This window comes from Amblyomma maculatum, chromosome 11 (assembly GCF_055883805.1).
Source record: "Amblyomma maculatum isolate TAMU_Amacu chromosome 11, ASM5588380v1, whole genome shotgun sequence".
NCBI classification, from domain to species: Eukaryota; Metazoa; Arthropoda; class Arachnida; order Ixodida; family Ixodidae; genus Amblyomma; species Amblyomma maculatum.
The window spans coordinates 62,736,697-62,808,785 of record NC_139354.1 but is presented as its reverse complement, the minus strand read 5'-3'; the positions used below and the strand labels follow the sequence as shown (position 1 = coordinate 62,808,785).

Here is a 72,089-nt window from a genome sequence, read left to right as displayed (position 1 = left end):
ATATAAATATCCAAATTGCTCAAACTTCCTCATGCTTAATTCTTCTGACGCTTTTCATCTAAAAGATATTTAGACCTTTAATTTGCGCCAGCCCGACAGCAAACAACTTCCTCAATGCTGGTGCTTCCATTAGTTTTTTGACTTCTAAAGCTGACGTTCCTATATCGCAAAACAAATGTTATATAATCGGAATAATAAATCTCACCCCAAGTTTTTGACTTCCTCAAATTTATTTGTGTCCCATTAGTTCCTAATAAAATATCAACGACCTACCTTATAATATCGAGTCCGAAATTTGCCTATGAGGTGACGATTGTGCCATATATCGACCAATAACTAATCACGCAGATACTTTACGCCTGCAAAGTGCTAACAAAGTGCTAGCATGGTGTGACCATCGGTGCATGATGCTCAATGTAAGTCTTTCCAGCTATCCTTCCACCGCCCCCGTAACTATATCGCTTCCTACTTATTATATTAACAATATCCCTGTTTCCCTTTCTGACGCCTGCAAATTCCGAGGTGTCCATATATCCAATGATTTAAACTTGACACGTCATGTTAACAGCATCACTAACTCAGCCAACCAGCTGCTGAGCTATTTATGTCGCAATCTGGCACTTGCACCTTCTTTTCTTAAATTACTTGCCTACAAGACCATAATTCGTCCGCAACTAGAATATGCTAGCACTATTTTCAACCCTCATCGCAGTAACCTAATACCATTCCTCGAATTTATTCAGAACTGCGCCGCTAGATTCTTTTTATCAGAGTATTCTTACAGAAGCAGTACTAAAACATTAAAAGCACAGCTTAGCCTTACCCCCTATCCTCTCATCTGCTCATCTCATTATTTTTCATAAATTTTATCACTCATTGATTCCTGATAACGGTGTTATCAGATCACTCTACCGCTATTCTCGCAATACCCACCCCAACGCTGTGTATCTTCCGCGCAAGCGCACTGTAAAATACCAAGACTCATTTTTCGTTCCCATTGCCAATGATTGGAATCACCTGCCTGACTATACTGCCACCATCAGTGACCGGCCACGGTTCAAATCTTCAATCGAAGCCCAGCTTTCAAGCCTTCCCTCATAAATATACCTATTTTGCAATGTTTGCCCACCCTTCATGTAATGTCCGGGTAAGGAACCTTCGAGGTATTATAATAATAATAATAATAATAATAATAATAATAATAATAATAATAATAATAATAATATAACGATAATAATAATAATAATAATAATAATAATATAATAATAATAATAATAATAATAATAATAATAATAATAATAATAATAATAATAATAATAATAATAATAATAATAATAATAATAATCAATCAATCAATCAATCAATCTTTATTTAATGTGCGCAGGAACAACCATGTGGTCTTTGTGCTGCAGCACAAAAAAAAAAATGAAAAAGCACAAACATGTTTACACACACAGAGAGAACACAAAAAAAAGAAATAAATAATACATGAAATGAAACTGAGACGAAAAGTATCACGGAAATTAAGCAAACAATGAGTATCATCACTTATATACACAGTGAGAGAATTTTTTAGCACACCAGGAAATAAAGAAAAAAAAAAAGAACGGTAGGTAGAAGAGGAAAAAAAAAAAAAAAACAGATGACTGACATTGATTATAGTAATATAGAAATATACATAAAATAAACAACCATTCCAGGCGCAACAAGTGCATGGTACTTAAAACACAGGCTAGAAATACAGAATAATACAATAAAGAAGTAAAATTGAACAAGGGACAGTAAGATTCGAATATAAAGTTTAAAGTTGAAATAGAAGCAAGAAACGGATAAAAAGTAGTTCAAGATACAGACAGCATTGAACAGGAGAAAAAGCAAAAAGTGAAGTAAATACAATTTAAGGCTAGAAAGTGGGAGTTATATGTGATAAAGTACTATTTAGAATACAACGCTACGAACATCCAATGTAAATGAACAGAGCGAGTTTTGGAAGATGTCAAGGTGAGGACAAAAAGAGTTAAATAACCACTGCATCCTGTCCAGAGGGGAGTGGGAATGAAGAGGAGAAACCTGAAATGGTCTGAATTCCCTCATGCTCTTTCGCGGAACGCGCAGTAGGATGTACTCTAAGAGCTGAGGGCACATAATGTGGCCATGAAGGAGTTTGTACAGAAATATGATATCAGGTCTGATACGACGGCAGTGAAGGGAAGGAAGATTCAGTTGGGCGCTCCTGGTGGAGCGAGAGGGGGAAGTTACAAAAGGAAAGCGATAATGAAATATCCGTAAAAATTTTTTTTGTACTCTGTCAACCTTGTCCAAGTTCGATTTGCAAGTGCCATTCCAAACAACCGACGCATACTCCAAGACCGGGAGGCATATGGACAGGTACAGTTTTAGGAACGGAAGTGGAGTATGGAACTCTCTCGAAAGTCTGCAAACGAATCCGAGTGTGCGCATAGCCCGCTGAGCAATGCGTTTAGTGTGAGAGGAGAAGCTGAGGGTGCGGTCAAAAAGTACACCAAGGTCATTAATTTCATCAACCCTATCCAACAGCACAGAATTGACAGAATAATGGTAGAGAAAGCTATGTGTTTTACGAGTAAAGGACACAACCCTAGTTTTGGAAGAATTGAGGGTAAGTCGATTCATCGCACACCAATCAGAAAAAGCAGATATGTCCGATTGCAACAACACGCAATCTTGAAAAGAATGTATTACCTTGAATATTTTTATATCATCAGCATAAAGAAGAAACGAGGAGTTCTTTATCGCCGCGGAAACATCATTAATAAAAACGGAGAAGAGAAGCGGGCCTAGTACTGAACCTTGAGGAACTCCACTCGTTGCAGGGTAAACGAAAGAAGTCTGTCCATTGACACTGACAAAGCAGAAGCGATCAAGGAGATAGTGGCGTAGGAGGGCTACGAGAGAGACTTCAACGCCAGAGAGTAGAAGTTTTTCAAGAAGTAGTGAGTGAGTAACAACGTCGAAAGCTTTGCTCATATCACAGTACACAGTGTCAACCTGACCCCTCTGAAGGACTGCTGCAGAGGCATACGTCATAAACGTGACTAGGTTGGTGGAAGTAGAGCGACCCGACATGAAGCCATGTTGATTCGGTACTATGATATGTTTGAGATGGAAGAAAAGTACGCTGTGCAAAGCTAATTCGAAAAGCTTAGAGGTTGCACATAGAAGAGAAATCGGACGATAATTGGAAACATCAGTTTTGTTTCCAGACTTGAAGACAGGAAACACGCGTGCCATTTTCCACACGCGAGGAAAGGCAGCATTTTTTAAACAGTTATTAAATATGGCAGTCAGTACTGGTACGAAGATATAACTGAAGGCTTTTATTATGGCAGCTGGAATGCCATCAGGTCCAGGAGACAAAGATGGTCTCAGACGCTTAAGACTCTCAGTTATCAACTCCTCGTCAAAGAGAATGGAATTAGATAGTGCACCAGATGGGAGGCAAACGGAATCACAATGTGGATGTTTGTAAACGGAGGAAAAATGTTGTGCAAAACTGTCGGCAACATCCCGAATTTCCGAACCCTGAGAGTCAACTAAGCTGATACTTAAATCTGATTTAATGGAACGCTTGCGAACGTAACGCCAGAACTGACTAGGACGATTTGAGGCATACCTCTCTAAAGACTCAAGATAGGAGTCGTAGTCCCGCTTGTATAAGCGTTTGCAAAGAGAACGCACACGGCGAAACTCATCTGCCCAATTGTGAAACCCAGGGCGTTTCGCTTTACGATGGGCCCGTTCCTTGAGCTTTAACGCCGTTATTAGTTCCCTTGAAAACCAGGAAGGGAACTTCCTACGCGTAGGAGTATGCAAAGGTATGTACCGACGCATACCATCAAGAACTATTTCTGTAAAGCGACTGACTTGTCCATCTGAATCATTAATGTCATTTAAAAGGGACCAGTCGACGGAAGAGAAGAAATTGAAAAGACCGACATAATCACCACGTGCATACGCGAAACGGGGCGAATTCCCCACCCGATCTGAGTTAGTAGAAGGTGAGGCAGAGACAGCAGTAGTAACTAGAAGCGGAGGGTGAAATTTGTCACAGCGAGTCAGCGGTATGTCCGAACTCGAGACTCGAACACTTTCAAAATTCGATAGACAGATGTCAAGAATATTACCGCAACAGTTTTCAATGAAATTGTGTTGCTGCAAAGAGTTAAAGGCTATGAAATCAAGTAGAGAGTTACACTTACTTAATATGTAATGATTGTTGTGAGAAGAAATAAGTGAGTTCCAGTTGATACCAGGAGTATTAAAATCACCTAAAATAAGAAGTTTGTGTTTGCTATGACGGGTTATAACATGTTCGATTGAGAGCAGAACATCATCATAGGCTGAAGGAGGTAGATTCGGAGGAATGTAGAAAGCTGCAAGTAAAAGTTTTTCATAATAATAATAATAATAATAATAATAATAATAATAATAAAAGTCGTTTTACTAAGCCGAAGCTCTGTCTTGCTATCATGCCCCTTTATTAAGTAGTTCGAAACAAATTACTAGTTCATAAGCGGGCGCGTACTAGAATGAGGATCCTGTGCTAATTTGTTCACTTTTTAGAGAGAGGTCTATCTCTGCAGCAGCGGATATTCTACAGAACTTGCTTTACAACTCTCTTCGCTAAACGTCATTGTGATTCGGTAAATCGCATATTGAGGTCATATTACTCAGCCTTATGGCTTTTTTTGTGAATTGGTTAATATTAAAGAATTTATAAGCAACAAAGAAAGGTTACCTGTAGGCAATGTTCACAACAACAACATTCCCCAGAGCAGCCAAGTTTCCGCCGTCATCCAACCACATGGCGGCAGATCCTTGCACATAACTTCCGCCATGTATCCAAGCAATCACTGGAAGCCGTTTCTCCTTGCCCAACACGGGTGTCCATATATTTAGGTACAGGCAGTCTTCACTTTTTGGTCGTTCTGAAATTGAACGCGGTATTATAACTGCTCTATTTTTCTGTGTGGACTGAAAATGGAAACTTAATTTCCACTGTTCATTTTTTTTCAGCTTCCTCACGCTGCGAAACCAAATTATTGCGTGTTTTGGGTGTATTTTTTAATTGCTCAAGTCATTTTTTATTTTAACAGCAAAAGATTGGAACTGTTTGCCTGCCGAAGCTGTGACTCATCTCGAGAACGCGCGCTTCATATCATTCAATGAAAATATAACTTGATGTAAGCCCACCCCTCATGTAATGCCTCTCGTGGGCCTTTGAGGTACTAATAAATAAAAAAAATACTATTTTACCTGAAATACATCTGTCTCGCAAGTAATCCCTAATATAAATGGTTGAAAAGAGGCTTCGCTCATTATATTTTTCCTGAAAAGCTTGCGAAGAAGGCATAGACTTTACACTGCACAAGTGTGCGGATGTTGCATGTTAAAGTTAGGACTCAATATTTTTAAACACAGACCTATGACAAGCAGAAGCCTCGCAATTTTTAGATTTACTGCTCGTATTTGACTGTTCCAAATACACACATACTTCCAGAGACATACACCAAAAATTAGGCTACCGAAGCCGCTTTCATACTGTTGCTGTAAGTACAATTCATGACACTTACACCAAATAGTCATTTTGAAAGTTTTCTTCCAAACAGTTCGGCATTAAGACGTGCTGCAATAATTCGGCTGACAGCCTTTATAACATCAGTCAAGCGTGTTATTTTTATGTGCAGCTCTTCAGCTACTCATTCCTACCCTCAAGAACGTCGCCATCGGCGTCGGCGAAGCTGGTGGGTAACAAATAATAACCTTGGTTACCACCTTATGACAGTTGGCACTGACCAACCTGAGGCTCAAAGTTTCGCTCGATATCCTGCAACCCACTACTATAATCTGATACATAGACACCTGACAGCGTTGGGCTTACTGAGGGACCCTTCAATTTGTCGCGCTCAGTACCTTAAGGCCTAGCTTGAGTGTAACAAAGATAGCTAGTACGGGTGCTCACCCTAACCCTAGCGCTTAACGCTGTTATGCAGCAAACACTGTGAACGGCACTTCTAAGGCACGTGAGGATTATGGTGGGCATTGACGCAAGAAAACTTGAAGTGTAAGTTGGAAAGACGAGTATCCAGTGGGAGTGAGCGTTGTGAGCGAGATATCACCAGCATGCCTCTGGCATGTCCGAGCTGTCAGGCAGCATGGATGGCTGACATGGCAATGGTAAAATTTCTACTATAGCGGGATGCTGCCAATTCGGAAGTTATGAGATTGAACACTGACACGGAGATCAAGTTCGGGAACCTTGCACCTCCAGTCAGAGAGTTAACCCCAAAGCCATGCAATGATGCTAAAACAGATTGGTTAAATGGGAGCTTTATATCGATTAGGGAGGAATTTCACACAATGTGGCCAATTATGCCTACACTACTTACGTTTGAGAGGAAGTTTGAAATAGCAGGCGGATAAATTGGGAGTTTATTGATTTACAGCTTAGCATGTTTTATAGAGGGGAAAGTAAATGAGGAAAGAAGCCGTAGAAGGGGCCATTTTCTTGGTCGCTTGAAGCGATTAAAGGTTCTGCTTAAGGAATACGCTCATTATCCTTAATTACATATCTAAGCGCAGCAGTAACGCGCTCGCCCAAAAAGTGGTGAAAACGCAGCAACGGCGCCTGCACATGGGATTAAATGGCTCCTTCAAAATAACAACCTAAAAAATGACAGACCGCTAATTGGAAACACTGTAGGGAAAGATCGAACAGTTCATATATTACCACATGGCATCGATCGGTTGTGCTCCTCCTTGAAAGACGATGACGAGATAACAAAGTGCAAGTGTGGTGGGGCGCGTGTTGAAAAACTTAATTTTTAATGGGCCTTTTTGGTGATGAGACAGTAATAGGCGTGGTGGCGTGGAGTGTATGGCTCTCAGTGGCTTGCGGCGATCAGTCCAATAGTGCTGACATTTTCACCCGTGATCAACTTCGGACCACCCGTGGCCTGCAGGTCCTTCTACGCGAGTTCCGTCTACAACTGCAAACTCCCGTGGACAAAAAGCTCGCCACAACGACCATCCATACCGCTTATCTGCCGAATGCTGCAAGTGCCCCACTTGTCGCTTGGTCGTCACGTATGCGAAGATATTTTTTATAGTGACCCTTTTGAGGCCGCCGAAGATAGGCTTCATCGCTATGCATGTGTCGCCGCCTACGAGTCGATCGACTGCCGTAAGTTGTGGAACGTAAATGAGTTTATGGAATCAGCCAAGACGTGGTTTGTAACCATGGATGAGTCGGTCCTAACGACTTGCCAGGAATTTGGTAATGATCGAAATTCGGATACGTGAAGTTGCTCACTGACTACAAAACAACTGCTGTGGTTTTCTTTTCTCTAAAAGTGGTGGTTAAGTGGATAAGACTCTCGATTGCTGGTCAGGAGCATTCGAGTTCGAACATGACACCTGCGACTGCGTTTCGATGGAGGAAAAACGGAGAGATGTCCGTATGATCTGCGATTTCATTGTATGTTGAAGATCCCCGGATATTCTAAATTACTCCTAAGCTCTGCACTGCGGTACCTCAATCTTTCTTTTTTCGCTTCCACATTACTTTCTTTCCATGTGGTGCGGTTCACGTGCCCACAAAGAAAATGTGACTGATACTCTGCTTTTAATTTCCCGGAAACGAATATAACACCTAAACCACGTCATAAAGAAAGGGAGCACGGTGGGCTTGAAAGAGAAAAATGCCGTAATGGAGTCCCATCCACTGCATCATAGGTTTTACTGCGGTGATAAGGCATATGATGCTGCGGCCGGAGGCTCCGGACAGGCCACCGTTGGAAACTGATTCTGGCAACGTATGACTCTAGTACCCTACCAGTGCCCCTCTTCGGGGAACAAGCGATCATGAAATTGGGTTTAATAGAGCTTATAGTGCGATTAGGAGGTCAAATTGTGCATATACTCTACTCAATGGTAACCATATATTGTGCTATTGAGGTCTACCGGACAAACGAAAATTGGGATTATAATTTCTTGCCAATAACCATATAGCTGGTGCCATATATATATATATATATATATATATATATATATATATATATATATATATATATATATATATATATATATATATATATATATATATATATTCTATGTCATTGTTGAGCCAGCGGCAGGCGTCGTACTTTAGCTTTTTATGCACTGTAAACTGAAGGCTGTACAGGCCTACGTGAGTACGTGCAGTCATGATGACCAGGAAATAGAAAGCATCTACGAAGGTTAGCAATCGGAAATGGGTAAGTAAAAACACAGTATACTTTACTGATGGGCGACTGCAATGACAACGTAGGCAAAAAGTAGGCTGGAGACCAAACTATGGGTGACTACGGAATTAGGTCGAGGAATAGTAGCGGGAGTTATTAGTTGAATTCAAAGATGTCAATAGCTTGAAAATCATGAGTACCTTCTACTGGAAACGGACACGAACGGGAGGGTGGCATGGGAAAGCCATAACGGGGAGACTAAAATTTAAATTTATCGCATATTCGTTGTAAACCTGAAATCAGAATGTAGTGGTAATCGGATCGGTTCGACGGAATGACAACAGGGTGGTAAGGTCTTAAATTAACCTGTATTTGAAGAAAAAACAAAACAGACTGGCAAGGAAGAAGTTCATCAAAAATCCGATGTAATAGAGAACGCGGAATTCAGGTACAAATCCTTGTGTACAAATCCAAAAAGGTACAAATACTTGTGAAATAAAAGACCGTCCTAAAGGCACTCATAAACATACTACGCACACCATTTCCAACAAAACCCACTTAATAAAATATGAATTATTAGCAGAATGAAACGAATATGGGAGAGGCCTTTGCCATGCAGTGGGTACAGTCAGGCTGATGGCGATAGTGATGGTGATGAAACTATCATAAAAAAAGCGTTCCGAGTTTAATATTATTTACCTAACCTTTCTTATATCATAACTTTCAGCCAACATTGGTCACTGCAGGCAAAAGGCGTATACCATATCTCATTTTTTACACTGAATTCGGCTATCTATGGCGTCTTTACCCATGCAGACCTCCTAACGAAATCCTTCGCCTGGGATTGTGTCGCCCTGCCATGTTGGTACCCTATTGTGAACTAGAAATGCCTATTTTGATCGAACCCATAACGCCGAACAACCTGCTCAATTGATCAAAAATTAATTCATCAAAAGAGATCAAAGGGAGTGGCAGCTGCCGGCCATCTAGGGGTGGGAACATAGGAGACCTAGCAATTTGCGGCGGAGGCTTCTTGTCATTGGTGCATCTGTATCTATTGCTTCACCGCTTTGTCGTAGGCGGATAACGGCTGCTACGATGCAACAGTGAAGGCTCAGATAGAACCAGTTGTGAGGGCCGTTAGTTTTTTTTTCCTTCTTTCTCTAGTCGATTATGTTTTGTTTCAATGTAAAGACTTTTACGGAGGACGTGAAAATATGTATTCTGCTAATCGATGCATTCTAATGCGGTAAAACATCCCTATCCTGACCCATTAGCTATTTTTCACTTGAGAGGCTTACAATATACTGGATAATCACTGCATGACTCTCTAGTGTTAAGATCTCACAAAGTTTTGTAAGCAGTCCAGGCCATCTGACGGTAAAGTGATTGAATAACCACTATTTTCGAAAGACATCAGTCATGTGACATTTTCGAAAGGCAGTAATGTGACTGTCAGGCGAATTAATGGCGATATCAGCGCTCACTAAATTGTGCTGATCATCATATTGGCTTTCACGTGACTTGATAAAGTAGCTTTCTGTAAGTCACTTTGGTAACCTGACTTTCAGCTGGCTTAATTGCACTATCGCCTTTTAGACAGTCATTTTGGTCATGTGACTATCAAGTGACGATGGTGTCGTAAAGTTTTGTGAGTCATCCTGGACATTTGAATCTGTAATGCAATTTGATGACTTCACTTTTTCGAAAGTCATCGCAGTCAAAGAACTGCACGCGACTTTATGACGATGTCAACACTTTCTTTTCTAGACAGACTTGGTGACTGTCAATGTTTTTCAACTTCTCGTGGTCATTTGATTTTCTTACGTTGCCATTTATTGCGACGTAGTTAACAGTATGCAGAAGTGGTCCCTGTATTATAAGTGTGTGATGAAACTAAAGACTTCACCACATTTTGCTAGTCACCATTTTTATAAGACTATAATATGAATTAGTTGCGTCATAGGTAACTAGTTTGGAATTACTACGAGATTATAATTTAGAACTCGTACTAGTTTGGTTTCGTTTTGTGTGTGGGGTATAACGCCCCAAAGTGACTCATGCTATAAGAGACGTCATGCTTGAAGACGCCGGAAATTTAGACCACCTGGGGTTTTTTAACGTGCACTGACATCGCACAACACTTGGTCGCCTTGCTATTCGCCTCCACCGAAAAGCAGCCGCCGAGGTTCGGATTCGAACCCTCATCCTTAGGCATAATAGTGGAGTGTCCTAACCACTGCGCCACCCCGGCGGAACTTTTACCAGTAATAAGACATTAATAATGCACCATCCACCCTTTGTTTGTCATAGTTGTCATGGCACCATAAGGTATGAATTCGTGACATTGTCACTACCCTCACACCCTTCACCTCGTGTCTCACGCTCTCATTACTAGCGCTTTTCGCTGATAAATTTTGCAGGCAGTCAATGCAGACAACTTCAGTGTCACATTTAGCGTTTTGTGAGCCAATAACACTCTCGTCGTTGTGACTAAGTTTATACTAATGGGGTCGCTTTATCCTGGGATGTACTTTAGTGCAGCAGACACTGTCAACTGTGACTTGCGAAGCATTTCCATAGACTATGTTTTAGCAGGTGCAAATGCATACCAGGCGATCTTCTGCCCCTAAAGATATGCCTCAGCGTAAAGAGGCAGATGAGTTTCTCATCATTCTTCTTAAGGACGATTACTCTTTTGATGTAAATGACGTTACTTATTTCTTATTTCTTTTAATGTATTAGTTACATTCAACAAAATCTATTTAGTTTTTCTTCTTGCTCATGTTGAATAATAAGAAAATTTCCAAGCTGTTTTCAAAGACAGAGCTAAGATAGCTTATCAGTTTTCTGGTGAAAAGAGCATTCGTCCTTATATAAATTTTCGGTAAATAAATAGCGTTGCAATCTAGGACTTGTGATTTTTTGTTTGACTCTAGTTATCCGTATTATGCAGCCTAAGTATTCCATATTTGTTTTTGTTTTTGTCGGCCTGTTTATATTTTTAGAACGCAGCAGTATTAGCTTACTACATTCCGCATTTCATCCACCAAGAGTTAATACTATGCAAAGATTGAAAAAAAAAATTACATACACAAATTTTTTCTTTCCTTTTCAAAAGCGCAACGCAAAGCGAATCGGGAACTTACCGTATGGTATCCAGACTATGTCTATCGGGTCGAAGACATTGGCCTGCATACACGAAGGGGGATACTCTGTTGCGTACAGAACGTTTTCCCCCCAAGGCTTCACCGGCTGCGGCTTCCTGTACCTAAGCTCACCAATCGGTGGCTCAGCGAATGGAACGCCGGTGAAGGCATACACCTTAGTTCCTTGTGCAGCGCGCTGCACCTTGCCGCGTATCTTACCGAGACGTGAGTGAACGAGTGGGCCATTCTCACGGCCTGCAGCAACACATCCTGATTGCTCGAAAGCCGCAAACACTAAGAACAGCGAGAAAACTGTAAGAAACAAGATATTCCGAAAGCACGCTACCATCTTTGCTAGAAGCAATGATCGGTTGCTTTGTGCCGCCGAGCGAGTTTGTGAGGATAGGTTCTAAATCCGCGTCCACATACATCTGTCCAGAAATAGGACAGAGAACGGATCATGGAAAACTAACAGCTGTGTGTGCTTGTATAGCGTAGACTTGGAAAAAAGAGGCAGACATCAAAGCCCGCATTGTCGCTCGTTTGTCCTTGTTTATGGGGGTGCAAAGAGCAGGTGCTGTTTCGCATGGCCACCCCCGACTTAAAGTATATAGGCTCTGGAGAACTAGTTTCATGGCACTATTGTCGCACAAGCGGCTGCCAAAACTTATTTCCGTTAGACTAATATTCAGCCCGCATACTAACAATATAATATGAATTTTACTCTGTAGGTTATGCATCGCGTGCGAGACTAATATTCAGCCCGCATACTAACAATATAATATGAAATTTACTCTGTAGGTTATGCATTGCGTGCGGGTGTCAGTGGTTACGAAGTTTAGGGGAAAACACGCCTTTGCAACCCTACTCTTCTTTTTTATAAACAACAAGGTGTCATCAAAATTATGATGAATGTAATTTGATGTTTTGGTACTGTGTACTGAATACGGGTCTTATATAATTGGCGCTTACTTTTATAGAACAAAATATTAGTCTAACCTTGGGAATCATATCCTTGTTTCACCAGCCTATAGGGTGAACCAAGTCGTGTTTAGGTTTTGCACGAAATTGGAATATAAAAATGATATGCATGCTATTTGAACTGTAATTGGTATTAAAAAGTGTTCTTTTTACAGCTATAGTCGAAAAATGAATGTAGATTAGGGCGCGTATTAAAAAACGCCCCAATTTACCAACCAGACGTCAGAAGAAAGGATTATCTTCATTGTCTTTTTAGCTGGTCACAAAAACATTTTATCGTTGTCAGCATTTTTCCTTTCCATTATTTTGCACAAATGTGAAGAAAGTGTATGCTATTCAGGAATTTGAACATTTTCTGTTCAGAAACGCAGAAAATTGCAAATATATATAGTAATCGCGCAAATGATAAAATAGTAAATATTCCATTCCCAATTCAAAGTATGTACTTTATTTCTTTAAAAATCATGTTACCACTGCTGTACACAATATAACAGCCACTCTCGCCTTAGTGATTAATAACAATATACACATACTCATGAAACTTAAGTACGAAACATGTATATTGTTACGGACGAGCAACGAAGAAGAAGCGGGCAGTGGCGCGGGCAGGAGCGCTCGCGCTAGGCCCGCTAACAGATCCATTAAACGCCATCTCACGGTCATCTAACATCGTCTCCCCTGTTCTCTGTTCTCCTGCTTTCATCGGCTTGCCGCATAGTAAAAATACTATTGCTACAATTTTGTCGTGATACAAAATAGTACCAGCCCTGTTTCGTCTGCATGTTTTGACTGCGCATTTAATGAATATAATCATATTTTGGTAGGGAAACTAAGTTCCTTTCTGTATTCATTGAAATATATATATTAGACTTCTTTGTCTCTTTATGGGAAGATTCAAGCCTGCGGCAAGAGTTTTACGTTTTCCTTCTTATTTAAAAACCTGCGAGAAATACATCGAGGGTGGACTGTGAATTTGCTTAAACTGGAATATGCATCCTAGCGCAGGATTTGTACTACCCGATGCAGGTATAGCCTTTGGCGAACTCTGTAGAAATGACATACCCTAGTTATGCTTATTATTTTACTATGGCGCATGGTTGCACGTCCCAAATAAAGCCGTCCAGCAAAGTATGTAGAATAACCGCGGTCTGCAACATGCTGGGAAAATATCGAAAGTGTACAAAAAGGCAGTTGAAAACCTAATTATTTGCTTTCTCTTCGTTTAGTATTTAGAAGTGACATTTCTTGCATTCTTTTTTCCTTAAATACGGACGAGCAAGGTTGTTTATTCTGTGAGGAGAGCTTTCCTAAGCGAGCATTTATGAATCGGTAAACGACAAGAAATCCAGGTCAACAAACTTTAACATTTGTATTTTTCATTTCGTACCTCATTAGCACTTAAGAACTTTTGGTATCAGATTCAAATTCGATGCCCACAGACTTCAATTTCAAAATTAAACCTTTCACCGAAATTCCTTGTCCAAATAGTTTACCAGAGAGTTTTGTTTGTAAATTCATTTGATTACTTAGCTCTGTTAACCAAATGACAAACACATTCGTATTAAATGATTTTCTCTTTCAGGTCTGGTCTTAAATAAAAAGGCTTTACCGTAGAGCGTCGATAGGATCTGCCGGGTATACACTAAGTCTAAACCAAGCGTAAATTTTTGACCATGTTCTGCGAATATTTTATTTCTTCCTTTTTTTTCTATGGCCATTATTTACTTCAGTACCAATGTATAGTTGCAACGAGTTTCTGGTTTTATATTGCGATGGAATCTAGCTGTTTTGCTGATAATTGTATAATGTCAGTTATTGAGATAACAATTACATTACGAGTGTTTTTGTCCCGCCGGGGTGTCTCAGTGGTTACGGTGCTCGACTACTGTTCCCAAGGATGCAGGACCGAATTCCGGCCTCGACGGCCGCTTTTCGATGCAGGCGAAAAGCAAGGCGCCCATGTTATGTGCGATGGCAGTGCACGTTAAAGAACACCAGGTGGTCGAAATTTTCGGAGTCGTCCACTACGGCGTCTCTCATTGCCTGAGTTGCTTTAAGACGTTAATCCCCGCAAAAACCAAAGCCAAACCAATGTTTTCAGGTTTCCTAGTTTTTATTCCAGTACGGTCGAACGAAGTGGTACACAACCTTTTTAGGGATATTTCATATTTACCAATTCGAAACATTACGGGAACCGTTAAACACTGCATGACTAGAGAAGTGTGAAGAAATAGCGACCTGTACTCTTGACTAATAATGAAAAGCGCTGCTATAACGCCAACGCGCGCGAACTGCTTAGGCATAGGTGCACGTAAATTCAAGAGAGATTCCGGTGGATGCTGCATGGCACCTCACTGGACACTTCAAAGCAGAATATAAACTGCAACACGCGCTTCGGTAATCACTGATTGACAACTTTCATATTACCTAAAGTGCACGGAACACATGTGTCTTCAATACACAAGGGGGTAACAAAACGTTTACTGCACGCATAGGTTCTAAACTTCTGACATGGCTTGTTTGGTTACCCCTGATGATTGTTTGGTTTCAGTCAACAACCCTTAGAGCCCCTTCGAGCCAAATTATAAAGTTAGACAGCAGGAGTGCAGTGCATTTCGACCTGTAAGTTAAGCGTATTTTCATGTGTTTTGTGATGCACTATCACTCAAACGGGAGCAAAGAAAGGTAGTTCAGGCGGTGTATTTATTGAAAAGCAAAACGCTATGAATACACTAGCGCGTTTTTAGCATTTTCAGGTGACAACCTTGCTTCGGACACACATGTCTTTCTGGTGAAATGTTTAGGAGAATTCCCCAAGTGGAGTATATATGTATTTCCCCGGATCAGGAGACATTTTTCTTTAACAAGTCGGTAACGACTTGAACGAGCGAGCGTACAATTAAGGGCGGAATTCATAACCGCCCATGCCATCGCAAGGCATTATTTTTTGGTTACCGAGTAGTTCGCTTCTGCTTTGGTTAGGATCCTGCTGGCGTAAGCAATTATGTTTCAACACCATCCTGGCGCTGCACTAAAATAGCACCTATACCCTCGTTGCTGGCACCTGTCTTAAGCAGTGAAGGAAGGTCATCATCAAAGTGCGCCAGGACAGGTGGTATCTGTAGGCGTCTCCGGAGACCATTAAAAGTTTGGTGCTACTCTTCACCCCAGCGAAGAACAGCATTGTCGCGTGTCATTGAAGTTATTGGCCAGACAGTTTGTGAGAAGCCAACAATAAATAGGCGGCAATAGACGCAAAGATCCAGGAACTCAAACTCAAGCGATTGACATTGGCTTACCTCTTTAGCGGCGTGCTAAAGCAGCGGGTCGCGGTCCCCTCCTGATCGTGGGCGACGTTAACGCTCCCAGTCAGCTGTGGGGATATCGCAAGGAGGAGTCGCGCGGACGTTAGCTGGCCGAACTTGCGTCCACGTTGAGCCTCATCCTCCATACTGACTCCGTCCACCCAACATGGTTAGGAAACTCCGTGACACGGGATACTTGTCCGGATTTAACCTTCACTCGCAACATGAGATGGAGACTGGTGACCACTGCATCCTTAACACTGAAATACACACATACCCGCTCAAACGTCCTACAACACAAGCCCGTATCTCAGATTGGACGAAATTCAGGCAAAATTTCGTTTCACTTGATAATACACCCATTTCTGAGCAGGGCTCCTCAATAGCTGCTGACACCCCTTCGCTCGCATGAAACACAGATCCAGCTCTCAGAGGCGGTCACAGACGTGGATAACCACCTCCTACACATCTGGAAGCCCGTTGAAGCTTCGTCCGCCGTTGGCGACGACAGAAACAAAACAGAAAGCCTAAAGCTCGAATTGCCGAGCTCACCCAGAAAGCGGCTGTGTATGCGAAGCCTGGACAGTTATATTCAATGCGACTACAAGCTGGATCTCCCAGATATGTAGCAGTACGTTTGCTGAACCTGGATAAAGGCGAACAGCTATCTGCATGACTACGTTGTTGTATTTGAAGTACTTGTACATATTGCGAAGCAAGACAAGATAGAGAAACGACGTATTATTTCGTACTGCTGCAGTATGTCACTACAGCCTCTAAATAGTGTTGTAGGCACTTCATTTCAAGTGCCGTAAAGGGGCCACGGCACCTGTAGGTTAAGGTCTCGGTTATTTTTGCGAGAAGGCGTGGGGCAGAAAGGCTGCAGCATGAGTATAGACAGGATCGTTTTGTATTTTAAGAAATGCTGCCGTGTGTGTGCAATTGCATTTTGTAACTTTAGCTTCAGCAAGAGGCAGATTGGGTTGTTGTTTTTTTTAAATTGAAATGCTTGAAGTTAAGCAGTAATTTTCGCACGTCTGTGTCTTGTTCTAAGCAATTCGGCTCATGCTAGTTCCCGTATTATTGTATGTTTGTTTATCTGTGTTCATGTACGTGTGTGCTAGCCTAGACTTATATTTGGTGATCAAGATAACAGCGGGATCTTGTGGACGCAGACACTCAGATCACTTTAGAAGCATGCACGTTATTGGCTGTGTCTTTTGACAGCTGGATCCATCCAACCAAGAATTGCGTTTTGGTTGTTATTACAAAGGAAGGTAAATTTCTCTGCGTCTAGATTTACGTTCTTCATCGCATGAACATTTTCTTTTTGCGCATCTTGTGACTGGGTGCCTAGATGGTAGTTTCTGACATCTTGATAGCGCCGCATTTGTTATTGCTTTTGCGCTCACTATAGTTTTGACAGGCAGTGACAGATTTTTCCCAGCACGATGATGGTGCTGCCCAGACAAAGGCAAGTCTCCTTGTCGAAATGGGGGTTCAGCTCGCGAACGAAGGCTCCCCTACAACCCTTGCTCAGTGCTCTTTCATGATGGCAGCGTTTGGGCGAGTTGGTTAGACATGTTAAACCTGGAAAGCGCATAAAAAATTCACGGACAACAGCAAGAGACAGACACACAGGCGCTCGTGTGTCTGTCTCTTGCTGTTGTCCGTGTGTTTTTTATGTGCTTTCCTGGTTTAACAGCTCTTTCATGCCGTGGACATATTCTTTCGGTTGTTCTACATTTATTTTTATGGGTCACATAATATGTTGAGTTACCTTTCTTTTTTTCTTAATATTTTGCTTGAAATAGATTATTACAGTGCAGTAGTGATAGGGGCAAGGAAGACTGATGCAAGCAAAAGCACTAACAACGCAGTTTATAGACTTAAAACGGCATATAGAGCCACCAGTTCCAAGACAATACAAAGATATGAAACAACAAACACGCCATGCAACTATTACATGATTACTTTGTTGTTCCAGTACTTCCCTGTAATGTTCAACATGTTGATGGGCATTTAAGAACAACCCTTTTCCACTCAAGTGCATGGACGGCATGTTAACGCAGTTAAAAAAATTTGAGATGGCCTGAGCTTCAGCCATTGGTCTTGTGTTAGTGTCGCAGCATTTGTGCAGAACAGCTGTTCTTTTAAAGGCAGGTGCGAGCATTTAAAGCGTTGAGCATCCTGCCATAGCTGCATAAATCTGCCAGGTCTCTAAATATCCAAAACCTCGAAGTTGTATCGTACGCCTCTCTCCATATAGAAGAAAAAAGCTAGACCACAGTGTGGATGTAGAAGCTTTCCTGTGTTTTTGAGGCACACTAGCACTGATTGGCCACTTCTTTACCGTCCTTCTTTAAACCCACACTGATCAATATATTGAAATTTATTGGATTCTAAAGCTACGGTTTGTCTGACGCTTAAAACACTTAAATTTTCCTAAATAGATGGTGAGAGCTATGGACCTATAACTGACAGACGAGATCGACGCCTTTATGGTATTAAAAAAAAGATGCGATAAAAGCTTTGTATGATACATCTGGCAGTTGTTATACGACCCATGGGTTATTAAAACGTTTGATAGTGTCTCTACAGGGGATTGGGGTAGATGATTGAGCATTTCGTAGTAAATTGATTCAGGACCGGGTGTGGCCTGTTTAAAGCAGCTAGGGCTATTTTGACTTCTTTCAGTGTAATTAACGTATTATGTGATTCATTTGTACCAGCATTTGTTGGGAGTGTGTTTCTCGGTTGTGGTCTTGTATTTTTATAATTGTTCAGTGCAGTTTGATAAACCGGAATCTTTAAATAAATGTTCCCCTAGTCTATATACCTGTTTTTTTTATCTTTCTTATTATCTATTTTATCTTTATCTTTATCATTGTCGCCGAGCGGGCAGACAATGCCAACCACATAAGACTGGGGACAAGTCTTGTCCCATACTCATAGAACGAGTAGCACGCATGCGGCAGAGAACGGACTACGCAGAAACCTAAGAAACGTGGTTTGAACGCGGGCGAGAGGGAGGCCGAATTTCCTTACTTTCTATCTTTTCTTTGCCGTTGCCACAAATTGCAACGGCAAACGACCATTACCGATCTCTTACTTAGTCCCCGCTTAAAAGACGAGAGCTGCTTAACAACACCAATTTCATTTCTTTCCTCCAAATTCAAACACACCTTCCTTTCGGTTCTCGGCAATGGAGTGCCCTCCGACATCTATCTATCTTACTTTCTATTTCCAAAAACAAACGCAGCTCTCCCCGAAAACCTACATTACACTCGCCTTCCCTCTCGCCCCCCAAACCACTTAACCACGCACACGGATGGCGCCTTGCCAAATTATTTCAAATTTCAATATTATCTTTCTCTAAATTCCTTCCCAATAATGGATATTCGGATCGTCTCCCGGATCATGTCGTTTCCCCTCGTTTTCTATCGCCTCTTTTACAATTGGCACTTTTCAATCAATCAATAATTAACACATTATTTAAATTCTTATTCGGCTTCAAAATTTTAAAATGAGTTCACAATTCTCTTTTTCAATTATTCAGGTCAATTTAGATCACTCTAAAAACGCTACACCTATACTAATAGACAGATTAAAAGAGGCCGACATAGATTTCGCATTAATTTCAGATCCATACACGAGGGGAAACGACATACCGGGGATTCCATCAGATTGGTTACTATTCAAGGCGCCATCCAATCCAAGAACAGCAATTATTGTAAACACAACACGCTACGATATATTCCCATTGTTCGCCTCACCAAACGTAACATCAATCAAATGCTCACAAGCAACGGCATCATTTACACTTACATCAGCTTATGCTCCACCACACAACCCTATGACTCCTACACTCGACACCATACGACACACACTCATCTCAACGGAGGGGATACCGGCGGTATTGGCGGGCGATTTTAACGCCAAACATACCGCCTGGGGTCCGGAGCTGTGCGATGCCAGAGGAGGAGAGTTCCTCGGCTTCGTAATGAGCTCCGGCCTGGTCATCTTGAACGACCCACAATCCCCTCCAACATACTCAACAAGTTACACTGACAGTTGGTTAGACTTCACATTAGCTTCACCTACACTCGTCAGGGCAGGTTACACTTGGACAGTTACAGACACCAGAACATTATCCGAACACAAACACATTGAAATTCGGTTTGGTCAACCGACTCACGCAAAACAACGGAGACTAACATACAGAGGCACTACACGATTACTAAATGCACTCTCTACATCACACTACATGGATGCCGTTGTTCGAGCAAATTTGAATTCTCAGGTGGCATTGGACTTAATAATTACTAAATTTCAATTCTTATTCGATCATTTTAGGAAGAAAAATTTAACAACAACTCGTCCGACTTCCCGATTTCAAATTAATAATTCGAACGATTGGTGGACGACCGATCTGACTGTCGAGCGTTCTAGGGTGCGCGCCATGAGAAGGCGCTATCAAAGATCTTCGGAATTCCAAATTCGCAAATTTTACGGTGAAATTTACTACACCGAATTGGCAAAGTATCGATCCCAAGTATCGGAAGCCCGTAATTCGTACCTAAGAGAATTGGCAAGACAATCAATCAAATCAGGCATATTCGGGCGACCGTATAAATTGCTTTCAAAAAACAATCAGCACCCGTCGTTTTACCTCCCATCGAAAAACCGGACGGCTCATTAACATCTTCTGTGCTGTAAACAGCACAGACGCTGTTAGATAGTCAGGTTGCGTCGGATGCACCTCAAATTGATAGCGACGCTCACAGGGCGATGCGTATCAGGGTTGCCAGCCCGTCCCTAGGTGGACCGGACGACGTCCCATTCACACCTGGCGAGGTAGACATGGCGGTCTCCCGAGTCAGGTTGGGAACGGCGTCCGGGTTGGACGGCATAACACCGCGCGTTGTACGCGAACTCTGGATGCGTCGTCCAAATTTCTACCTTTTTATATTTAATGCGTCCCTGAAACTGGGCCATTTTCCAATGGCTTGGCGGAAGGGACGCATTATTTTCTTGCCAAAGCCAGGTCGGCCTCCGGAGATATCCACATCTTATAGGCCAATTGTCATGAATTCGGCACTCGGCAAAGTGCTCGAGCGTTTGCTATACGGTCGTCTATACCACTTCCTATCGCGAGAAAATTTACTTCATCCGCATCAATTCGGATTCACGCGACAGCGCGGAGCTGTCCAAGCTCTACACACGCTCGTCACTAAATCACGAGGCATGCGGAATAGCGGCCTACACGCACTGCTGATTTCCATCGATTTCCGCGGCGCGTTCGACAGCGTGTGGCACCCTTTGGTCCTGAGTTCTCTCGGTGACTGGGGGTGCCCGAGAAATCTCTGCGCACTGCTCCGGTCATTCCTATCTGACCGAGAGGTGGTTTTCCGCTCCCATGCGGGAAACGCGGTCGCGCGTCCCACCTTAGGCAGCCCGCAGGGTTCTCCGTTGTCGCCGCTGCTTTGGAATATAGTGGTGCGCGGTTTACTCGATCTGCCGATGCCAGAGGGTGTGTCGGTGCAGGCCTACGCGGATGACGTAGTCATCCTTGTGCCTGCATCTGGCCGTAAAGCACTAACGGATTTGGCAGAGAATGCACTCGGTAGAGTGGCAACATGGGCGGAGAAGGCGAGAGTGACCATTTCAAGGGAGAAGACGGTGTGCGTCCTTATTTCTCCCCCAAGGGGTGGAATGGGGCGCACATTACCTGTGGTACGCCTCGGCGGAGTGCGCTTGCAATTCAAGCCCTCCGTCAGGATACTAGGCGTCGTCTTCGACAGGACTCTCTCCTTCATACCCCATGGTGACCTTCTCAAGGAGAAATCCGAGTTGCTTGCTGCGCGCCTCAGTGTTTTCATGCGCCTTAGCGGCACACCGGCACCGCAGCACAGAAGAGTATTGTACCAACAGGTCGTTCTTCCGTCCCTCGCATATGCGTCCCCTGTCTGGTGGACTGATACTCCCCATTCAGGGTTACGTGCTCGGCTGCTTTCTGTGCAGCGTGCCCCGTTATTAGCATTAACGGGAGCATATTCAACGACGAGCACAAGGGCGCTCCAAATTCTAATGCATGCGCCGCCGCTCGCATTGGACCTTGACAGGTTCAATGCAGAGTTCGCGCTGTTCATGCAGAGATTGGACGTCGATTTCGGACGAACCCATCGCGCATCGGAGGTGGAGACACCTTTTGACGATTCGCTCGTGCACCCGGCAGAGGTCATTTCGTTTGCGCACGTTCGTCTGGACAGGGACGGCGCGTAGGCCGAGGCGCGGTCACCCGTCTTCCATGTCTACACGGACGGTGCATACACCTCTGTCTCAGCCGGAGCGGCCTACGTCATATTGTCACCAGCGGGCCGTATAACATCTGTAGGCCGCTTCAGAGTAGAAGGAGCAACTGGTGCATATGGCGTAGAGCAAATAGCGTTTGAGGAAGCCCTCCGCTATGTACAGAGTTTGCAGGGATCGACAGCTGTGCACGTGTACACAGATTCTCTGTCGATTCTTGCGGCTCTAGCCGCCACTAAAACATCAAACTCCAAAATTCACGAAATTAAACAGTTGCTTAAATCAATTATCACACGAAGGCCGATAAGACTATTTCATGTCCCTGCACATGCAGGAGTGCTTGGCAATGAACTCGCGGACATAGTTGCTTCGCGAGCACACAGATCGGGCCGGACCAGATTGGCCCTAGCTTCTAAAACAGTGGTCCGTGCAGAATTCCGTCGAGTTGTTGCCACGAGATGGGCCAATTGGTGGAGAGAGCACAATGAAGGCACGGGAATTTTTAACTTCATTCCCGATGCAAATAATCTCCCCATCTCGTTTCCACCTGCGAAATCAATTACACAACTCATCACAGGTCATGGCCGATTCCCCCATTATCTTCATCGTTTCGGCCTATCATCCTCATCACACTGTCCATGCGGTGCCCATGAGGGTACGGTCACTCATTATCTCACTACATGTCCATTAACCCAACAACACAGACAACACCTCATTCCACCTGCACCACCACAACACAATCACATAACATGGAGACTTTGGCTAGATAACAAACAAACATGTGCGTGGTTAATAAGATTGGTAAATTTCATTAGCTCCCTACTTCCAAATTACACGCGTTAAAATTTCAAAAAATCTACATTAGGTCAACAAAATTCACATTATTCTAAATTTGGCTGAGGGCTCGTCGAGCCAAATGAGGTGAGCATGACACGTGCTCGCCCTCATGCCATTTTTAGATCCTGTGAATTCTAAATTTTATCCGGCGGTGTACATTATTTTTTATATTATTCAGGTTAATTTTCTGACCTGTATAAATTGTAAAAATTGTAAATACTGTAAATACAGTATATATTGTACATAGTGTAAATATTGCCATTTTGCACATCAATGTAAATAGTGTAAATACTGTACATATTGTAAATATTGTAAATTTACATACTAAATTTTCAACGATACAACAGTTCTAGTAAATTCTCCTCCATTTCCTCTAAACTACTTTCTAATCACTTTATTCCGTCGCCTACTCTGTGTGCTTTTTCCTGTCTTTGTTCTTACCTTCCAGATTACCGGATTACCAGCCTACTACACTTCTCCAGGTCTTACAAGTGATTCGGCTTCCTTGTCATATTAAAACATTACTATTCTTTTTTTTTTGTGTGTGTGTTTTCTGTTAGTGTCATGTTACTATGTGTATGTATGTATGTGTCCTCGGGCACATTTATTGTTTATTATCCAAAAAATATATATTAATAAACCAGCTCTGCGAGGTGAGCCCACCCTCTGTGCTTGTTGAGCCCTTAGGATGCAGATGTGTTACCGTGCCCACATTTTATTTTTTCAATTGGCTTTTTCCACTAAATTAAACACTTTGGCCGACTGGGCCCTTTTCATTTATATTTGATTGGTTTAAGCCTGATATAGCTTAGCTGGTGCAGGCTCTTTCTCATTCCGCTTTATTTTTGAATTTACTTTCCAACATTGTCAGGAATGAGACTTTGGATTGGGGCACCAGGAACTGTTAGGAAAGAAATTATGAAAGGGGAAACGCTATCATTAAGTTTTTGCACAATTGTGCTCACATATGTTCAGACATTTGGCTGTTTTGGGATGATACACACCTCTGCTAAGATTATTTTTCGTAGTTGTCACGGATGTATCGAGATTTAGCTCTGGTCTTTATTAAAAACTGTTGTGTTCTCGCGTCTCGGGTATCTTCCCAAAACACTTTAAGCTTGCTTTTTTTGTTTTTAGCCTCCTCGCTCTCCTGCGTCCACCACACTGTGGTTTTATTGTACAAGTCCGTGGTTTGTAGATTAGAGAGATGTGCAATATGATTAACATAACTGTGAACAAATATTTTGTACTTCAATACCAAGGGTTTGCGAAAAAATTTCGTTCAACTTACCTGTGTTAAAAAGCTCGCAGTTTGCTAAGTGAAGTTTTCTCCGACACGGTTTTGTCAAGATTAGTGATGGTGAGAACGGGCGGATAGGTGATCGCTCCCATATAGGTATTTGAAAAGGTCCCATTTATAATCGTTATAAGCAAAAGGTGACATTAGACGTAAATCTAAAACTCAACTTTTCTGAGATTGGAGAACACTACTTGGGCTTACCAGAGTTTAGAAAGCAAGCGTTCGTACAAAGCATGAAGTCTCTCTTGATTCTCGCCTAGTGTGTTGGTTCTTTCACTTCACCACAAAGGAGAATGTGCCCTGAATTCTATAACCACCATATATGGTTCTGGCCGTTGCCTAAAAAGCTTTTCTAGATCACGAACAGCAATTTTAGGGTCTGGCTTGATATTCACAGAGCAAACGGTGATGGCCTTCAAAGCAATTATAGGGGCTGCTACAGCTTGTGGGCGAGTGGTTAGTTTCACCTCTTGAGCTGAAACACCACTTTACAGTGTCAAAGCCGTACCACACGAAAGCCTGCATATTTTATCTCGGTTTCAGCATAATAGTTTGCATTTCTTTAGTATATCTGTGCGTTGGGGGCCTAAATACATTTCTGTTATGAATAGCGTAATATGTGTGAATGGCTCTAAGATATTTTTTGTTGGATAAGTTATTTAGGGTCGTCTGCAATTCCGATATGCTAGGAGTATCATTTTTCTCGATCCATTTATGTTAAGATATTCCAGGCCCCCAGTTTCTGGTCTTTTCTTTTTCGATACACTATGCTGCTTTTTTTTGACAAGGTAGTTAATCATTTTTCTTGCAATTCCTCTCTTGAGCTAGGACAGCATGTGCATGTAGCTTAAGAATTCTGAGGATATGTTTGTGGACGGCAAAAATGTTGCGAGTGAACATTGAAAGAGTGCTATTGAGCAGAGTAGAAAAGAGAAGACCTCGCCTCTTGGGCGATAAATGTGTATGTCACACTACTCTTGATAAACTGATAAAAAACCGTCTGTGAGAAGTCGCCGAACTTGTAGAAGTTTTGCATTAAGGGTTTTGAATAAGCTGAATCAGTTATATCAGAGTGTTTCCCAGAAGCACCGAGCGGTATTCCACCCAAAAAATTGGAGAGGGCAGTTTGGACCACTAACTTGCGGTGAGGCGAAATCGTTCTAGCGCTGTGGAAGCGCCTGAAGCGGATTGGACGCGCAGATGTAGGACAATCTGCGTCATGAAAAATTGTGCAACTTCGAAGTACGTTGCACGCAGCACCGGTATAGTTTTTGCGTAAGTGTCAGTAAATCAGTACCCTAGATAATCCACTTATTGCTAGCTGACGATAGAATAAATGGGCCGAGAAAGTCCATACCAATTTGGCCGAATGGTACTAGTGGTGGGGGAATAGGCTACAGGAAACCCGCTGGCTTCAATGGCAGTGTCGTGCATCGCTGGCACTCGCGGCAACCTCTAACGTATCGATGAACAGTGGCAGCAAGTTTGGGAAATTAGTACGCCTGGTGCACTCTGGTAAGAGTAAGTGCAAATCCAAGTGTCCCGCGGTGGGGTCTGCATGGCAAGCATGGAGGATTTTGTCGCGGAGGTCTGCAGGAATGACCAGAAGTTTTGCTCGATCATTTTTGCCCGAGCTTTTCTTGTAGAGGACTCCGTCGCGCGTACAGAAGGATGACAAGTTTTTAGCGAACAGTCGAGGTACTGTAGACTCGAGACCTTCCAGATGATCGATCACAGTTTTGAGGTCTGCATTAGCCCGTTTCCAAGCGTTCAAATAAGTGAAACTGATAATGCCAAGAAAATAGGCGCTTTCATCTGTGCTGTCACGGGACAACTCCACGAGTGATCGAGACAGTGTGTCTCATGTTTACACCCAGATTTATAAACGATAGGGTAGTCAAATTCCTGTATAAGGAGACAACACCATGCAAGATGTCTTGATGGTTCTCAGAGACTAGCCAGCCAGCACAAAACACGATAGTCTGTCACAACTTAAAATTTAGGGCCGTAGAAGTAAGGTCGAAATTTTATTGTTGCCCAAAAAGCGGCGAAAGATTCCTTTCCAGAAGTTGAATAGTTTGTTTCTGCCAGAGAAAGGGTGCAGCTGAAGTAAGCGATCATTTTCTCCTCGCCTTGCTGTGACTGGAGAACAGCACCCAGGCCGACGTTGCTGGGGTCGGTGGAAATTTTGGTGGTGGCGCCTTTACCGAACTGTGCAAGAACAGGGGGGGGGGGGGGGGGGGGTTACAGCTTTAATTATCTCGGTGATGGCCTCCTACTCCTCTGCAAATCAGACATACGGCACGTCATAACGTCACGTGTCAGGCGCGACAGGGGTTCTGCAATCAGAAAAAAAAAGAGTAGTACGCGCACAGGCCGAAGAAACGTAGGACTGCTTTCCTCGTGGCAGGAATGGGAAAGTTGGCCCCAGCGCGGCTGTTTTGTCATTGTCGGGCCAGACACCGTCAGCGCTAACCACATGACCGAGACATTCCAGCTACTAATATTCTAAGTGGCATTTTTCCGGCTTGAACGTAAAATCGGGCGAGCGAAGAGCGTCCAATACCACTCGCAGCCGTTTAAGATGTTGGTCAAATGTTTCTGAAAACATGATAATCCATTGGGTGTTACAAAGGCAGTCTTTTCCCGATCGCGCTCATCAATTTCTATCTGCCAATACACACATTTAAATTGATGGAGGAAAATAACTTGGTATTACGAAGTACGTCGAGCGAATCTTTCGATACGGGGCAATGGATATACATCTTTTTTTTAGATGTCATTCAGTTTCTTGTAATCAACGCAAAAACGCCGCGCGCCATCCTTTTTCTTAACCAGCGCGACTGGCCATGACACGGACTTTTAGACGACTGAATAACATCACTATTAAGCATTTCCTCAACTTGCGTGCTAATTGCCTCACGTTCTTTTGTCGAAATGCGGTACGGTTGCTGTCGAAAAGGTCGGGCATCATCAGACGTTATTCGTCCGGATTGAAAGTCCGACAAACTTATATCACCAAGCATCGCATCAATGTGTCTTCTGGGTTCTCATACCATGTCAAAGCATGGTGTTCCAGGCAGACAATGGCGTTCCGTAGTTTTAAGTTGTCACCCACTGATTATAGGATGCGACTAGTTCAAACTGAGTTGTTCAGTCCTCAACGTCTTCATGCGCTGTGCCATGGAACGATTTCGCGAGGGTTTTGCAGGGTGTAAACAGAAGTACCTTGCATGACCGACGTAGTGCTTTGCGTGGCTGGCCGGATGCTCGTTGTTGAAGTGGACTCTAAGGGCTCGTGTTCGGGAGGAAGGGCCAGATTTCTCCTGCTGATGCGATGTACTGGCGTGTCCCCAGGCAAAAGCTAGGTGTCGTTGGATCTCGGAGGGGTGTACGACTGTGAGAGGCCAAACACCCAGCACCTCCACAAAAACTGTCAAGAAGACCAGGATTTAGGGGAAACGGTAACAGGGCTGAGACACACAGTCGATAGTCAACAGTCCTAGCTAGAAGAAGAGCACGAGTGTCTTCATTTTCTTCATCTCTAAAGCGCTACCTCATACCCGCAGGTGGAAATATGTCGTACAACTGAGCATTCCACCTCCATGTTAGGTCCAGTCCTATCATGCACTATAGGCATCTAGTATACTTTAAAAATAAACTTTATCTATTTATGCAGGCAATTCACAAACAGCAAACTAAATTTTCTTGAAAGTAGAGTGTATTGGATAGGAAAGTAATGTATTATGGCATCCGCAAAAACTACCAACAGCTCAAGAGTGCGACTTTCACTGCCTATTGAAACACCACAGTTTGAAATTAATAGAGGCCGAGTTTTTTCAGTTCACTGCATCGAGCTTCCCTCTTGTTACTTGCAAGACTGGGACTCTTCCTGGTAATGTTGAGGATTGCCATAGACTCTGGAAAAAACGGTGGCCACTCAATGCCATTAGGACCAGGAGGAGACCTGCAAATATTGCAGGAATGTCAACATTTGGATTGAGATGCAGAAAGCTAATTTTGTTTTAAAATGACTCTCACATTCTCCTTGTAATACATTAGATGCTTTGCAAACTACACAGTAATACACCAAATTTATCTCTCCGTTGGTGTTTACAGGAATAGTGTAATATATCGAAATTGGCCCAAATAACCCAATATGTAATTGTATTCGAAATCAAATCGAAAATTATTTATCCGCTGTCCTTACAAGTACGCGTTTAATTGAATATACTGTTAAACAACGAACTCATCTACTTTTAATTGAGCCATTTTGGCAAGTGCAGTATTTACCACATCGTGTAATAGTATTTGTTTATATATTATGCATATTGATTTTGATATTCAACTCTATATGTGCGCCTATGGACAAGGGAAAGCACGTGTGTACATTTAAATGGCTTTCATCGGGTGCACACTATGTCATAAAGAAGGCTAAAGTAGTTTGAGGCAAAACCTCGTCCAGATCTGCTCACCTGCCTTTCGCGAAGCTGGTCCATAACTGGATGAGTGTCCTGCTGAAGGGAATGTCCTTTGCACATCCACTGTTGCGGTCAAACGGTCTCCCGAACACAAAAGGTAACTCATCTCCATGCGACATACCAAACCAATGTCTTCTTTTGTTGCAAGCCGACACATAGTCCATATGATAAATATACACGCTGTTATCACCTTTAGTTGAAGCTGCAGCATCGGCCAGTCTCGTCGCAATATCATAAGTAGCGCAAACATAGTGTTCGTCTCCTGCTATATCCACCAGCGCTTGTCGTAAATTATCGTAATCATAGTCTCCGATTTCCCCCATGTATACCTGTTGGAGCTTGATTAGGTCGTGCAGAGACAGATCCGTGTAGAGGATTCCCAGAAAGTGTATCATTTCGGCCTTATTTATTAGTCTAGGTGGCAGTATTTGCGAGAAAGTGTCTCTTAATTCATCATAAAGAATTATGCTTCCTTCATTAGCCACATATCCGATTATGACATCTTTGTCACCAGGAAATGTTGCTTTGCTTGGCTCTACGGGCAGAAACGCATCCCCGAAGATTGGTTCAAACATGCCATTGTGTTCGTCAACGAAAGTTTGCTCGACGGCTACGATTAAGCTCGAGCTCACATTTCGCAGGCATGACACGGATGCTGATGACTCGTTGCTATTATTTCTGCTGCACCCAAATATTTGCGCAAAATCATTGGTGTACTTTAGCATCAGAGAGCGCTCTCTAGCCCGGCCTTTTTTTGTTGCGGACCCGCTCTGCATGATAGCTCTCTTAAACAAAGTTTGGCTTCCCTGCGATAAGAGGTGAAAACCTGTGGTAATGCTACCGGCGCTCCATCCAAATAACATCACTTCCGCTGGATCACCACCGAAGCTTGCAATGTTGTCCTGTATCCAGTGTAGTGCCATCCTTGTATCATGAAGGCCCTGGTTTCCGGGAGCGTCTTCTGTCCCATCGTAGAGGAAACCGTACGATTGTAGCCTACAACATTGGAGCAAAGCATCAATGCGCTATTGTTGTGAATATTTTGAAATAGGAAATTCTTTATAAATATGCACATTTGAACACCCAAAGCGATATTAGGGTACCGGCTTATACGGGCATCAAGATCAATAATAGATTATGTGAGTGACGATGTGAAAAGATAGCCATTATTTTCTGCGCAATATTTTCTTACGCAACCATAATACACGCTTACAACTTTCTCACGACAGCGGATACTGTTTGACGCGACGCGGAACCATCAAAAATAAGGCTTCTTAGTTTCCTCCGTCCATGCATTATCAGCACCATAGTTCGCGATTGCCCTGCGACTACCTAATAACAAGAAACTGCGATACTGCTGGCCCAGCGCCAACCAGATCAATGCATCCTCCTACTTGGGAAAGTAAGATATTCCATTAAACCATTAACATATTCGATAAAATAAATGCCTGAAGAAGCGTGAAACCTTAACATCTAAGATTTTAAGGACTATATACCATGGCAGAGCCATTGTGTAGTTTACATTGTTGATTTCGTAACTCACGCTTCCGCAGTACCAACATGCGGTCTGCAAGTAATTCTTCGTTAAGACTTGGTGTAACATTTCTGCGACTTTCCTTCGCTCAAAATCATCCCTTGGTATACTTTTCGGGCCATGTTACAAATTGTTTCTCCTTACTTGTTGAGCTGTTATTTTTAGGTATAAAAGCGCCGCATGTCTTGCACGAAATATATGTCAAGGTATGCGAACTGTCAACTATATATTTTTTAGAGGACATGAGGCAACCTTTCGTGTTGATCGCAGAACATTATTGCTGGAAATATCCGAAATTAAAATGAATAATCATCTCAAATATTCAGTAATCCACAGTGAACATAATAGAGATAATTAGTATTACTAGTAGTAAGCCACATTAGATTTGCTCTTAAACAGCGGTAAGTAGTACCGCAATGGTACAATGTTTCTTACGATGTCTGCTGATTAGTGCTAACTGGTGTTAAGCATTTGATTTAGAAGCTGATGCAGTGTTCGTTGCGGCTGCTGTCTACTTTACGGTATGGCGCAAGCACACAGGGACTCTAAACCATCGCACGCAAAGAAACCTTTAAACGGTTTACATTTCGCCTGCACACATCAACACCCAAAGGGCAGCTATTCTATTAACTTTCACATCTGAATTTATTATGAAAACTGCCCTCTGTTTTCAAGGCAATGTTCAATACTCTTTCGCTGAAACTGTAACTAGGTAGACAAGGTCGCTACGTCGAAATCCTCTGGCAGAGATTGTGCCAATTAGTCAGCGTCCGTTCATGCCCTCTTCCAAGAATCCATCTTTCAGCTAAATTACATAATTCTGATATCGCCCTAGACGCTGATGTCGTCAGAAAGTCATTTCAGTTGGTCGGCTGGTCATCAATGGTGGTTTGTGTCACGTCGCGGGACCTCGTACACATATTTTAAAATCAAGAATTTGATTATTCAATGCAGTGGGCCGCCGGGTGTTTTGTGGACGTGGGTATTTAACATACCGATATATTAGTCACCACAACCTCAGAACTACGGAAGTATCGATAGGTACGACTGCACTGAGGCGTATAAGAATTGGCAACCGATCTCCCCCTACTTTTATTAAACCTCTACCAATTTTAGCAAATTGAAATTAATGAATGCTGCAGCAATATAATACTGCCTTTGAACAGCCTTACCCCATTTCATCATTAAACAATTTATTTCACAAATTTGTTTTCTATCCCTTTCAATGCTGGGTTCATTTCTGCCCCGCACACTTAAAGTATGTTCTTAAACCCTTCAGGCGATACAAATTTCTTGCCTCTCTGATCAACAGATGATCACCAAACGCTACCGTGTTATAGCGAATGTAACTATACAGTAAAGAATTAAGAGAGCACCTGTAAGCAATGGTCACAACCACCACGTGTCCAAGAGCTGCCAATACTCCGCCGTCACTCAACTGCATAGCGGCAGATCCCCCTTGAAACTGTCCGCCATGAAGATAAGCCATGACCGGGAGCCGCGAGGATGTGTCCAGAGTAGGTGTCCACACGTTGAGGTAGAGACAGTCCTCACTCTTTTCTCGACCTTAAACAGCAGTTGAAAAATGAGCACTCAGTTTAATCTAGTCTCAAAGGCAAAACGGATCTTACCCAAGGATTCATGCCATGGATCAAAGCAGCCTAATTTTACACACAGCATTTATTTAGATAATGCCGATATATTTATGGCCAAACTATAGAAAAAAATCTGGCATAGCCTCGAGCACTATAATGACCGTGACGTGAAATAGACAGCGGAAAACGCGAAAATAAGCCAGCTGATCTTGTGTACACAAATCCTCACGAGAACCGATGTGTTATCTATTGACAGAAGACAGCAGGCAGATGCGAACCAAAACTAAAATTAGCCGCTGGCATGGTAAACGCAGCAACCTTGTGAAACCTGAAAGACTGAAGTAGTTATTACGCGCATCTAAAAGGCCCTTCCAGGAACTATGCTAGCCCTGGCAAGAAGATGCGGCTCCCGTTTACTGAGTACGAGGAAACGGTTTTACATTTATCATGTATAGAGATTATAGATTTATCAACTCTCAAACATGGTCATTCCTGATTCAAATAGTTTTTCCAGAGGCGCTCGACAGCTTCTCTGTACTTTCGGGATCTCGATGGCTGCATTCGTAGACACGTGATAAAACCTGGCAAACATTTCTTTCAGCAGAAGGCTTAGAAACATTAGGACAAGTGCTATAATCACTTCATCTTTTCCGGAGTCCTAGCAGTATACGTAACAGACGGCAAACTTCCGTCTCGGACTTAATACGCAGTTGAAATATTATTAGGATTTGACAGAGTTAGTACAATATGGAATGAAGACTCGCGTACATTTTCTTTAAGATGAAGTTAGGAGAGATATTACAGTTATACTTCCATTTCCCTTTAAAAGAACTTGGATGAAGCATGGGAGTCCAAGCAACAATCATCCTTTGCGCCTGGCAGGGACTTTCAACGCCTCCTGATCAAGTGATCTAGTGGCCCACTATGATTCGTTCAGCAGCTTCAGAGATTGTCCTATTCAACAGGAACGGATGCGCCAAAGACATTCGAAGGGGCCAGATAGAGCGCTCCTTTCCTAGGACGATATCACTCGGCCCCCAATCGTCACACGTTATTAAATATGAGTTATGAATGCAGCGCGACTATAGGTTCGCACACTTCCAGACACTCTTAGTGTTAGTGGGGCTGCTCCAATTTCAAAGGTTTGGTTTGGTTTTGTTTGTGGTGTTTAACGTCCCAAAGCGACTCAGGCTATGAGAGACGCCGTAGTGGAGGACTCCGGAAATTTCGACCACCTAGGGTTCTTTAACGTGCACTGACATCGCACAAAGGAGATTCCCTCAACTTTTGTGGCAAGCTCAGCCAGAAATCAACTCTCTGCAGTGAGAGAAGGAAGTGGCCATTTGGTGCCCAACTTTCGCGGGTTCAAGCTATAGTAAGGGTCACAGTCAGAATCAGTCAGGCAAACTTTATACAGCAAGAGACGATACAGAGCAATTCACAGTAACACACTAAATACAGAGACAAGAAGGTCACTGAAAGGGAAAAAGCAAAGCATGCAACTAAAGAGGCTTTCATAAAACAGAGGCTTTACGACCTTGAACGATGTCAGGAGAGTCACAATGTGGCTGTTCTGCAGACGAGCGCCGCTCCCTCGCAGATCTCGCAAGTACGCCGAACACCGGAAGCCAATCAGTACCACTGCAACGCTCACCCTAATGGCGCATTCGGATGGGGGGATGAGAGCAGAGGCGCCGAGCAGTACAGAGCAGTACAGGAGCACCCCGAGCGAGGGTGTAACTGTCCTCCCACGGGAACGCTCTCGGCGTGTCGAGAGCAGAGCGCCACGACCATGTGGCCGCACTTCTCTCCCCAGCATTCTCCGCCTGCCCGCAGTAGCGGCCGTTGCAACTCGAGGAGAGGCCAACGCTCCATATAGAACCGCTTGTTTTGTATGCCATTGTTCTCTAAGCACAGCGATCTGCCTCCTTTGGCTCTTTTGACGCCAGCAGCAACTCTCAAACATGCATACAGCACCTTGGCAGTGCTTTCCGATCGCCGAGCGCGGAGCGCCGACGTTTTGCTGCCGCCATTTCGAGCGTCAAAGACTCAAGAGAAAAAAATAATGGCACGTATATGACGCTTTATGCCATGTGACTTCCTCTACTCTCGTTTTAGATGAGGGAGCAGCCGGGAGTGCACTCGGGTGCTCTCAGCGGAGGAAAATCCCTCCCCCTCTAGCATTGGAAGCCAGTGATTCTACACCTGCTCTCCCACTGGAGGGCGCCCGCTTGTCTTAGAGCACTTTCGAAGTGCTCTCGAGTGTGCCTGCTCTCCCACTCGAATTCGTCATGACACTGGCTGGCTGGCTGGCAGCCAAACCGACGCCACCTCAATAAATAGATCACGCCGCCGCGTCTGTCTGTTTGACGCGCCAAGACCGGCCCGCAAATACGCGCAGCGTTCGCTCTGTAAGCGTCCTCTCCCTTTACTTCCGAGACGCACGTCGTCATATTTCCCCTTCCGCTGAACCTTCTAGAATGATCCGGTTGCTTCTCCGGCTGTGTTAGTGAGGAAGAGGGGATGACACCGATGCACACAAGGCTAGGAGTTCTTGCGCGGAAAAAGCAGAATTTTTTTAAAGGTTCTGGAATGCCCTACACATCCGCAGTACAGCCTTCCTTCGCATTTTGCTGACTTCATGAAAATGTGCGCCGAGTTCGTGGCACCAATGCATCAATATTCATTTCAAACGGCTATGACGCAGATGCAGAAAGGAAAGTGCGTGATGGGCGTTTTCTGACGGTGGTGTGTGTCATCAGTTTGGCGCTTAATTTCTCTTTAGTGCCCATCAAAGCAGGCACCTGTATTGCTTACTTGGCACACAGGAAAATTGGTGTGGCGATTTTCAAGACTTCTTTGCGATTAAGCGAAATATTATGATAATGAATATCATTGTTGTTTTTCAGTAATTCATAAAATTTCGAGTAATTCTGTATTGTTGCGTAATGAGCATCGTTTCTCTCTGCTTTCTTGACGTTACATTTTAGTGGCATGCCAATTCATGTTTACTCATATTTATATGATGGGAGCGGTCAACCAGCTCTGCCAACTGTAATAAACAGTAGGACTGCGTTTTCATTTCAAAATCCTATTGTCATTAATTTAAATGAATCCAGCGTAACCTTGATCTTAGGCCTGGTTTCTAGGGTATAATCTTCATTGATATTACCCTTAGAGCGAAAATGTGTATAAATATTATATTTTACGTCTTATGTTTAGCAGTAGACGGCCAGCAAACTATCGTCTGCCTGTTTCCATGTCACTTCTGCGTCACGAAGTTATCTCAGGGAAAAGTTTTTAGCCGTTGGTAGTCGAGAAGGAGAGGAGGATGGCTAATCACTATTTTATTATCACAGAATCAATTGGAAGGCAGTGCAGCGTAGCACCTAAATCCTATATGTTTACCTAATTCCTGCAGTCTGACCACCATTGTACAGCAATCAGTTGGTCGTGGATTGTCTGCCGGATAATAAATGGTCGGCGTGAAATGACGACTTCGTTCAAGCATGGCGCACGTGAAATTGGCCGGAAACTGATCAAAAACAAGACCACAAAAACGCTTCACATACGCGTGAGCGCAGAGAGGCCAAAATGGGCTTTTGAAGCACTAAACTATGCAGGCAGTCGCGTGCCCAACACTAAAGCTGGGAAGTTTGACACGACCTCCTCGCCGCAGAAACTAGTCAGATTTCTGTCGTTTCTGTACGAAGCTACTAAGCGTAGCTTTAATATTTTGCATCATTTTCATAATTTCTCACCAGATAGGTTATGCTCCTATGTGCTTCAAGTGCATTCTCGTGAAAAAAACAAGGGCAGACAAAACAATATAACGATGAAAGGCTGCAAAGCTTTGATCGCTGCAACATTACGCCCTTTACCTCTTCAATACAATACTTTAACTGCGGCAGTGAAGGCACCTTTTGTAGAAAAAATGTTGTGTTTGCAAAAAGTAAACACTTCTGTATGAACGGAAAACTACAGATGTAAAGTTTGGATGCAGTAAGGAATACACATTTTATGCATATGATGTCAGTGAAGAAAAAAAACGCGTCATGGTTGCCCACTAATTTGACGTAGATATCGACTTCCTGTAGTCGATATCTACGTCCAATTATTGAGGAAGCTGACACGTCTTCATGGCTAAATATGTGGCTTAAGACATTGTTGAATGTGACAAGAACCACCTCTGGTACTGATGAGCGTCCTTGTATTCACAAGTGTTCTTACGGGGCAGCCGCACTGGCACCGATATTCCGCGTCTTTTTTCAGCAATAAAACTGTGCAACAAAATATCTGGCCGTCTTCTTATTTAAACGCCTAACCGGAGCTAGATAGGAAGTTCTGTCCCAATTTCGCACCAATTATTTAATTTTCCAAAGTACCCACGCGCATTGTTTCCCAAGGAATAATAATGAGGGCACCGCAGCCTACCGTAATAAGGTTACCTTCTCTGAAGCCTCAAAGATCTTTTAGTTGCTTCAAGTCGCCAAACTAAAACACTTTCTGATCAGCAGCTCAGCTGACGGTTGCATGGCGATATGTAAGATCATCTCATACAATCCTTATGACTGCAACGGCAGTTTGGAGCTTTGACCCGTTGCAGCCGTTTGGTACTTTCACCTCCTGCTTTTGGTAAATTTGGCTAGTTCAATAAGATCATAATTAAGCGCCCACTAAGAAGAGTTACTTTGTACGTTGCTGCACTCACGGCTATGCGCTGTGACGGAAGGTTCTGATTTGTAAGTAGTCCTGAAAACCGAATTTGGAGCCCGAAACTATAAAGGGACCTACTTTCGGTGAAAAAAGAGACGGTCAAAACACAGCAGCATAACATTTGGGTTGTCATTAGGCGCTTGTGCCCAGCTTCGCCGTATAAAAATCACCCTAAACCACATGAATCTCTAATGTAATTTGTTCATATTTTTTCACAAGTAATTGCGGTCATGTAACTGTTGTATAAATTTATGTCAATGTCATCCTTTTTTTTAAGAGACAGACCATGTGAGGGTCACTTGCTTGCAACTAGTCTTGCTCATTTGACATTCTGAAGTTATGTAACGACGTAGGCACCTTTTATTGCGACATACTTATCAACAATTTCGATAACTAGTCCCTGCGATATGACTTTGGTATGATACTAAAGACGTAAACACTTTTTGCAAGTAACCCTGGTTATGAGACTGAAATATGAATTATTTGCCTAATGAATTACTAACAAGGAATTACTACAACACTATTATTTTGGAACTAGAACTTGTAATACGACTGTCGTGATGCTTCCGACCATCATTTCTTTGCAATAGTTATGAGATAATGTGATATGAATTAGTGACGTCAGTTACTCCCCTCACACCCTTGCGCCTCGTGTCTTCCGGTCTTCCAGTTTTGCATGCAGTCTAAGCGGACAACTTCCGGCCTAACATTTAGCATCTTGCGAGCCAATAAGACTGTCGTACTTCTGACTTTTAATTTATACTCATAGATTTGCTCTATCTTGAAAGGCATATTTAGTGCGGGAGAAGCTGTGAACCGTCACTTGCGAATCGTTTCCATATACTATATTTAAGTAAGAGCAAATGCATAACAGGCGGTCTTGTGTTCCTACAGACGAGTCTTAGTATCAAGAGGCAGAGGCGTTTTTCTTGAATCATCTGAAGAACAAATACCGTCTAGAAGTAGGAAATGTATGACCTACTTCTTATTTAATTTCCTTAGATATCTATATTTACTGTAATGTATTTTGTGGCTCTTAGTTCATCATGGATATCGCAAATTCCCAATCTCCTTTCAGTCCACTGAGGACCACTAGGTAATCGACTATTTGAGTTAGATAGCACTTTCTGGTGAAAGGAGCATAACTAACATTAGATGAATTTTGGTGATACCTGGAATAGCGGTGATACCTGGGGTGTGTGTGTTTAAGTTTACACTTTCTGTACAAATTATACAGCCTCGGTATTCTACATTCCGTTTCCTTTTTTTTCAATATGTCTTGATATTTTCATAACACATCTGTAAATTTTACCCCCTCCCCCCTCTTCAACTTTACACCCAGCTTGAGTGGGTGCTCTGTACAGGATAAAGAAAATGTTATGCGAGCGGTGAACAAATTTTCTATTCCGGAGCATTTTTCCTTACTCTGCTAGGGTAAATGTATTCAATCGGTTCCATTTCTAATACATTAAATGTATACTCTTTAATTCACTGGAAGAACGTCACACAAAATGAATCGTAAACTTACCGTAAGGTATCCACACTTCGTCTCTGGGGTCGAAGACATTGGCCTGCATACACGAAGGGGGATATTTCGTGGCGTCCAGGACGTTTTTTCCCCAAGGCTTCACCGGCTGAGGCTTCTTGTATCTCAGCTCACCAATTGGTGGCTCAGCAAATGGAACACCGGTGAAGGCATAGACTTTAGTTCCTTGTGCGACGCGCTGCACCTTGCCGCGTATCTTACCGAGACTTGAGTCTATGACAGGGCCATTCTCGCGTCCTCCTGCAACGCATCCTGATGGCTCCAAAGCGACAAACTCTAAGAATAATGAGAAAACTGTGAGAAACAAGACATTCCGAAAGCTCGATCCCATATTTGCGAGAAACAATGATCCGCTACTCTGTGCCGCCGAGCAGGTAGACGAGGATAGATTCTAAAGCCGCGTCCACATGCATGTGTCCAGAACTAGAACGAAAACAGACTATAGAAAAAATAACAGCTGTGTGTGCTTTTTATGGCGTGGACTTTGAACAAATGCGGCAGACATCAGAGCCCGCATCGTCTCCCGTTTGTCCTTGTTTATGGGGGTGCAAAGAAGAGGGTGCTGTTTCGCTTGCCACTCCCGACTTCAAAAGATATCGAATCCGGAGAACTAGTTTCATGATACCATTGTCGCAAATGTGGTTGCAAAAATGTATTTCCTTTAGAGTAATATTCTGCCCGCATACCAAAAACGTAAAATATCTGTTTACTTCGTAGACCATGCACTGCGTGCTGTTGTCAGTTGTTACGAAGGTGGAGGCAATAACTATGGCTTTGCGACTCTACTTTTCTTTTCTTATGAAAAAGGGCGCCCATAAAATTCGAATAAATACACTTTGTTTTTGTGTTGTGAGCCAGTGTTCTATATTTGGCGCTTACCTCTCTAATTTAAAATAATATTCAAATTTTGGGGATCACATGCTTGTTTCACCAGCTTTTAGTGGAAACCAAGCCGCTTCTCAGTTTTACCTGAAATGGTATATAAAAAAAAAAACTATAAGCATGGCATTTGGATCGTAACTGTGAAGTAATCAGTGCTCTTTTTCTTTTTTTGCTCTTGTAGCAGAACATGCGGATATAGATTGAACTGTGTACAAAAATGGCAAATACCAACCGGATGTCTCCACAACCGGATTCTCTTCGTTTTCTACACAGCCAGTGTGATATAACATGTTCACTATTGTCAGAATGTTTTAGTAGATGATTTCGCAAGAGTAGTGGGAAAGTGCCTGATGTTGAAGAACAGGAATATTTTCGTCTTATATTTGCAGTAAATAGAAGTTAGACATCAATCACGTCAAAGGTCAACTGCAACTATAGCACGCACTTTCCATTCTGTTCACTAATTTCCTAAGAAATCTTGTCTCCACTACTGTCTTCAATGCAACGCCGGCTGGTATCTTTGTTATTACCAGTAATTTATATACATTGTAACGCCAATTACACACCTGTAAAAAGTTTCACTTCGGTGAACGGCAGACCTTGGTGCTTAGATTTTGAGTGGATCAAGAAGGTATTCGGTGCAACCCCGAAAAGACTGCTGTAGTGCGAGGCTTTGCAACAGCTCTAAGCGTGAAACATTTCAGAAGATTTTTGGGGCTATGTTCATATTTCCGCCGTTTATTACAAGGATTCGCCAAAATTGCTCATCTTCTCACTTCCCTCCAGAAAAACGGCGCTTCGTTTGTTTAGTACCAGGAATGCGAGTCATCCTCTCGACAGTTCAAGTTTCTGGTGACCTCTAGTCTTGTAGAACGTCATTTCAATCCGGCTGTTACTACCGAGGTTCTCACACAGACTTGAGTGGCGCGGGCGTAGCGCGGGGCTCGTCAGGGTCCAGAACGGCGCCCAACATGTTATCACGTACGCAAGCCACAATTTAATGAAATCCGAATGCAAGTACACAGTAACAGAAGTTTAATGTCTCACCGTCATCTTCGCGGTTAACAAGTTCAGGTCCTATCTGTACGGTCGCAATTTCAACATAAATACCGCCGATCACTCCCTGTGTTGAATGGACCTTTTTCCAATAGACATTCTGCGCATGAGTCGAGAGTTGCTCCTGGAAGTCGGCTTTCCAAGTGCATCCGCCGCCATTTTTTGCCGGGAAAGTACTCGTATTGCCTGTAGCACCCATAGGACACTCGCGTGCAAATCTACAGGCAGTTTGTGCACTGTTCATTGTGATCTGAGAATAAAGCCTGTGTACAGTGCCGCTCGTGAGAGTACAGCATGCCCGAAACATGCAGTGCCGTCGGTTGCTTAAGTTGACGGCAAAGAGGGAACGGTATTAGGTTTTTCCGCTTCCCATCAGAAAACTGTCACGCGCGTCACAGAAAAAAATGAATCCCTGCCGTTTGTTGCAAAAATAATTAGGGGACGCCTTGGCAGCTGATGAAGCACTTTGGGATCTGCAGTAAGCATTTCTAGACAGGTATGTAACATTGGACACTTCTTTTCTCGGGAACGTGAATCATTTAATATGTTATGAGTAGCCCCTAATTTGTTGAAGATATATTGTGCTGCTCACCATGTCAACTTGTAACAGTTGCGACAGCATTAGGTTTGACTACCTTTCAGCGACATGGATGCAGGCTGCCTTGGCCTTCGTAGTGGTGGCTATAAAAGGTTCCCACGGCATGGTTTGCGCAAAGTATTAGGAAGTCATGACTTTAGGTGGACCAGGTTGAACAAAACGTTGCGGGCTAGTTGGTTTATCGCAAGGGGGAACAGCGCAAGCTACACACGGACAAAAGGGGAGGATGAGACACACACAGCGCTGTTGTATCCCTTGATGCTACTGTATATTTACCGAAGTGTCTGAAATAAACCTTCAGCTGCAACAGCGCTGTGTGTGTCTCGTCCTCCCCTTTTGTCTGTGTGTAGCTTGCGCTGTTCCTCCTTGGGCCAGGTTCATGTCACATCCTAATCATGTACCATCAATTTTCGCTGACCGGCCGGCTCGTCCTGGCGTCCTCGAAAGGCAGCAGCGTTCCTTGAGGACACGTACGTCACCGTTTCGTTCCAGCTGCATTGAGTTCAAAGCGCTTTAATATGATTCCGACAATGTGTTAGAAAGGTGTTAGGCAAGGAGACACAATCTCCCCAGTACTATTCACAGCTTGTTTAGAGGAAGTATTCAGAGACTTGGAATGGCAACAGTTAGGGATAAGGGTAGATGGAGAATACCTCAGTAATCTGCGATTTGCTGATGACATTGTTTGCTAAGCAACTCGGGGGATGAACTGCAAATAATGATTGATGACCTAGACAGGAAAAGTAGAAAGGTAGGCTTGAAAATGAATATGCAGAAGACTAAGGTAATGTTCAACAGCCTCGGGAAGGAACAGCAGTTTACATTAGGTAGCGAAATACTGGAAGTAGTAGGCGAATATGTCTACTTAGGACAGGTAGTAACAGCAGATCCGGACCACGAAAAGGAAATAACAAGAAGAATACGATTGGGATGGAGCGCATTTGGCAAGCACTCGCAGATTATGACTAACAGCTTACCGGTATCGCTCAAGAGGAAAGTTTACAACAGTTGCATCTTGCCTGTACTCACCTATGGGACGGAAACGTGCAGGTTAACCAAGAGAGTTCTGCTTAAGTTGAGGACAACCCAGAGGGCTATGGAACGAAAAATGGTAGGGGTAACACTAAGAGATAGGAAGCGTGCAGATTGGGTCAGAGAAATAACTCAAGTTGCCGACATTGTAGTGGAAATTAAGAAGAAGAAATGGACATGGGCAGGACATGTAGTGCGAAGAGAGGACAACCGATGGTCGCTGAGGGTAACAAACTGGATTCCAAGGGATGGAAAGCGTAGCAGGGGGCGGCAGAAAGTTAGGTGGGCGGATGAGATTAAGAAGTTCGCAGGGGTCAAGTGGATGCAGCTAGCACAGAACCGGGTTAAGTGGAGAAATATGGGAGAGGCCTTTGCCCGGCAGTGGGTATAATCAGGCTGATGATGATGATGATGACGATGATGATGAATGTGCACATGTTATGGTACATATATTTAACTGAATGTTCCCATCGAGCTACCAAGAGTAGCAAATATTTGTCATAGTTGCAATAGACTAGAAGTTCCCCTCAATATAGCAAAAGAATGCAGGTGCACCTTCTGTGCACTGTATACAAATAGTAAACCTGAAGCATCAGGAAGCCTCGGAAAGCTTAGGATTTTACTGCCTTCCTAGACACATGATCAACCAGCAAAACTTGATTTGCATGTTAGGGATTAATGTGTAATAAAAATAGCTTCATTCTACGCGTGTGACTAGCTTCACTAGGAATCGACTCACTCTGACTCACTCACATTCACATTCAGATCATCATCAAAGCCCAGACTAAGTTCAGATTATGATCTGAGCCGCAAGTGAGCTCAGACACCTGAAATCATGATCTGATTTCTGAGTGAGTACGGACTCGCATTCAATGCATGGTCCAAGTTGTGAGTCTGGGCTCGAGTTCAGGTTGTGATCTGAGTTGTGAGTCCCGACTCAGGCTGAGATTTTGGTCTGTGATTTTGTGACGACTATCTGCATTTTTTTCTGGTCAGCACGGAGAAGGTAATATTTATTAGCAAAGGGTGCTTGCGGGTGCACTTGCTTAGCTGGCCATTTCTCTGGGTGACCAAAAGAGACTTCTGTGGACTGGCTGTCTGTATGCGCTTCCTGTCGTACTTATTGCATATGGCACATGAATTCGCATGAGTTCTCAGGAGAAATTTATTTGGGTCACGCTCGAAATCACCAGCACACACAAGAATATGGGGAACAATTTTAAGTAAACTAATGGGTGCGGCAGCCTCAAATGCTCTGTGAAAGAAAATGTTTCTTCCACAAGAACCGGAAGCAAAACTAATTTATTACTGCTGCTTCACGTTTATTTTTCTTTCTTCTTCAACATATGCGACACTGAACGCGCAGCCACAGCATTTCGCTTGTCAGTGCGCGGCGCTAAAACGCCACCACAACTTCTCTCTGCAACTCCTCTTGGTAACCAATTTCCCGTATAGGCATCCAACAATTATTTATCTTTCACACAGACGCATTAGTATGCAGCCATAATCTAACTCCTGATTATATTTACTGCTCGACATATATGTAAAGCCCCTCTTAGCAAAGCGGTACATGCGCGCCTCTAGCGCCGTGTATGGTGATTATGTGGAATATCCGAATCGGGTTCAAGAACCACGTAGCGTTCCAGCTGACCGAGGGATCAGCGCCTGCTAACCAGGACAAGCAGAGTAGTTTCGTAGCGACCCAGACCCTATCGACCAATCAGTTACCGAACGTGCTACCTAGCTGCCATTTCCGCCAGAAACGTGCCCGCGGTTTCGTACCCACAGAGCTGACGCACACTGCACCAAAGTCCTATTTTTTCAAGTATTCTGAGTTTAAAACCTCCACATAAATCTTGATTAGCACACACTCTATTTTGTTTACCAAATAGATATGCGATTAAAAAGGGCCAAAGTTTACAAGACGGAATATGGGCACAGCGTGTAGCCACGCTATGTCGGGATATGAAACAAGATATTTAAGACATAGAACCTCAATGCGCACGTATCGCATGTGAGTTTATTGTCTTAACCTCAGTCATTATCATTATTTGAGGGACATTTTGCTAGTCCTGACAGAACATCTTTAGTCCTGTCAGCCTGACTAGAATTCCGTTCATTTCAGGCTTCTTGACAAGAGTGAAATTATATCATGCCTTGGCCAACTCTTTCAAATGTGCACCTCCCTGCACCAATATTGCAGCGCCGTAAAAGTGTCTTTAACCGCCCACTTTTCGGAAATGAAAGTAAGTACGTATTGTACAGCCGGAATGTTAATGAAATAGGTTTGCTCTGACTTCGTCCCTCACCTATCGAGGGAAGATTAATTCTCGAGCCTTTTCATTTCATTAGTGATTTTATCAGTTCAGCTTCAATACTCTACAATGCCATGGGTGTGGCTGCGTGATTTTAAAAATTAAAAAGTAACCCTTCGACAAAGAAAACTACCATGGCGAAGAAACAACAGCCACTATTTTAAGGCGTCAAAAATTGTTCAACAGTTCTTGTGCGGCTTTACCTTAGCGTGGCAGGTATGGAGCCCCACGGTTCTTGTATGCGTTTTCTCCAGCTGAGGCACTTCGGCCAGGTAAAAGTTTTCATTTCCAACCTTATATATCAATTCAAGCAATGAACAGTGTTTTGATTTATTTATTGGTCCCATTCAGAGACAGCCGCTCGAGCAGTTTAGTGATGCTATGCTTCGAGCTCCGTGAAGCGAAATCTAGCGGGTCTTTTGGGCCGGCCTGTAAGTTGCGACTGGAAGCCGATATCACCGTGAAAGTTCTCCACCTTGTAGTTGAGTAGAACCTGCCGAAGATATAAGAAGGGTCAGATCTTCGGCGCTATTAAATACGTTTTTAAAGTGGTTGGGTTGTGTTTCTTTATGAGAACATAGCATGTTCTTCTACGGAAGCGTCATATATAATATTCCTTGGATTATGGCACCCACAGGTCACAAAGAATCCACATACGCCGTTTCTTTCATGTTGATTACATGTTCATGCACATTGCGGGATACGGTGTTTATGTTCGCCCTTTTTTCGGATCAAGTAACGGTATTGTTATCCCAATCTCTTCTTGAAACTTTTGATATAACACTACCTTTCCTTAATACATTTCATACATTCCTGTACATAATATAGGTGTCCACTACACCTCGAGAGCTTTTTCTAAAAATACTCGTATTTTGTGGATGGCCTCCTAGCGATACTTTTCATGCTGCTTACGTTAAATTTGCGTCTTATGTATTGAGTACATAAAGCCTAGACAGCTGTACTTCAAAGGTATGACATCAGCTGTCGAATTTCATTTATGTACGGAGGATCTTGCACCAATCAATAATTCTGTACAACATATTTCAGGAGGCATGAATACCGGTTCTCTCACCAATTGTCTACTTCACGTAGCTAAAGTAAATAATGCTGGGGGCTCAATAAATTGTGCATATTCGAATAATTGCACCTATCGTATCTGCGGCGCAGATACACAGATGCAAGGAATAGTACAGGGAAAATGCTTGGGAGTACAGGCAGAAAAAGCAAAGCTTGGAATCTATTCAATCGAGAAACAAAGCCAGGCTCATTGGTTTATTGGTTCATCCCTATAAAAGGAAACAGCTGAGCTCTGGAAGGCAAGCCTGGCAAAAGCCAGAAGCAGATAGCATTGTAATTTTTCATTCGTGCCATGCCTGTTTGTCTAGCGTTCTTCATCCGGTCACTTTTACTCGTCGTTACCCACAGCACATGTGGAAATGCAAATTCTTACAAAGAGTCAGGCAATGCTTACGTGTAGATCGTGGGCTGTATACGCTAGAACGGCAATAAAATTGGATTTTAAGAAGTCTTGTTTTTCTTAATGGCGCATTGACATCGCGTAATACACGGGCGCTCTTCATATCACTTTCACTGAAACGCTCGTGCTGCAATTTTGTATACTGAACTCCCCGCTCGCGGGCGCAGCTTTTGAACGCATTAGCTACTTGTCCACATTGGAGGACTCTGTCACTGACAGTATTTTATTTTGGTTCTTTTAATTTGGGTGCGCGCAACAACCACAGCGTTGCTAAAGAAATGACATAGACGCAGCTTCAGGTGAAGTATGCGAAATCGGACAAAGTAGGAGCACGATTACCCCTAGAAGAGACGTACGACCAACGGGTTCGCCCTCCGCACATTCAAGCTCAGCATAACTATCTGAAGATCGAAAGCAAACAAACTGTATATCAATTCTTTTCACTAATGTTCGAAGTGTCATCAACAAACGTACAACACTATCGTCACATATTGATGCATGCTCGGCTGATATAGTTGTGCTCACTGAAACCTGGCTCTCGGAAAAAATCAAGAATAATCAAATACTAGATTGCGAAAAAACATACAATTTTTACAGATACGACCGTGATTTCCGATCAGGCGGAGGTGTACTGATTGCCGTGAACTCTGCTATCAATTCCTTTGCTATCTCTATCGATTCCCTATTAGAAATAGTTTGCACTCACGTTACATTTCCAAACTGGTGACCTTATCCTTTGCGCGTGTTATAGGTCTCCATCCTCACCTACTACTTTCTGCACTGACCTTCATGATGCACTTAATAAATTGGTTGTTCGATACCCAAAATCACATTTATTTTTACTGGGTGATTTAAATTTTCCAAATATAGTGTGGCAAAACGGTATTCTCTCCCTTAAGCAACCATCCTCCGAGTGCAGTAGTTTTTTAGACACCTGCGCAGATTTTAATCTAACCCAGCTAATTAATAAACCCACACGCACCACCAGCACTTCGTCTAATATTTTAGACCTCTTTTTTACAACAGCTCCCGATTTGGTCTTTCCGCCAACATACCTAGAAGGACTGAGTGACCACTCACTGCTTCACTTGACAATTATGAAGAATGTCCGTACCAAGAAAGTTGTTAAGACCATATGTTATTATAATGCCGCCGACACCGCGTCCATCGCAGCTGAACTAGAATCATTCACATCCGACTATACTCTAAACTTTTCCGAACGCACCGTTGAAGCAAACTGGTCATTGTACAAAAATAAACTGCTAGAACTAATAGATCGTTACGTACCTAAAATTAGGATTGTCTCATATCCTACGTCACTATGGTTTACTAAAACCCTACGCCGCTTATGCAACAAAAAGAAGCGTATTTTTCGTCGCGCCAAAGCATCCAACCTTCCTGAGTGCTGGGCAGCATATCATCGCATTCATGCAGAATATCTAATGGCTGTTAAAGATGCAAAAAAAATTTTTTCGATAACATCCTCCCATCACTTCTGCAATCTAATCCGCGTAAATTCTGGAATGTTGTTGGGGGCAAAGAAGACAAGGTAATTCAACTAGCCCGTTCTGATATTGTCACGATTCCTCCGAACCAGTGTTGTTCCGTTTTAAATGATGTATTTGCTTCCATTTTTCCACAAAAGTGTTCCTAATATTGTACCGTCTGTAACTAATTTTTCTTTTTTACCAATGAACTCTATCAGTATAGACTGGGTTGGCATACAAAAGCTGGTTGAAAATTTGAAAATATCTTCTTCGTCAGGTGAAGATGCAATCAACTCTAAAATGCTGAAAATCACTGACCCATATTCTTCCATTCTGCTTTCGATGCTCTTTTCCCAGTCTCTAGGTTCCTCTGTACTTCCAAGTGATTCGAGGGTTGGCAAGGTTGTTCCAGTACCTAAACCAGGTAGCGCTCATTCCCCCGATAACTATCGTCCTATATCACACACAAGTATACCATGTAAAATTTTGGAACATATTATATATTCTCATCTGATTGATTTCCTTGAGTCGAATTCCTTCTTTTCAGCACAACAAAACGGTTTCAGGAAGACATTTTCATGTGAAACACAACTCATATGTTTTACTAATGACCTATTTGCCCACGCTGACTTGAACATTGACGTAGACTGTGTTTGTACTCAACTGGATTAAAAGTTTCTTATCAAATCGTACCCAGTATGTCTCTGCTAACGGCTGCTCCTCCTCTCGCACTTCCGTAATATCGGTTGTACCACAAGGATCGGTACTGGGTCCTCTTCTCTTTCTAATATACATTAACGATCTTCCTGAATGCATTTCTCATTCTTTTATTAGGCTTTTCGCAGACGACTGCGTCATCTATCGCAAAATATCTAACCAGACTGATTCTATTTATCTTCAGGATGATCCCACAAGTATATATAACTGGTGTGATAAATGGCTCATGCGACTAAACATTAATAAATGTAAAACAATGCATGTATCGCGTCGCACTAGCATCACTGACAACAAGCGTACTTATGTTCTTCACGACATTCGCCTTGAATCTGTTAACTCTTACAAATACCTAGGTGTTCATATCTCGCGTAACTTATCATGGCATAGACACGTCGAACATGTCACCAATAACGCCAACGGGACTCTTGAATACTTGCGTCGAAATTTCTGTACCGCGCCTCTGCCGATAAAACTAACCCTTTATAAAACATTAGTACGACCAAAGTTAGAATACGCATCTGCAGTTTGGGATCCTAATATAATCACACTGATAAACACATTAGAATCCATTCAAAATCGTGCAGCAGGTTTCATCTTATCTAACTTTTCCCGTCACGCTAGCATTACTTCCATGAAAAACACACTTGCCTTACCCGACCTTTCTTCGCGCCGAAAGTGTTTTCGACTGTGTATTTTCCAGAGAATGTATCATCATAACCCTCTGTTAAAGAATCATCTTTTTGCGAGCCCTTCATACATTTCATCCCGTTCCGATAATGTATTTAAAGTTGGTGTTCCATTTTCGAGAACAAAAATGTGTCATTATTCTTTTATTCCTAAAACTAGCGTTGACTGGAACGACCTTCCTCCCTCCATCGCTGCCATTACTGATGTTGCAAATTTCAAGACAACTGTATTTTCCGCCATCATATAATTTCATTATTGTATAGCTATGCACTCTATATTTTGTTTTTGTTTGTACCACTCTTTTCTGTAATGCCTTCAGGCCTGGAAAGTATTTGAAATAAATAAATAAATAAATAAATAAATAAATAAATAAATAAATAAATAAATAAATAAATAAATAAATAAATAAATAAATAAATAAATAAATAAATAAAGCACCTCGAAAGCTTTACGTTCATGCTGTCTGCGCCATCAATTCGCAATCTTGACCCTCACCTGTGAAATGAGAGTGCACAGCTCCATCTCGGCGATTCTGCGCCCGATGCACATGCGGGGTCCGGTGCTGAAGGGGAGCGATGCGAACGGGTGCAACACCCAGGACCCGGTATCCTGGCGGCCCGAACGTATCCAACGCTCTGGTAGGAACTCGGAGGCCCTCGTTATGTTCTCATCCAGCCTTCCGGTCACGAACAACTCGCTACGAAGCACTGTCTGTGGAACACGGGCGCAGTAAAAGGATGGCCATAGTATTTAGCACATGTTGTCTAAATTTACAAAGCAATTCTTAAAATTGAAAAGTACGCCACTTGAGGCCCACTTGGTAACATGATTATGACCCAACGCTTAATGACTAGAGTACCAAAGCAAATGCTGATATATTGTCCTTAGTGCAACTAAAATAATCAGAATGCTAGTCACAGAGGCAGCAGTTCGGAGAATGTAAAATGTTCCGCCGGTAACCAAAGAAATAAATGCCGTCACGCCAGCCAGCGAAAAAAGGAGACAGGATGCTTCCCGTGTAATGATTTATAAACAGATCATGCGCTGTGATATTATATTCTCAAATGCATTGCAGGATAGTTATTGCTAAATCTTTGTGAGCGGACGGCATGTTGTACATATGTGTGAAGTCCGTTTGTCAGTAGAATGGATGAGGTGGTGCTTCGTTAATGAATTGAAATAAACGAGTGCGTGATTTTAAAGGCTAAATAAATGTTTTATGTGGGATTACCAATAAAAGCTATCGCGTGTATTTTCGGGCCCCAAAGTTCTCAGTTCAATAACTTTTCAGCTGCTGACACATTGATCTAGCTTCTGTTGAGTGGTTTGATTCGTCACGTGCAGCGCCGACATAAAAACAAGATGAAGACAGGGCAGTCATACGTTTTTGGGAATCACGTAACCAGACATCACAACTTCGTGGTCGAGTTTGCGGTGGACAGCCGACACGACAGGATAAAACCTGCAAAACAAAAGAACTCGTTTCGATGTACGCCAGCATTTTATACTTTCCACACTCAACTTTTTGTAGTGGTCTTTCTGTTTTCACAACTAAACATCACATTTTGAGATTCTTTACCAGAAGCCTGCAAAAACGGAACATACTTAGAGAATATGGGTCGAAAGATTTTTCTAATTATCTCTGTAAGGACATCTGAATATTCACTTGAAAAGCACAGAAACGCAAATACAGCGCCTGTTCTGGCAAAAAGGGTGCTTTCAAAGAGTTGGGTTTCTCTTTAAGGCCGACAAACGTATTGATCAGTTTTAATTGTCAAATCTAACCCTGGACATCGACACAGTTCTCGCAGAGAATAATTTTGGAGAAGCAAGATACACTACATTTCTTATGCTGATAGAGCATCTACACAATATCAAGCATATTTGCTTTTAAGGCAGCAATCCCTCTATTGTGCCTGTACGTCATTTTGCAATATTTTCGTTTTATTTCATACACCTTGAGCACATACCGCTTAGTAAATTACCGGCTACAACATGTACAATTTACAGGAATTATTGGGACCCTGGACGCATAAAGAAAGACTAATGTATTTCTACTAGGATGCACCGCCAGTGTACGAGTGGAACATATGATACTGTTTCCACTTTTTCAGCGTATTCCTCCAGGGAAAAGAATAGCAAGCGATTACAATCTTAGTGATACGGAATTTGAGTGCAGCTCTGCTGATATTGAGTTCATTTGGCCTCTTTATATTCGGGGCCAAAGATTTGAGAGACGTGTATTATATTATTATTTTGATTAGAATGTTTTGCAGGTTGTCTAAAAGCCGTGAAGAACGTGTGGAAAATACAGAAGGTTCAAATCAGTCAATCACTAAATATCGCGCAGCAGCATATAGACTGGTTAATATCGGGCATCATTACATAGTGGCATTTCTACTTACCTTGTACCGATGTGCTTCACAGAGTCAATCTGTTTTCAAGTAATGCTTTTCATCAATCGTACTATATCTTTATCATATTTTGTAACATATATTTTGGCGCACACATTTTGTGCTCAGTGAAGTAGTTTGAAATGACTTTCATGTCTTCCAGAAAAACATGGTTTTGATATCAAAGATATATAAACTGCCCCAATACCTTTCTTCTTGTTACTGACGTCTTCTCAGAACAACTGCCTGAGAGCTTCCAATTGTTTCTGTATTTTAGCGAAGGCATCAGCCTTCAATTATTCCAGCTACAGCTGTCGTTTTGTCCGTTGTTCCCGTCATTACAAATGTTAATGCTCTTTTTTAGATGGTCGCGGGTTAGCCTCCATGCTAACCCTAGAAGCCCCGCAGGGGCATAAATCAATCAAGTACGCCTAAGTGCGAATGGAAAGAGAGGTAAGTTCACCGCGCAGCAGCTTTGATTAAGCTGCCTTAGTGCTTCGCTTTTGAGCCGGTTGCGCACATGTCAAGCTCCCCCTCACCATCATAATTCATTTAAGAGAGGACTTGCGAGTCGGTGCAGGTCGCAGCTTTTTCTTTCTCTCCTACGCCGCGCCGCATGGTTTACTCAGGAAACCAGAAACACATGCTCGAAACGATGCTCGAGGTCTTCAATTACAGCGCTGCGCTTCTCCTCCTTCTCTCCCACATACTTTCTCAGAAAGGTAAAAAGTCAAATCGGTTTCAGGCATCGGGTTTTTGAGAGAATGCGAATAGTAAAGCTGCTGATCTAAAGCAGGGAAGACAAACTACAATGCTGTTGGCAGAAAAAATTATGTAAAGCCAACCGAAAACTGCGATGAATTTGCCCTGGGATCTGCTCATTAAATTTCATGCTTTTGTGGGAGTCAAGTCATAGGAGAAAGCAAAATGCTAGTTAACACAAATGAGTTTATTTGCGTGAACTGCACAAAAAAAAAATCTTGAAGTTACTGTCCTTCCTTGAGCACTTCGATCTTGGCCGTCCCCTTGTGGACGCCGGCAATCTATTCGGACTCCAACCATTTTTCTTTTCGAAAGGGTAATTATCTGATTCGGAATATTGCTCCCCTTTTGGGGGAAGCTTAGGAGATTAGGTTTTAGGAAACTTAGGTTTTGGCTTAGGAGATTTGAATGTTTCATTTGAAGTGAGGCAAATTATAAAAGGTAGATATTGCTGCGCTTCGGAAGATGAGATCTTCATGCTCACTGTATTCACGACGGCATCTTACTAGGCTTCACGCTGCATTAACAATAATTTCATAAACACACCCTATTGGTCTCTCAAGTTAGATTTTAGTATTCAATTCGAAATCAGAACAAACTCTAAAGACCAATACTTGTTCTGCATCGGCAGATGTCTTAAAATCCCATGCGCTATGCTAATAGGTGCCACTACAATTCTTTTTACCGATTTTTGCAATAACTGGTTTCTCCACCTTAGAGTAACAAGATATCGATGAACATTGTAGCGTTTCCTTCGTGTTCGAATGCCCGAAAGATAAAGGTTTCAATTTCAGATCATAGCCCAGAAGCGTTTCCCAACCCGCAGTTAAAAGAAGTTGCGGCTTATTCTTTCTTATGGCTTTTTTCCGTATTAGGTGAAACACGTTTTTACAATTAAAGCAAATTAACAAAATTACTGAAGAAAATGTGTAATTATTGAGGTGCAGGGCATCCGTCGTATGCGACAACGCTTCTCAATTATTTTCTGCTAAAGAAATAACAAAACAAGCTCTTACAACAAAAATATTTGACTTGTTTAAATTTATCGATAACCACATATTGCAAATCTGTAACCAGTCGTTAGCTCCCACTATTATCGCAAGCAGCTCTCTATCACAATCACGGTTCAAAACCGATGGTGTTAAAGGTTCCAAGTGATGAGCAGTAATGATTCTCGATACGCCGCTAAAGCAAAAAGGAACGTGAGCTTGTATGTGTCGGTGGCGGTCAGCCTACCATGATGTCTTAACTGTGATTCCGCTGGCAGATATGTGTCAGCGTGTTAAATCTCTACTCCACTTTCACACAATGTTTGGAAGCTGTAGTATGCATATGCAAATGAAATTCCTTCTGTATTCCTTGTTTATTACTACTGGATGTTGCGAGACGCACATTTATGAGTTTCTCTGTCGCGCAAGATGCGCAGAGATCTGTCTCGAAGACTCCGGCTATTCGCGCATGCTTCTGCAATTTTCCAGGTAATGTTAGTAAGTTTGCGCCTTTATCTATATTGTTCTGAGCAGCCTGAAAATTGAGCGTTGACGTGTTCGACGACCGCCCAGCACGATTCTTGTTATCGCCGCCGCCGAATCGCTTATTTCTTTTGCGGATACAAGTCAGCCCAATAACGAGTTTCTTCAGGGCACTCCCATACACTACATTTGTGTCATCGGCCTTGTCACCACCACGTGAAAATATATGAGTTTAACGTAAAGTGCAGATCCAAAAATGGCGAACAATGTTATTTACAACATTCAAATATAGCTGAGCCGCATTATCAAGAAGTGTGAATTTTTATTTGAGATACATGTTTTTAGAGGAATAATTTTTCAGAAACTATCGACTTCGGGTATTGTACAAAAATTAAAGACTGGCCACCTGTTTTTTGCATCTAATTGAAAATCGTAACATGAAACAATGTTGGAGTAGATCAGACTATTACTAACACCGGGAAAAGAGCAGAGTTTTCATAACCAATACCTGAAACGTGGAGGCTAACCAAGAGAGTTCTACTTAAGTTGAGGACAACCCAGAGGGCTATGGAACGAAAGATGGTAGGGGTAACATTAAGAGATAGGAAGCTTGCAGAGTGGGTCAGAGAAATAACTAAATTTACCGACATTCTAGTAGAAATTAAGAAGAAGAAATGGACATGGGCAGGACATGTAGTGTGAAGAGAGGATAACCGATGGTCGCTTAGGGTAACAAACTGGATTCCAAGGGAAGGAAAACGTAGCAGGGGGCGGCAGAAAGTTAGGTGGGTGGATGAGATTAAGAAGTTCGCAGGGGTCAAGTGGATGCAGCTAGCACAGTACCGGGTTAAGTAGAGAAATAATGGAGAGGCCTTCGCCCTGCAGTGGGTATAGTCAGGCTGACGGTGATAATGATGATGATGGCCTTAAAATGTTTTTTTATCTATTTTTCAACTTACCTTAGCGTTTCCTTTATGCAGGCAGTTATATATTGCATTTTACTGTATCTCGCAGGACCCCGGATGGACATGGCAGAGAATGCCTCCTTCCTTGCCTTTTCCTGGACTACCGGGTTGTTTGCGAGACAATAAACGCAAAACGTGGCGGCAGCTGCTGTCTGCAAAGAACCGTAACCGGAAAATTAGTTTCTTCGCCCGTATGCCACCTTTTACTCATGAACGCCTTTCGGCAGCCATTCCAATATCACAGGTATATGCTAAATGTATTGAAAAATCTCGAGGGTGGATTTGATGGCTGGGCCTTGGGGTTCAATATGGCGCGTTTAAAGAGGTGGTTACAAACAGAGAGAAGAGCACAGCACTGGCGCTAAACAATCATTGGTCTTAGCATTCACGCAGGAATATATAAAAAGTAACGCGACATACGCAGTATGGAAAGTTGATCAAAACGCCCCTTCAAGCAAGACCCTCAAGGTACATCACTCCCCTTTCTTCTAATGAGGAAGGCATACAGCAAGTGAAGAGATTTCGTATCATCGCTCTTGTCCAAACTCATTATCTCGTGTAGCCCTCGTTCACACCACCGGCAGCTGGAGCAATATAGCAGCAAATGCGTTACTCATTTTTATTTAACGAGACCAAATATTATGATGTGTGGTCGTTAAAGGGCGACGTTATACCTAGTGGCACGGGCAGAGGCACAATATTTTATGTTTTTTTTTTGGGAAGTCTCACTATATTATATGTCCAGGAAAGGACCTTTTAAGCAAATGAGCCCAGTGTTTTCATCAGGTATCGGAGATAGTCTGAGCAAAATTCTACAGCGATACGCGCGCCGCAGAGCAGCAAAAATACAAATCAAAGCTCTCTTATCCTCCCCATCGGGAAACCAGCTTCCCCCTTCTCTACGAGCCGCAAGGATGACGTTGTAGCCGAAACCGACATCCATTGGTCCGTCTCGCTGTCTGAGGGTGAAGGATGGGTGTATACCGCTCGCTGAGCGCTTTTCCCTCGCCACGGCCGAACTGAATCCAGCGGCGCGTACTCCCTCACCCGTTTTTTCTTTTTCTTTTCGAGCACGCAGAGTGCCACGCCCCATCTCCCGTCAAACGCGGAGGAGGAAGGGGAATTTCTCTTGCGGAGGTTAGACGACCGGGCAGTAGAGTGAAAAACTTTTGCGAAGGAACGGGAGGTGAGAAACTCGACAGAATCGGGTGATTGTGGTGGCTGTAAATGCGTTATTAGTTACTCTTTTCAAAAACATATTGCGGCCTTGTGTTCTAGGGGCGAAGTCTCACAGTCACTGGGGAAGAAAATATTTTCGACCGGAGGGAGGACAGTGGGTCTTTAACACGCCGCACTGTCTGGCTTATGTAGGCCTCCCCGCAAGTGAAAAGAATTTCTTACACGACCCCGGTGCAGCATTCCATATATTATTGCCATGATTTTTCTCGCAGGTCTTATATTTACATATAGCAGGACCCACTAGTTCAAGCATTTTGGGATTGGAAAATACAAGTACAGGAAAACGCAAGTACAGCTTGTCTATTCCCCACATTTTCTAACATTGTGGGCGATCTTCTAAACCTACGGTGCCAACTAAGGTTTTACCGTAACCTTCCTCCGCTCCAATTCTTTCTCAAAAAGGCTCCTTTTCATTTTACCCCTAAGGGCTTCGAAAACCGGCGTGTGGCGACTTTACCCCTTCGCAATATGCACAAAAGACTCAAAAAGCTGTCAATGCAAATTGCGAGAATGAAAAACCGCGAAGTCTATTCTACTTTCCTCTCCGCTGGGTAAGCAATTACGCTTGATAACGAAGAAGCGATAATCGCTGCACCTCTAAGCTTGCACAGAAGATAGGTTTGATATGCGTTCCACGCATATTAAACCTATCTTCTGTGCACCTTTGATATGCGTGGAACGCATGTCTGAAAATATCTTGCAACAGGCGCGCATTAGGAAACTGGAGATATGTTGCTGATGAGCGGATTTCTGTTGGGTTTTGTGCGTGCATTCTAGCTTCATGATGTCAAGAAATTAAAAATGTCGGTTTTATTTATCTATCTTCTTATCTATCTATTTTCTTTAAGGTCATGCCTAGCATTTGCGCGATGGTTCTCTTGTAACTGCTTACAAGTAAAAAGAATGCCTTGATGTAAACAATGCGTACATGTAAACAAAATAATATCATGGCATAAGCTGACCACATTTTGGCATTCCTGATTCCCGTTTCACTTCAACCATTGTTCTTCTGTAGGAGAAACGTGGACTAACAAGACACAATTCAGGCAAAGAAAACGGTCCCGTGCATTTCTAATCGCACTTTAAAATGATGTCTCCACACTCTCTCTTGTATTCATTATAAGCACGAGCTTACCGTTTCAGATCCAGCAGCAATGCAATCAGCGATAAATGTAAATGTCTCCATTTGATGTAGCTTTCCCATGCGCTGAAGGTTAGCGAGGAGTGTATGGTTGTAAAGGCTATCGTTTGTGACAGCTTCCTGAGCTGCTTCCAAGACGACTGGAAGAATATACCTGCAAGGTAAGATAGTCCATAACAACAACTGTTAACATTTACTTCTCTTCCCTGAATACACATAAAAGAAAAACTAAACAAAAACCGTACTTTACCCCGTCGTTATTATTTCCCAGGCACTAAAGAATATTCTCATTCTTTTTACCAAAGCTTTCGTTTTGTATAAGGAAAAATCAATTACAATTGTTCAATCAAATGAGAGATCCAAAGAAGAAATATTATATATTTGATTAAGATATTGGGCTGAATTTTCTTATCTCCCAATCATGAAGCTTGAGCGTCCACCTAATTTTCGGGGCTCATTGAGCATAAAAGCAGTCGCTGTAGCACTGAACTGAGAAATTTACCTGAGGAAGCAATAAAATCTACTAGCGTTTGAACCGGCACTTTCAGCATACCGAGCGGGCACACAGCGCATAGTCTATAAAGGATCATTAATGAACACTTTGCAATGCGCAAGACGTACTAACGTGTCTTTTTGTGATGTGTAGCGATGTTGCAGGGATGTTATATTATACTCCTAACATCAAGACTTTCAAATAATGATAGAGCTTTATTTTAGCTGAACCGAGTAGGATGTGCAAAATGTTTTGCACGCAGACCGAGGTTAATAGAGACGACAAAATACATTGAACAGCAGAAAAGTGCGTTTAAACCTACAAGAAGAGTGAGCGGCTGCGGTGATACCTATGAAATGGAACTCTTATATTCATCCTTAAGGCGAAGATGTCGCATGTATCTCTTTCGTTTTGTTGCATCCCACGAACATTTTATAAGGCAGCCATTCTAGATGAAACCATATGTGGTTGTAAGCTACCCATCGTGGCAGTTAAAAGGCGGCTTATGAAGAGGACGTTCCGATCTTTTTCAATGGCAGGAAAAAGGGATCGAGGTTGTTCGCTCTGCTGACTCTTACTTGAAGTGAAGTGAACGGGAGACTAGATAAACATTGAAAAAAAAAAAATGGTTTCATTTCACATAAAAACTTCCACGCGGAAGATATACAAATTTCGCCAGTATGTAGTGAACTTCAGACCTGCTGCTCTACCTAGGGATTCGCATTCAGCCCTAACGGAATGCGAAGCAATTCTGGAGTAACAAACTGAGATGAAAGATGAAACAAAGACATGGCAAGGACGCGGATTATCACTCTCGAATGAGCTGCAGCTTGCAATGTTCTTCTGATTCCCAAAGGTTTGTATTTTCTTCAAATGATATGTCCTTAGCTTGCAAAATCTTTCAAAATGTGAATCGCGAAATTGCTATTTTTGTTAGGAATTCTGGCAGGAAGAAAACTAGTCACACTATTTTGCTCTGTTGAGTATGCAAGGGTCCCAATTGGCTCCTTTCACTTGTTGCTAAAGGAGAATGTATCCCAAATTCTTTCCTGTGCAATAAAGGAATGAATTTCTTCGTGCTGTCATTGAGGCAATAACGTAAAATGCACTGCCGAAATCTAATGTATCGACAACCGGTGTCATGAGTCGTAAAATGACCTTTAAAATACTGTGTGCGCAGTTTTTGAATTGGAGTATTTAGACTCATTAACAAAGAAAAACCAGTATGCAGGGAGAGTAGTTGACAACTCGTCGCCTACACCTATGTATATAATGGGTTATTGAGAAGGCCACAGAAGGAAGTACTATAAGCCGCCAAAAGGATGCCTCTAATATATATTGCTACAACATTTTTCCTTCAGCTGCTTTTTAACACATTCCCTGTAAAGACCTTCTTGACCTTAAATTCTATACCATGAACAAAGAATCCTTTGTTAAAACCCCGAGCAAGCTTAGCACCCTTGGTTGAGCAAGTTGAGCGTCTAACTATGGCCCGAGGTCGTTGGCGGTTATATTTAACCTTCCAGGAGGCAAGGGAGAATGTGGGCCTTTAAGCGAAGAAATCTTTCTCAATCGTTCTTTTTTTCCACACCCGACGGGCAAACAGCTACTCCATGCCGTTCTCTCTAGAAACCAACCGTAGATCTCTTCTACCTGACGGATGATAGAGATGACAGTTAAAATGATAATGATAATAGCAAAGATGGCAGTCACAGTGAATGTAGTTTAAAATAATTAGCGTATTTGGATAGTTATTTCATGATGATCTTAGTGGTTACAATGACGGTGTAGTTAGCAAAATAATCCTGTGTTGTGGCTTTCATCCTTTTCGCTCGTAAGAATACTTTTAAACAGTCCGCCATGTCGCTTCGTCTAACAGGACTCGCTGCTTACGCTCGACTCTCCAATATTTACATCCAGTCCCCAACCATCCCAAGAAATTAATGTTAATGCGTCAAGTACTTATAGGCTGTTCATTGTCATGGAGATAAAAGCACAACTTTTTAGTCTGCAAATCTGATTATACTTTAGTAAAACCTCCACTAATAGCAAATATGAAAGCTGCAAGGCGGGGCATATATACATTCGCACAAGCGTTGTCCCCACGTCTTAGCGAAAGCGAAGCATCTCTCAGTCGCTTTGAACAGTAATCCTTAGCTGAATAGTCTTAGCCGTGCGGAGATCCAGGACTGTGAAATGCGTATTTGTGAGCCCTTAAATGTTTTCAGCAGGATTTAGGCTATCATTAAATGAGCTTTCTAGCAGTGATGCGTGCTATGTGTCAACGTCCTAATGGTGCAGGAAAATTGAGCAGCCATTGCTTAAGGTACTAATAAAAAATTCAAAAGCTATGACTGATTGTTAAAGGAAGTATCTACGTGAAGGTTTCCCCGGTAAGAGGACACGTCAGAGCGGGCCCCATTCGGAGAAGAAATGTCGGACATCTTTGGTGATCGCGCACGGGAGTTTGAGAGTGCACCGGCTGCTTGACACCCGGCTATCCTATACGGCACCATACTTTGACAATTAGAATTGCACGCCCCTTTTATTGAAACCGTCAGCAGCAGAATAGCGGAAAGCCGCATAAGAAATTTGTCAAGCGTGTAAGCCACCTACTTCCCCCCTCCCCTCCCCCCGCCACCCGCGAGAGTTACGGCGAAAGCTTGTCGTTATTCAGGGTTATCTCACACCTACCCTGCTACGTGAACAGCAGCGCCTCGGCGAGATACTGCTGCCGCTCCTTCCGTCGAAGACGTGGTACTTAACATTTGCACATGAATGTATGTTAATATTTACTGCTTGAAAAGTTTCTAATTACTATTATGTACTGGTTGAGAAAGATTCTACAAATGTATACGGTTCTGTTTTAGAGATTTCCTTTTTTCTAAAGTAGTCAAGCAAGAATATAGTTTGACTCTTATTTAGAGGAAAACCATTAAGCTGCTCCAGCACTCTTTTGCAGGGTTTCACAAAGAATCTTCCTACACGCTAGCGTGGTGTTGATGTACGCATGAACTGGCTTTCCCTTGGCATGTTCCACAAAGAGATCACTTGCTCATAGGAGGCGACATCTAGGTACTTGTTTTATTAGCCCCATGGACTTGTAAGCTTCATTACCAGGCGCATGATCCCAATAAACCAATTTGTCGAGCCAGTTATATGCATGGTTTTCGAATAAAGGTTAAAACAGGGCAGACTTACGAAACCTTACCGGAGGCCTCTGTCTGTCAGGTGTGCGAACCGTCTGTACAGAGGCGTTGGTATGTAACGGTAGTAAGGAAACTTAGTCGTCAACGTGTTCAAAATGGAGAACATTTCATTGATGCCGTCCACTATAAACGCTTCTTCAGACTGTGGGTTAAGTTCGACGTCAAGTACGCCCATTCTCTTATTTGTGGTCAGGAATATAATCGCTGTAAGAAAAGTCGAAAACCAAAATTAGTATTAAAATTTTTAAAGACGTCATGCCAAAACTATCTATACAAGCATGAAACATTTAGAATCAACTACAGAGGGCGGAAACCAGAGCGTGGCTTTAGTAATCATATAAAAAAAATTTGGAGCACGCTTAAGCTTCGCCTTCAAGAGTGGAACGCGATAGCGTTATTGCACCTCGTTCGCACCGCCCACTCATTCGCTCGGTATGCTCTTGAGTGATCTAAAGAAATGAAAGACGCTTGATTCTACAACCCGTGAGGGTGCACGGCGAAACGTCAGGGGCGAGTGGCGCACCGCGTGTAGGGCAGCGCCGCACATTGCGAGGAGGGTTATTCTGTAAGTAACATGCTCATAATTACCGATATACACCGCAGTATAACGTTCTACGGCACATTTCTAAGGCAACATCGCATTCACTAGAAGCGCTTTTGTACCGCTTTCAAGCATCGCACTCGTGGCTGAGGACATCCCTGCCTCCTCTCCTTGTCTCCTCTCCTATTTGCTATATATTTGGAACCATTGTGTAGAATGGTAATTGCTAACGAATACATCCGTGGTTTTAAGCTGGGAGTATGTGAAGTTAAAATATTGGCATAAGCTGATGATGTGGCGCTTTTTTGTGAAGGTCGCGAAAGCGTTTCGGAAGCTTTGAAAGTAACACAAAGGTATTGCAGGCAGACTGGTAGTGCTGTTAATTTAAAGAAAAGTCTTGGAGTCTGGCACGGGGACTGGGAAGAGGAACCGGAAATTTTCTGTGGAGTAAAATGGGCTACAAAGCCCGGAGTTTATTTGGGAGTCCCATTGGACAAATACGGGGAAAATACGAATTACTGGAATGAAAAAGCGGAATACGGGGAAGGACGAAAGGATGGATGGGACGTAACCTCTCTATTTTCGCCCGTGCGACTGTATGCAATACCTTTTTGGTGGCAAGAATAATGTATTTACTTCAAGTAATGTATTGTGCTCGAAGCAATATATAAAGGTTCCATCGTGTATTTGCGGTCTTCATTTGGTCGTCCAACTGGGAACGAATTAGCAGAGATAATCTCTTTCGGCGAGTTAAAGACGGACGGTTGTCTCCAATGCATCTATATGTGCGGCAGATGGTTTTAAGGTTTTGTTTCCTACGTGACCAAAAAGATGCATTCCTGAGAACCTTTATGCAAATCATGCTATCCAGTGCAATTCCAGAGTTTATAGTCTCTTCATGCTCTGCTCGGGGATACACTGTGTCACGCTTCCTGCGAGAAGTGGTGTGGTCGTTCAAGTTTTTGCGCGTGAGGTACTCTGCAGAGTATTTAGCGACGGTACCACCTAAGCGACTGTACAAGGATCTTATTTCACAATTGTTCCCAGCTCCATTGTACAGAACTTTATACGGTGAAGGCCCAGGGAAAGATGTGCTCAAACCAGTTAAAAACATGACTGTTGCACCGGGCGCAAAAACATTCTTTTTTAAATTGCATACAGGAACCCTCTCCGTCAAAACATGGATGGAAGAAAAGGGCCTTTTTGTACCTTGGGGCTCAAACTGTCTACTATGTAGGAAACCTGAAACAGTTGAGCACGTGTTCCTGGATTGTTGGGATGCGGTGTTTTACTGGGATGTGTTACAAAGGACACTGAAAAAAGACCAGCCATTGACGCCACGTGGACTGCGGTACTTGACAACTATTAATGGTGATTTTCAGTATGACCTCATCATGCTATTGGGCCTTCACAGTATTTGGAGGAGTAGGATGGCTTATAGACACTGTGATGTCGATGCACGATTTGTATGTGATTAGTTTGTTGAACAAGCGTATAAACTAAAAGAAATTTTGAAGCAGCAAGACGCTGCGGAGGATGTCTTGAGTCTGATGGGCGAACTTGTGGTAATGAAAGTCCATTAGACACGGTTGTCAGCCAAGGGGCATCGCAACCACGATCTTTTACTTATGTATTTGTACCAATTCGTGCAATAAAGAAAAAAAAGAACTCGTGGCTGAGTGGTAGCGTCTCCGTCTCACACTCCGGAGACCCTGGTTCGATTCCCACCAAGCCCATCTTAGAAGTTGCTTTTTATTTATAAAGTGCATGCCGGGATTTGTCGCTCACGGCCAACGCTGCCGACGCCGACGACACCGACTTTTCTGCGACACAAGCTCCTTAACGCTATCGCGTTAAAATTGAATGCTGGGTGAGTTCGTTGTTATTTATTATTTTACAGCGCGAAAAAACTAGTGCGTTAACACACCCACAACAAGAGCGCTGAGTTTCAACTAAAGTTTTATAATCACAAACCACATTTACACATAACGAAGCCAAATAAAAAAAACTACTTGTCTTAACCTCCCTGCAACGACTTCTCACGAAAGGCAATTCCATCATTAACCAGTGAAAATGACGTTTCTGCGACACATGCGGAACCCCCCTTAGCAATGCGATACGCTTCTATAATTTTTCTAAAAGCTCAGACGGTAAAAGAATTAGTGGAAGCGTGTCACACTGATATATATTCACGTGTGTGTGTTTGTGTGTGTGCGTAAATGAATAAACCAGAGTTTAGAAACATCAAATTTCGGATTAAAAAGCAATAAAGCAAACAAAGGGGGAAAGGGAGGCAAGGACGAACGAAGGACCCTAGAACAAAGGAAGAGCGGCGGTGCCATTTGTTAGTGGTCATGTCGCTACGATCGACTTCATCACCAGTGTGGTCGGTCGAGATTCTAAGACCACAGTAGAAAAGAAAACTATACAAAATGGCTCAAGACACCACCATACGCGACACACGAATACAGGCGAGGTTCAGAAATAAAACAATATGGTAAGGCTGTTGTACATAGAAATGTTTGGGCGAAAAGCAAGCAAGTGTAAGCATGCCACTGTTACTATAGCTGAGCTAATAAATACTAACACATGACACGCTACTAAAGATTGGAAGAGCAGAAATGTATTAAAATAAAGCACTACGTGGTTGTTAACAGCCATAAGTATAGAATAAAAGAAAAGGATAAAAAATGGATAGGAAGTAGGTCAAGGTACATTTAAAACAAACATATCACACTGTAAAACATTAGTCTGCCACCGAACATGATATTAATCAAAAATTGACCGCAACACATGGAGATAACTGTTAGCAACAACATAAAAGAAACTGCTGTAATAGCGGTACCAGGGAGGTAAGGCATAAGATTTGAAAATGTCACTTCAAACTGGCCATTTAATCATGGCGCATGCTTCGAACAACAGCATCACGATGGCAAAAAGCCACCCACGAAAAAATATGCAGAAACAAAACATTACAGTAAGTCTATTCTGTTTTCAGACCACATGTATCAATTCTTCCACTATTACCGCAGCAATGTTCGACTTGCCTCACAATGGTGAAGGCGGGGCAGGTTTTCGAGTTATTTGTTGACATCGCCTGCGACGGTGTTGAATTTAAGGATCAAGTAAAACTCAAACGTTTCGCAGTTCTATTTACATTTCGAACCTCGATTGGAGTACACTAGACTGAGGTTATCAAAATGATGTTTCAGAATATTGATCATGGCTCCGGTATGTTTCCAGCCTTTTTTCAGCACGAGGGATAAAAGCTTGTTGCTCGGCCCTAATAACCGTCAAGACCAAGAAGCGTTAGATAGGTTGTACTTTTCTCATATGTATTCAGAGACGCACTCTAACCTCAGAGGTGCGGCGCTATCACTTTCATTGCACATGGCGTTAGGGAAACTGGACAAGGCTACAGATGAAAATGATATTAGCCAGACGCAATTGTCACTGAACAGCAATTACGACATGATACACCACGCAGCAGACTAGGTGACGACAATAACAATTAATATTATTATTAGCAGTTACAAAGGCAGGTAGAAACTGTGTTACCTGAGCTGAGAGTTTTTGTTTGTTTTTTGAGAGGGCATAGAAGTTAAATGTTATGGAAAGGGTCAAAGCACACAGACAAGTTGGGTCTGGAAGCTTCTCGACGAGATTGAACCTGTCGTTTAAACTGTTTATAAAAGGAAATAGGAAAAACCGGTGCTCCACTCACACTCAAATGACCATCGTCGCATGATTTTGTAGAAGTCTTCTACTTCCCCCGCCTCGTCCCGCCTCGCCCCGATAAGGCGAACGACGTCGTCAGCAATGGGCACCATATCTTCGCCGTAGGTGTGGACAGTGCGGGGATCTGATACGCTGCTGTGAGCCTGTGATCGTATCCGTCGCCACTCTTCTCCTTGGCTGTCATTGAAGCAAATATATTTATACGTGTGCGCTGCATGCACTTATTGAGGCATGATTTAGTATATCGGCAAAAATACCTGATAACAAGTCATGCATCCCTTCTACGATTAATAATGCGCGCCTGAATTAAAGGCGGCATAATGCACACGTTCCGAACATCACCAGCACGTGAACGTCAAAATTCGGTCATTCCGTCACGAGGATAACATTTCTTCAAAAGACTGTTTATATATGGCATAGCCAAAATTGAGCATGCAATAACCCTATAACTAATCAAACTAATTTCTACTAAGTAAACCTCAAAAACGCAAAAATATCACGCTTTCGCATCTCCGCTCCTTGTTCATTCTTCGCAATAATTCACGCATTAGACAGTACACTAAAGACGAGAATACAATCTATGCACAACGCAGCCGGAAAGAGCTTGTTGTTAACAGTCTAACAATTGAATAAATGGCCATAATGGATTAATTTCGAGTTTAATATTAGGAGAGATGATTTTTGATTGTGATTTCTCTTGTGTAAGGGTTCACCTAACACATGTATGTACCACGATGTCACTGTATAAGGTATTAGTACATACGTACAGAGCAAATAACATGTTTAAAAGGATGGAAAAATGACAAATATTATTTGCAGCAAATCACTCGACGACAAAAATAAGATGCTGGTGTTTCAAATTCAGCGGAGCAGTGCAATAACTGACGTCAATGAGACGGTCGTCGCCGAGAGGTTATGACAATATTTGCACAGTAGATGGATACTGATGACATTTACTAGAGGAACATTGTCTCTGTGCAAAGCTGATGCACTGATACGCCTTTATTAAAGAAACAGCTAATCAACCAAATAGTTCAAAGACCTATATAGAAAAAAGCAGCAAGTACGAACCAGTTGGCTCTAAATCCGCTAGTGGCTTATAGTTACGGGGTGGAAGGTACACTTGACATCGTGTGGACCATTTATTTGCAACCTCAAGTACAATGAAAGGTTAGAAATATTGAATTGTTTAATCAATTAGGAAATGGTATGCAGAGGACAACAAACTACACATAGATCAGCCAATTATTTTTTAATTATTGCGTAATTACCATGTTTTTGATAATAGAACTTAACCAACCATAGCCATCAGTCTACTGAAGCACCAAACTGGCTCCTTGAATAAATTTTAAATAACACAACATAAACAAGCAACTATTCCGGTAGAAAACAAATATTCCAAAATGCACTTACATATTCCGTATATAAGAGAAAGCGTTCAATGTTTTGCAAACATGTACATCCAAACATTCAGAAATTGTAATACAAAGGTTAAAAAAAGTTCTGAATAATATGGTTTCGTATTGACAGAGTATCCTCTTTTAAGTTCTGCCCAGTCTACACACACTATATTTTTTTAACCGATGTTCAAGTTTAATGTTCAGTATTTCTCTGGCTAGAATTAGAGTCTAAGTAATGTGCAAAATTCATTTTTATAACTTATGAAATATGATCGAAAGCGAAACGACAGGTCTAAATCGAACTCTGATAAATGTTTGAAGTAAAACGTAAGTGCGAGTGAAACATATTTCACTAAACTACGATGACCCTAGTCAAATGTGTTCGACATGTATTTTGAATAGCCAGAGGAAGACAGGCAGGTCAATGAACGAAAAGCGTACCCAGGTCTTCCGCAGAAACCAAAAACAAACAGAAAAGATTCTACCAATATAACCTCAATAGAGGGGATTTAAAAGAGCTTCAATCGGAAGGTACTGTTATACAATTTTACCATAGAAAGGACTCAGGTTATCTGGTGAGGCTGATGGCAATTCTTAAATTCAGCACCATGGAGCAACAACAGACGAATCTAAATATCGCCCTACATTCCGTTTGCTGTGTTTAAATGGAAAAGTACAACCGGTAAGGTAGTATTTGAGAGCGTGCAGTAAATGACCACCTGAACTCGAAAACTCAAGAGTCGATAGGAGGCGACTATGAGAGGAATGCAGTGGTCTGCAGAGACCTTTAGAAAGCAGTACGCTATACGCTGTATATCGAGGTAGTGCGTGCAGTAAGGCGATGCCTTTCTCAAGCTTTATTGCGCTTTGTATCGAGTTGAGGCAAATTCCTAGCGTGTCAGCTATTAACTAAATTCAGTTGTCCAATTCTCCACAGTTATATTTCTTCAAAACAGATCAGCTGCTGAACAAAAATAAATACGCATTTTGCTATACTAAATTTTGTGTTACAAAATGTTTTCCGAACCCCATATATAAGATATTTTTTTTTATCCTTACCACTTGAGAATAGTTTCCCCCAAATAGAATGCAAAATTTGAGAAAGAATTACGGATGTCACAGTCTCTTATAACTCAAGCACATTGTGTACTGTGGATATTTAAAACAGTGCAAAGTTAAATAACAGAATTACAACGTTCACAATGAGACCGTCATAGTCTTCCCACTGCCGATGTTGCCTTATAAGGCGCCAATATTTGGCAGTATATTTGTAACAGATATGAAATCGGCCTGCACTATAGCAAAATATTTAGTGCTTGTGGTAAACAAGCACGAACGATAAGAAGTCACCAAATCATTCAATTCCTCTAAAAGTCGGCGGTACAGAAAGTTGCTTTCTTACAGCAAATAGATGGTATATGCGCAGGTGTATTCTTCCTGAGCTGCACGGCATTTCAAGTACTAATGCCTCGCTGCACAGTTATACCCATTTGAAAGCTTAAACAGTGAGATAACAATAAAAAATAATCTACATCTTACAAGGCCTTACAACAATGAAAATTGTTTGACAGCTAGCTATCATTATACGATCACAGTTCATTAGCATTAACCGCATTTTATGACAAAATTTATTTTTGTTACCAGGTTATTTGCTTTACTTTGCTGAGCAAAATGCTGAGGACATTATTTTCTCGTTCAGAGTCATTTTTTTCTATTATTGCTGACCAGCTGGTCTGTATTTTTCTTTTTTTTTTTCTAAGCCATTCTTAAGGACAGTGAGATATTCATAAGGACAATTCTTTTTCATACATAGTTTTGATGGGTCTTCGTGTACATGCCGCTTTCGCCCATCTCCTTCTCGCCTCCTGAAAGGCGAGAGGGAATTGTCATCTTATCATTTTATCATTGGCCAAATGTTGGGGCTGCTAATGGTGCGTACCACATGCAAGATGAAACTTAGTAGGGCGCAGCATTTACTTCATAACGGGGTCGCCCATTTTATTTATTAGAGCCTTAAAATTTACCACTATAAATATTTCCCATCAATACGTACGCGTGGAGCAGCCCGTCGTGGGCAAAAAACTCGGGTGTTCGGCTGCGATGATACAACTTGAGAGGCAGCGAACCCACATGGCGAGGCATCCGCCCTTCCTCCCGGTAGAGCATGCGGATGTCGTCAGCACTGAAGAGACGCACAAGAACTCGACGTCCGGGCAGCTGCTCGGCAACAATGGGGCCCAGACGGCGATGCATGTCCCATGCCGCCTGGCTGCTATCGCGAATATCGTACCTCCCTGCGTGAGAAGATTGCTTTGGCCCACTTTTTTATACAGCTGAGAGGGGCGGGATATCTTTCAATATTAGTGTAACCTGTGTTGGATGCTTTATGCTATAACCTTATAAGCGCCATGAAAACCAATTTAGCACTCTACTTTGGCAGACGATCTCTGGACAAGTAGAAAGTTAGCGTGAATATATGTGTCAAACCAGCAAAAGCTCCGTATCTTGATGTCAGTAACGTGAAAACGGTGAAAAATTTTAGTGTCAGGAAAGCAGTGAAACCGCTTCTAGTAACCAGCCATGTCATTTTAGAGTTCTTTCAAAACAAAGCGACTGCGCTTAAATTTTTACATTTATTACTCCATCCTCCGTCCACATTTCTCCCGATGTTGCTTGAATTACAAAGTTGTCGTTTTCATTTTATTATTTTCATCTAGCACTATGCTGTCCGTTGAAATTTTGAGATTTAGTCCTAATCGATTTATTGCCTGTTGTGAAGGCTCCGTCGGCACAGTGGTTCGCGCGCTTGACTGCTGAGGTCAAGTACGTGTTTTCAATTCAGTGAGGCTGGAGAGTTTTGATGGAATCTAAATGCGAGACACCTTTCTCTTTTGTTAGTGGGAGTTACATATTCCAAAGAAGTGAAAATTTTGGAACTATCAACTACGGAGTCTGGCATAGCCTGATCAGATCTGAGTTGTTCAACCTTATAATTCAGTCCAAATGCCTGCATTCGAATATAGCAAATAAGAGTATTTCGCTCACTGCCCCTTTCGTAATCATTAGCTTGACTGTACCGACTTCAGGGTGAATCATCTTCCGTACTCCTCCACTTAACATGGTCTTTTGCTAACTCCATACACTTGACCTTTGTGAACGACTTAACCTTATCCGCCCACCTAACTTTCTGACGCTTTCTACTACGCTTTTCTTCAGTTAGAACCCAATTTGTTACTAAGTAACCATAGATTGTCCTCTCTACGCATTACATGCCCTGTTCAAGCCCATTTATTCTTCTTTATTTCCACTTTAGTTTTACACATAGCCCTCTGCTTTGTCCTCAATTTAAGTAGAATCCTTTTGGTCAGCCTCCAAGTTTCAGCACAGGTAAAGTGCAACTGTTGTATACTTCCCTCTTGAGTGATACCCGTAAGCTATTAGTTATAATGTGTGAATAGTTGCCAATCCACTTCATCCCAATCATATTTTGTTAGTTATTTCCCATACATTGCCTGTATCAGCGGTTACTACTCGTCCAAAGTAGACCCATTCGCATACCATATCTAGTGTTTCGCTTCCTATAGTGGACTGCTGTTCCTTCCCGAGGATATTGAACAATACATTAACCTTCTGCATATTTATTTACGAGCCCACCTTTCTACTATGCTGTGTAGGTCATCAATCACTTTTTGCAGTTCATCCCCTCAGTTACTTAGCAAGGCAATGTCATCAGCGAATCGGAAATTACTGAGGTTCACTCGATCAGCCCTTATGCCTAAGTGCTCCCATTGCTAGCTGCAGAATACCTCCTCTAAGCAAACAATGAATGTTACTGGGGATATCATGTCTCCTTGCGTAATACTTTTCTTTGTGGGATTCTTGTTACTTTTTAATGCAGAACTATAGTTGTAGTGAAGCCATTAGAGATATCATTCAGCACTTTCACATTCAGCTCGTCTACACCGTGATTTCGTCATGCCTGTATGTATGCAGAGCTTTCTATTAAGTGAAATTCGTTTTCGTAATCAATGAGTACTATGTATAAAGGCTAGTTATTGCCCGATCATTTTTCTATTACCTGGTTGATGGGATGGATATGATTGATAGTAGAGTACCCTTTCCGAAACGCTGAATAATGGTTTGCTTGTTTGCAGTCTAAGATTGTCCTGATTCCATTAGTAATTGCCTTGGTAAATACTTTATATTTAACAGATAGAAAATTGATTGCGTGTAATTTTCCAGTCCTTAGCGTCCCCTTATGAATTAAGGTAATGTTAGCATTCTTCCATGACTCCGATACCGTCAAAGACACCAGGCATCGCGTATACAGAGCGCCCAGTTTTTCTAGTCAGATATCCCCCCGTCATTCAACAAATCTGTAATTAGCTCATCCTCCTTAGCCTTTTTCCTTCTTATTATAGTTTCTGAAGCTTTCGTAATCTTATCCTTCATCACTGGCGGAACGTCTGACTGCTTTTCACTACTGCCTATCTCATTATTGTCCTGACCACTTCGGCTACTATATAGATCGGTATAAAACTCTTGCCTACCCTGTCCATTATCGTGATGGCGTTCCCCGTCTTGTCCCGTAGGGCATATATCTGATTTTTGCCTATGCGCAATTTTCTCTTTACCACTTTAAGATTATCCCATCCTTTAAAGCACGGTCAATTTTGCCCACTTTATATTTTTTTGGTCAAATAATTAGGAATAATCCTCAAGGTGGATTACATTTCTACTCCCCTACTCACGTGTTACTCCCTTATACTCCCTTATCAGAAATCTACTCCCTTACTATACTTTTAATGTCAGGTACTTTAAAGCTTATTGACTAGCTTTGATATATCTGCTAGTTCGATCCCATCTGCTGGTTTGAAAGGATTCAGACTGCCGTTTCTTAGTCAAATATTTCGTCTCCTTAGATAGTTTGTCATTATACTCTCTAACTGTCCTACGGCCAACTTCTACCGCGCACTCCGTAAAGATACCTCTGAAAGTATTGTTCATTGCTTCATCTAAGGCTCGTATTCTCGTTTAAAGCTGAATATCTATTCTGTAGCGAAATCCTGAATTCTTTTTCCCTCCGCCTCAATGATAATTCGTACACAGACTTTTTTTACTACTCTGTTCCGTTCCCTCTTCAGATCTAGACTAATTTGACACCTTACCATACTGTGGACCCGGCACCACACATTTCGATTACTTCTACGTCCCGCATAAAGCAGGGCTTGCAAGATAGTATGAAGTCAACTTCATTTTTAGTCTACCGTTTAGGGCTTTTCTATGTCTGATTCCAGTATTTTTTCTGCCGCTTTACACATTTCCATTTACTGTACAGAATGGCAAATTGATCAGCCGTAGTTTACCATTACACAGTTAGTATTGCATTGATCCCCCTTCATGGATCACTGCCTTGTCGTGGTGGAGGGGCTTGCGAAACTCGATGAAGTCGTGAGCTCTGCTGTGTAGGGCCACCCAAGATAGACAGGTCACGGCAGAGAGTTCTGACAAAATGTGATTCACTGGAGAAGGTAATGGCAACCCACTCCAGTATTTCCTGCCAAGAAAACCCTATGGCCAGTCACAATACCATAATTGATATGGCGCCGGATGATGAGCCCCCAGGTTGGAAGGCGCCCCACATGTTACTGGGGATGAACAAAGGGCGATTCCTAGTAGCTCCAGGACGAACGAAGCGGCTGGGTTAAAGCCAAAAGGACGCTCAGTTGTGGATGTGTCGGGAAGCGACCGGAAAGTCCGATGTTGCAAGGAGATGTATCACATAGCAACATGTAATGTAAGATCTATGAAGCAAGGTAAACTGGATATCGTCAAGCGAGAAATGGACAGATTGAACATTGATATCTTGGGTATCAGCGAGCTCAAGTGGCCCGGAATGGGAGAATTTAACTCCGGCGGCCATTATGTCTTTTATTGTGGGCACGAATCCAAGAGAAGGAATGGGGTCGCTCTCATAGTAAACAGAAGAATGGGCAAAGCAGTGCTAGGGTACAACCCCAAAAACGACCGAATGATTTCACTTCGGATCCAAGGTCACCCTTTCAACATAACAGTTATCTAAGTCTATGCACCGACCACTACCGCTGAAGAAGCTGACGTTGAGAGATTTCATGCGGACCTACAATGCCTTTTAGACCGCACCCCATCATCAGACGTCGTTTTTCTCATAGGAGACTGGAATTCTAAGGTAGGGAGTGAAGAAATATCCGGAATTACAGGCAAGTTCGGTCTTGGTAAGCCAAATGAAGCTGGGCAGAGGCTAGTAGAGTTTTGTCAAGAAAACAACCTGACCATAGCGAATACTCATTTTCAACAGCACAAGAGGCGCCTGTACACATGGACTTCACCGGACGGTCTGTAAAGGAATCAGATCGATTATATTCTTTGCCGGCAGAGATGGAGAAGCGCTATACAAGCAGTAAAAACAAGGCCTGGGGCCGATTGTGG

At 42.5% G+C, this 72,089-nt stretch overlaps 2 protein-coding genes and 1 pseudogene across 2 annotated transcripts; all 3 read right to left on the bottom strand.

Moving 5' to 3' along the window:
- LOC146173958 (acetylcholinesterase-1-like) overlaps window positions 1-20,609 on the bottom strand; it is a 22,804-nt pseudogene extending 2,195 nt beyond the window's left edge.
- A 7,355-nt stretch (window positions 20,610-27,964) lies between these two features.
- Window positions 27,965-40,199, bottom strand: LOC146173957 (cholinesterase-like). The gene is made up of 5 exons (XM_084585305.1): window positions 39,947-40,199; window positions 38,000-38,293; window positions 31,537-31,726; window positions 28,621-29,622; window positions 27,965-28,112 (listed from the first exon to the last, which is right to left on the bottom strand). Exons 1-5 carry the CDS (start codon window positions 40,197-40,199, stop codon window positions 27,965-27,967), a joined length of 1,887 nt encoding a protein of 628 aa, XP_084441431.1.
- A 4,029-nt stretch (window positions 40,200-44,228) lies between these two features.
- Window positions 44,229-67,874, bottom strand: LOC146173956 (putative cytochrome P450 301a1, mitochondrial). The gene is made up of 8 exons (XM_084583589.1): window positions 67,675-67,874; window positions 64,208-64,398; window positions 59,945-60,146; window positions 56,235-56,394; window positions 53,855-54,012; window positions 49,652-49,730; window positions 48,764-48,979; window positions 44,229-44,393 (listed from the first exon to the last, which is right to left on the bottom strand). Exons 1-8 carry the CDS (start codon window positions 67,872-67,874, stop codon window positions 44,280-44,282), a joined length of 1,320 nt encoding a protein of 439 aa, XP_084439715.1. The 3' UTR covers window positions 44,229-44,279.
- Between the last annotated feature and the right edge of the window lie 4,215 nt (window positions 67,875-72,089).

Excerpts from the sequence above, each read along its gene's own strand:
- LOC146173957 (XM_084585305.1), bottom strand. The coding sequence starts at position 40,199 with ATGAACAGTGCACAAACTGCCTGTAGATTTGCACGCGAGTGTCCTATG. Across the intron at positions 38,294-39,946 it reads TGTTAACCGCGAAGATGACG|AGTTTGTCGCTTTGGAGCCA; the intron begins GTGAGACATTAA and ends CATTATTCTTAG. Across the intron at positions 31,727-37,999 it reads CGAAGTGTGGATACCTTACG|GTCGAGAAAAGAGTGAGGAC; the intron begins GTAAGTTTACGA and ends CTGCTGTTTAAG.
- LOC146173956 (XM_084583589.1), bottom strand. The coding sequence starts at position 67,874 with ATGCATCGCCGTCTGGGCCCCATTGTTGCCGAGCAGCTGCCCGGACGT. Across the intron at positions 64,399-67,674 it reads CACGACGGGCTGCTCCACGC|CCAAGGAGAAGAGTGGCGAC; the intron begins GTACGTATTGAT and ends CTTCAATGACAG. Across the intron at positions 49,731-53,854 it reads TGCATAAAGGAAACGCTAAG|GTTTTATCCTGTCGTGTCGG; the intron begins GTAAGTTGAAAA and ends TTTGTTTTGCAG.